This window comes from Mustelus asterias, chromosome 3 (assembly GCF_964213995.1).
Source record: "Mustelus asterias chromosome 3, sMusAst1.hap1.1, whole genome shotgun sequence".
In the NCBI taxonomy this organism is placed as follows: Eukaryota; Metazoa; Chordata; class Chondrichthyes; order Carcharhiniformes; family Triakidae; genus Mustelus; species Mustelus asterias.
This window is the reverse complement of record NC_135803.1, coordinates 77,315,754-77,387,842: the sequence shown is the minus strand read 5'-3', so window position 1 is coordinate 77,387,842 and position 72,089 is coordinate 77,315,754. Positions and strand designations below refer to the sequence as shown.

Here is a 72,089-nt window from a genome sequence, read left to right as displayed (position 1 = left end):
TAGGAAGGTAAATCTGATTTTAAAAAAAACACCAATCCAAAAGGGGAGATTTTAGGAGAGGTGTAAAAAATGCTTGGTCAAAGATGTGGGTTTTTGGAAGGGTCTCAAAAGGAGATGAGAAAGAGATAAAGATTTAGGGAGGACATTCTAGAGTTTAGACACTAAATGCAGAAGGTATGACTGTCAAATGTGAGAGTGAAAAGTGATAACTATTTAGAATAATTGGGTAGCGTCATAGGGAGAAATAGTTGAAGATGCTCAAATACTGTTGATTGTTGTGGTTGAGCAGGTAGGCGTCTGGAAGAATGAACTTTGATGCTGACTTGTTTTTTCCTCATCCTGCAGTATGATGCTTACATTGTTACAGAAAATGGCCTGTTATTAAATCAGTTATCTCTCTTTATTCCTCTTTGGTCCAAATCTGCTGCTAATACTTGTGACTGCTAATGAATCAGGATATTTGACCAGATCTGGTTGGGATGTGGCTTTAGCTGACCATGCCTTCCTTGTAACTATGATGTGGAGATGCCGGCGTTGGACTGGGGTAAGCACAGTAAGAGATAGTTCCTTGTAACTATCAGACAGTGTAGACCTTGAGTCTGCTGACAACCTGCTTCCATCTTCCACTGTTACTGCAGTGAATCGTGCTCTTGTTATCAATCCTTGTATTAAGTAAACTGTCCCGTGGGACAGACTTGATGCCTGATCAGATTTGTCCGGGTTCATAATTTGCATGCAGATTGTGGGTGGGAATCAGTTGGTGAGATGCTGTTTTTTTGCAAGGCCATTGATCATCATTTAAACAGTTTCAATCACTCTACAGATTCCAAACCATAAACTGTCAGGATTGAAGGAGGTGTGTGTTTAGAATATTTTCTTTGTTCTCCTGGAAATGTAGTTATAACTCTATAACTGTCTTGGCCCAAAGCTCTGGAACTATCTCAAAAACTCTTTGCCTCCCTCATCCTTTTAAGATGCTTCTTCAAACTTACCTTTGATTACCTATCTTCACATCTCCTTATGGCTCAGCTTCATATTTTGTTTTGATAATTTTCTTGTGAAGCTTTTTGAGATATTTTATGATGTCAAAGGCATTGTCTCAATTGTTGAATTTGCTTGTCATGTCCTTTACTGCAATGGATTCTTACTGCAATAGATTCTTTATTGAAAGTCTCATATATGGGTGGCACGGTGGCATAGTGGTTAGCACTGCTGCCTTGCAGTGCCAGGGACCTGGGTTCGACTCCTGCCTTGGATCACTGTCTGTGCAGTCTGCATGTTCTCCCTGTGTCTGCATAGGCTTCCTCCAGGTGCTTCGGTTTCCTCCCACAGTCCAAAAGACGTGCTGGTCAGGTGCATTGGCCATGCTAAATTCTCCCTCAGTGTACCTGAACAGGTGCTGGAGTGTGGCGACTAAGGGATTTTCACAGTAACTTCATTGCAGTGTTAATGTAAGCCTACTTATGACACTAGTAAACAAATTATATATATGCTTTCATTACTCTGTGGAAGTTGGTGGGGGCATGCAGTGCAATGCAATTAGATTCAGTTCCGTTATGGTATGGAATGAAAAAGCATCAGCCATGGGGGTTCCCAAATCTACATTTGCTATCCAATGTATGTGGACATTGAGTAGGAACAGTATCTGCCAGGACTATGCAGCTATCTGTCAATGTTTATTTATCTATCATGGCTTTTATAGTGTCTCTCTGGAGCTTTCTGCCCCAGTTTAGTTAGAGGACATGTGGTACGGTTCTTCCACCTTTATGTTCACACCAACATAAAATGGCTTTTCTTCCTAAAGCTTGTTTCTGGGTTTGAGGTCCCACTTGCCTTTTCAGGTGGATGTAAAAGTTCTTCACAGAAAAGCAGGAGGAAATTTTCTGGAGTCCAGGCCATCATTCCTCCCTTAAATCACAACCAAGAAAATCTTGAGTTAGCTGGTCATTTATCTCATTTTCTCTTTGTGGCACCTTGATGTGTGCAAAGTTAGTAGCGTGTTTACTCGCATAATTTCACTGATTACACTTTTAAAATTATTTTCATCATGTGTGAAGTATTTGAGACGCCCAGACAATGCACTTGTATAGAGCCATGCACAAGTTTCATTTTTTCTCTGCCAAAGTGCAGTCCTCTAAACATTGGCTGCATTATTTATTCCTGAGGTGTTTCTTTTTAAATACAAAGGTGCTTGCCAATGCCCTGTGAAACTAGATCAATTCAAAGAATGTTGTTGCCTAAGACACCATTCCTCTACTTGGACATGGTGAGTCTCTGCAGCCTTTGGTAAGATTATGTGCAAGTGACTACTCTGTATATACAACTGCAGTACACCCATTCAAATTCAGTCCCCACCTTTCTTTTATTTCTTCCCCCCTCCCCATCGTACTACCTCTTCATCCCCTGAGTAAAGTAGGTTAAAGGGTTTCCTTGTCTAGATCCGGGCTCGGATGTAGCTTCCTCTTCCAGTGGGACAGTGTTGTATCCTTCCCATTGACATGCAATGCCTGAAGATCAGTGATTGTGCCAATGAAGCCTGCATCCTGCCCCCTTTGTGATGCTGCAAAAACCTCAACTTCGTAATACACTGGTGTTCTTTGTTGCCTGGAGATGTGTGACGGTAGTTGAATGCTCATTTTGGCACTGGGTCTATGCTGCTCCATGCTTCAGAACGGAATCTACACTGGAGTTCATTTCTGTGCAAGCTCAGCAGTGTAGATGTGACGGGAGCAAATCCAATCGGCAGAGGGAAGACTGGCTGCCTCAGAATGCCATTTTAATGGCTCTTGCAGAATTAACAGAACTTGAGTCACTCGGTGTCATGGTCACTGTGAAATATTATTTTACCTTATATCCAATTCAAGACTGAACAATGCCCACCAATACAATTAGAGATTTTTGCCCTTCCAACTGTGAGCATGCTGCACTGTATTCTGTATTCTGCACTGCAGGCTGAAGTATTGGCAGTGTGTGTCATTGAACTACAATGATGTGAGGGACTGGGCCGCACTCAAAGTGATGAATTAATGTCACTTGGGAAACATGTTGGTATATGAATGCAAAACAAGCCCAGTGTTGTGGTCCTAGCCTCATTCTTGGGCAAGGTGGTCTATTTCTCATGGAATTGAAACCTAGTTTGAGGTGGAAAAGATTTGCAGAGAAGGAACAAAGCTATGCTGCCCCAAGGGTGGTTGAATTGCTATTTTTTGGGGGCGGGAGCGCTGATTTGTGATCTGTGTCCTTGTTGATGTATTTGGCTGCCTGACTCCTCTCAACCCCAGCTTCAAATTTAACATTTTCAATTGAATATGTTAATAACTTTAGGAGCCTCGGCCTCTTGATCTCCCTCTCTCACTCTAATCTTTTCCCGCCCTACAACCCCCTGAGATCTCTGCATTCCTTCGATTCTAGCCTCTTATTGATCCCTGTCCTAACACTGGCATCCGTGCCATCAACTGTTTCACCCTCAGCTTCGGAATTCCTGGCCTAAACCCCTCTCATTAAGTAGCTTAAAACCTATCACTTTAAGCTAAGTTTGTCCTGATAGCTCCTCTTTTGACTTGATGTCAAGTTTGGTTTAATTGCACTCAGGTGGAGAACCTTGGGATGTTCGACTGCATTAAAGATGCTGGAAAAATGAGGAAGTTTTTTTCAAATTCTCCTTGATGACCATTTCTGATGAAGCTTTCGGACATCTCTCCCAGTACTTCTTATCTTGTTTCTTTTTTATTCATTCGTGGGACATGGTTGTCGCCGGCTGGCCAGCATTTATTTCCTATCTCTAGTTGCCTTTTGAGGGCAGTTGAGGTGCTGTGGCTCTGGAGTCACATGTAGGCCAGACCAGCTAAAGACAGTAGATTTCCTTCCCTAAAGGACATTAGTGAACCATATGGGTTTTCTCGACAATTAACAATGGTTTCATGTTCATCAGGAGATTCTTAACTCCAGATATTTTTTATTGAATTCAAATTCCAGCATCTGCTACGGCGAGATTCGAATCCAGGTCCCTAGAACCTTAGCTGAGTTTCTGGATTAATAATCTAGCGATAATACCGCAAGGCCATCGCCTCCCCTGTTGTCTGTACTTTTCTCTGATTATGTTTGTGTAAAGCCCCTGGTGACATTTTCCGAGGCTGACGTCCCTGCATAAGCGCAAGTTGTTGATGACAGTTGTTTTCTGAGACGAGGAATCGGATTGAATAGAAATTTTGTGTAGGTGTTTTTTTTAGTCTTGGCGTGCAGACCAGGCACACTGTGGGTGGGGTGGAGGAATGAGAAGAGCTGCTCTGCCTTTAAAGAGCATTTCGGCTTCTAAAACCATTCCTGGCTTCGGAAGGGCAAAAGGCCTCATGAGTTATCCAGCAAGGTTAGATATGGTTAAATTGTCTTCATGGAGTGAAATAGGAGCAGAATGGTGAAAAAAGACAATGCAGCAGGCATCGAAAAGGGAATCAGTTAGAACACTGGTGCAAAAAACTGGATGCAACAGAGCATGTTGTGACAACTCAGAGAAAATTATGAGCAGAGAGCCAAACATTAATTGGGCAACATTAATCTTTGTGCATCTCAGGAAACCATTGGCGATATCTGCAAATTGGAAGTACCAGATCAGAGCCACACAGTACATGCACGTTGCCTGTGAATTCTGTTGGCCTGTTGGGTATAAAGTTTATTCATTAGTGTCATAAGAAGGCTTACATTAACATTGCAATGAAGTTACTGTGAAAATCCTCTAGTCGCCACACTCCAGTGCCTGTTCGGGTACACTGAGGGAGAATTTAGCGTGGCCAATGTGCCTAACCAGTGCGTCTTTTGGACTGTGGGAGGAAACAGGAGCACCCGGAGGAAACCCACGCAGACAAGGGGAAAACATGCAAACTCCACACAGGCAGTGACCCAAGCCAGGAATCGAACCCGGGTCTCCGGCACTGTGAGGCAGCAGTGCTAACTACTGTGCCACCGTGCCACCATGTATGTATTAAACACTCAAAACTTTGTGACTGTCTGTTATGCTCCTTCTACAATTGTTTTAGTTTGTCACTTCAAATGAATCTTGCTGTGTGACCAGAAAAACCTTAGGAACCGACTCAAGAACAGCTTCTTCCCTGCTGCCATCAGACTTTTGAATGGACCTATCTTGTATTAAGTTGATTTTTCTCTGCACCCTAGCTATGACTGTAACACTACATTCTGCACTCCCTCCTTTCCTTCTGTATGGCCTTTCAACCCATTGGCCCTGCCGCACATTCATATAGATTGGATGACCTGTACTATGGCACCATTTACACACTATTCTCCATGTCCCTGTGATAACCCCATAACTTAACAGGAATATACAGATCACAGTCTTTAAAGCTGCAAATATTCTGAGGAGATTCCTCAGTGTAGAAATTCTGGTGGTGATATTAGGGGTGAGAGTCATTTGCCCACTATTTTAGCCAAGGCACAAATAGTGGTTAGCATTGTTGCCTCACAGCGCTAAGGACCCAGGTTCGATTTCAGCCTCGGGCAATGTCTGTGTGGAGTTTGCATGTCCTCTGTATGTCTGCGTGGGTTTCCTCCAAGTGCTCTGGTTTGCTCCCACAATCCAAAGATGAGCTCATTAGGTGGATTTGCCATGTCCAAAGATGTATAGGTTAGGGGGATTAGTGGGGTAAATGGGGTAAAAAGGGTGGTGAGTGTGTAGAACAAGCTGCCAGAGGTAGTAGTAGAGGCGGGTACAATTTTATCTTTTAAAAAGCATTTAGATAGTTACATGGGTACGATGGGCATAGAGGGATGTGGGCCAAATGCGGACAATTGGGATTAGCTTAGGGGTTTTAAAAAAAAGGGCGGCATGGACAAGTTGGGCCGAAGGGCCTGTTTCCATGCTGTAAAACTCTATGATTCTATGACTCTGTAAATGCATGGGGCTACGGGGATAGGGTGGAAGGTGGAACTGGGCAAGACGCTCTGTCAGAGAATTGGTGCAGACTTGATGGGCTGAAAGGCCTCCTTCTGCATTGCAGGGGTTCTATGATTCCATGGTTCCTTTAAAATAAACAGGTTGGCGCCTGTGTTTAAATAGAAAGGACTTGAATACTTGCATTACTTTACAAACTGCGTACTGCATACTGCTTTACAAACAATGAAGTACTTTTGAAGTGCAATATAATTAACAGTAGCTAAGTTGCACACAGCAAGGTCTCACAAACAGCAATGTGCTAATAGCTGGAAACAGGTAATCTGTTTTTCGATGGAGATAACCACCCAGTCCATCACTCAAACCAGCCTACCATCCATTGACCCGGTCTACACTTCCCGCTGCCTCGGAAAAGCACCCATCATAATTAAGGGCCCCACGCACCCCGGACATACTCTCTTCCATTGGGAAAAAGATATAAAAGTCTGAGGTCACGTACTAGCCGACTCAAAAACAGCTTCTTCCCTGCTGCCATCAGACTTTTGAATGGACCTATCTTGTATTAAGTTGATTTTTCTCTGCACCCTAGCTATGACTGTAACACTACATTCTGCACTCTCTCCTTTCCTTCTGTATGAACGGTATGCTTTGTCTGTATAGCACGCAAGAAACAATACTTTTCACTGTATATTAATACATGACAATAATAAATCAAATTAAATATGTACCGTAGGATTTTTATTCTTGAGAGGGCAGACAAGGCCTTGGTTTTACATTTGATTCACAAGATGGCACCTCAGGGTGTAGGCTAGATTTTATGCTCAAGATTGTAGAGTCTGACTTGAACCCACAAATTTCTGGCTCGCAGGCGAGAGTGAACGACCAAGTAACCAAGTAACACAAAGGTGGCCCGTTTGAAACTGGGAGCTCGCTGTGTGGGAGATCAAGGTGCACAGAGCTCTCTATCCCATGGGGAAGACATTGAGATTGCAGTCATGACAAAAGGTTGGTGCATAACCCCCGGGTTAAAGGTTAGCCAAAGCTTAAAGATGTCCTGGGAAAGCAGCACCGAGGCTTTTTCAGTGTGATACTTTTCAATTCTTCCATTGACCTGTAATGGTTGAATTTAAAGGGGCATTGTCCTTGCACTTTGGTGAACATTTGGGGCAACATCAGTTTCCCAGAAAGCTAAGAAAATGTATTCTGCTTAAATGGCATGCTGGCCTCTGGGGTTAAGTCCAGCAGTGCAGCCTCTGCTGCAGCAGGAGCCTTGCAATCATTTATAATGGCTCGTTGTCAGGATAGTAACTAAGTGGGGGAGGGGTGGGGGGCTTAATTTCAAAACCAGCCATCACTTACCAGTTGTTTACGTAACTGTTCTGAACAAACTTAATAGAAACACCATGCAAAAGAAAAATCATCTTTTCATGTGACATTGTTCCACTTCTATTTTTTTCCCTGAGCTTTTATTGTTCAACCAGACATGGAGGCCATTTCAGAAAGCTAGTACAACCCAGTGTCAGCTTCAAATATTTCCTAGTTCAGATAAAGGTCCCTCATGCAAATTTTATGATTCCAGTTGATTTAATCAAGGATCCTTCCAGTGAGAAGAGTGGGGGAACCACCCTGCTCCTTTATGCTGGGTTTCAATCCAGAGGCTGAATGTAAAAGGACAACATGTTAGCTAACACCCTGGGTCAGCACAAATGTTGGGCAGTCTAGGGCCAGGCATTTTTAGCCATCGCAGATGTGGTTTAACAGGAAAATGGCAGCCTCATAACTCCTCAACGTGAAATACTGTGATCAGTTTTATATAATAAAGTGGATTAAACAATCACCATTGTGTTGAATGTGGGTAAGTAAAGGTTGCGTTTTGAAGATGAATGGATTTTTATTTATATATTCCATTTGAAATGTTCCTCAAAAACATTTCTCAGCATTTGGCTCAGAATTCTCCATTTGTTGCAGCTATCTAGATAAACATTTTGGGAGGAACAAGATTCCATATAGTGCAAATGAGATAAATGTCTAATGTGTTTAGAATGTTGACTCAGAGAGGTGGAGACTTCCTTGGATTTCTTGGAACAGTGTTACAGGGTCTTCAATAATACCCTGAATGGTCGATTGAAGCTTTGGTTTATGCCTTGTCCTGTCTCGCTTGGTACTGCGGCACTCCCTCGGTACTGCGGCACTCCCTCGGTACTGCGGCACTCCCTCGGTACTGCGGCACTCCCTCGGTACTGCGGCACTCCCTCGGTACTGCGGCACTCCCTCGGTACTGCAGCACACCCTCGGTACAGCAGCACTCCCTGTGACTTTGGATGAAAATGCCACTTCTTGGGGCAAACAGACAAGAGTTGAATGGGGTCCATTGTAATTAGGGAATGCTAACTAAGTTTCCATGGCTACTTCATTAAATGTAGAATAACCAAATACTGTATGGTATATTTGAAAGCATGTGTTTTGTTTTAAGTGAACTTTTCTCCAAGCCAGAGAAAGAAAGAACTAGCATTTTTATCCAGCCTCAGGATATCTAAAAGAAACCAATGAAGTGCTTTTGAAGTGCAGCCACTTTTGTGATGAGAAATGCAGCAGCCAATCAGTGCACAGCAAGCTCCCACATTCGGCAATGTGATAGTGAGCAGGTAATTTTTGTTAGCTATGTGATTGAGGGTTAAATTAGGGCAGGACACCGGGGCGAATTCCCCTGCTGCCCTACAAATCAGATTGGGGGATCTTTGACGCCCACCTGAGAGGGTTGATGTGGTCTGGGCTTTTAATGCTTCATCTGCAAGAAGTGAAAAGCTGCCGAAATGAACACTTCTTAGAAAAATATACTGGGCAGGATTTTTACTCCCCCAATCCCCCCACCCCCAAAGCTTTCCAGTGGGGAAGGTGGCTTGCTAATGGTGCCTCCGGGATCATTCACTCCCACTGATGACTGCACCATTTTCTATGACTCGCCCCTCCTGCCATCGGGGAACCCGGGCGGCACCGTGGCACAGTAGTTAGCCCGGCTGCCTCATAACACCAGGGACCCGTGTTCAATTTCGGCCTCGGTGTCTGTTTGTGTGAAGTTTGCACGTTCTCCCCCTGTCCGCATGGGTTTCCTCTGGGTGCTCTGGTTTTCTCCCACAGTCCAAACATGTTCCTCTCGGAAGAAGCAATCACAGTATGGTTGAATTTAAAATACAGATGGAGCGCGAGAAGGTAAAATCCAATACCAGTGACTTGTGCTTAAACAAAGGAGACTACAAAGGGATGAGAAAGGCGTTGGCTAAGGTAGACTGGGAGCAAAATCTTTATGGTGGGACAATTGAGGAACAGTGGAGGACTTTCAAAGCGATCTTTCACAGTGCTCAGCAAAAGTATATGCCAGTGATAAGGAAGGACTGTACAAAAAGAGATAATCAGCCATGGATATTTAAGGAAATAAAGGAGGGTATCAAATTGAAAGAAAATGCATACAAAGTGGTAAAGATTAGTGGGAACCTAGAGGATTGGGACATCTTTAAAGGTCAGCAGAAAGCCATGAAAAAAGCTATAAAGGAAAGTAAGATGGATTATGAGAGTAAACTAGCTCAGAATATAAAAACAGATAGCAAAAGTTTCTACAAATATATAAAACAAAAAAGAGTGGCAAAAGTAAACATTGGTCCTTTAGAGGATGAGAAAGGGGATGTAATAACTGGAAATGAGAAAATGGCTGAGGCATTGAACAGGTATTTTGTGTCGGTTTTCACTTTGGAAAACACAAATATCATGCCAAAAATTGATGACAGGAAGGCTATGGCAGGTGAGGACCTAGAAACTATCATTATCACGAAAGAGGTAGTGTTGGGCAAGTTAATGGGGCTAAAGGTAGACAAGTCTCTTGGTCTTGATGGAATGCATCCCAGCGTACTAAAAGAGATGGCGGGAGAAATAGCAAATGCACTAGTGGTAATTTATCAAAATTCGCTGGACTCTGGGGTGGTTCCCGCAGATTGGAAAACAGTAAATGTAACGTCACTGTTTAAAAAAGGAGATAGACAAAAGGCGGGTAACTATAGGCCGGTTAGCTTAATTTCTGTAGTAGGGAAAATGCTTGAATCTATCATCAAGGAAGAAATAGCGAGACATCTGGATATAAATAGTCCCATTGGTAAGACGCAGCATGGGTTCATGAAGAGCAGGTCATATTTGACTAATTTGGTGGAATTCTTTGAGAACATTACATGCGCAGTGGACAATTGGAAACCTGTGGATGTGGTGTATCTGGATTTCCAGAAGGCATTTGACAAGGTGCCGCACGAAAGACTGCTACATAAGATAAAGGTGCACGGTGTTACGGATAATGTATTAGCATGGATAGAGGATTGGTTAACTAACAGAAAGCAAAGAGTAGGGGTAAATGGGTGTTTTTCTGGTTGGCGATCACTGACTAGTGGTGTGCCTCAAGAATCAGTGTTGGGACCGCAATTGTTTACGATTTACTTAGATGATTTGGAGTTGGGGACTAAGTGTACTGTGTCAAAATCCGCAGATGACACTAAGATGAGTGGCAGATCAAAGTGTGCAGAGGATGCTGAAAGTCTGCAAAGGGATATAGATAGTCTAAGTGAGTGGGCGAGGGTCTGGCAGATGGAGTACAATGTTGGTAAATGTGAGGTCATCCACTTTGGTAGGACTAACAGCAAAATGGACTCTTATTTAATGCTGCTGTGCAGAGGGACCTGGGTGTCCTTGTGCAAAAATCTCAAGGAGTTGGTTTGCAGGTGCAGCAGGTAATTAAGAAGGCAAATGGAATTTTGTTCTTCATTGCCAGAGGGATGGAGTTTAAAAATAGTGAGGTTATGTTGCAGCTGTATAAGATGCTGGTGAGGCCACACCTAGAGTACTGTGTACAGTTTTGGTCTCCTTACTTGAGAAAGGATATACTGGCACTGGAGGGGGTGCAGAGACTCACTAGGTTGAGTTGAGAGGGTTGGCTTATGAGGAGAGACTGAGTAGACTGGGGCTATACTCATTGGAATTCAGAAGAATGAGGGAGATCTTATAGAAACATATATGATTATGAAGGGAATAGATAAGCTAGAAGCAGGAAAGTTGTTTCCACTGGCGGGTGAAACTAGAACTAGGGGGCATAGCCTCAAAATAAGGAGAAGCAGATTTAGGACCGAGTTGAGGAGAAACTTCTTCACACAAAGGGTTGTGAATCTGTGGAATTCCCTGCCCAGTGAAGCAGTTGAGGCTACCTCATTGAATGGTTTTAAGGCAAGGATAGATAAATTTTTGAACAGTAAAGGAATTAAGGGTTATGGTGAGCGGGTGGGTAAATGGAGCTGAGTCCATGAAAAGATCAGCCATGATCTTATTGAATGGTTGTGCAGGCTCGAGGGGCCAGATGGCCTACTCCTGCTCCTAGTTCCTAAGTTCAGGTTAGGTGGATTGGCCATGCTAAATGGCCCCTTAGTGTCAAAAGATGTATGGGTTAGGGTGATTAGTGGAGTAAATACATGGTGTCACAGGGACAGGGCCTATCGGAGAGCTGGTGCAGACTCAATGGGCCCCCATGACCTTCTTCTGCAGAGGAGAGATTCTATGATTCTATCATTCTTCTAACCCACTGCAGGGTTAGAGGATCCCACCAGCAGAAAGGGCCAGACAACTCCTGCCCACCACTAGTACCTTTATCGATCATTTCCAGTTGGCCCTCTTGCCAACATTCGAACTCTGTGAGCCACCAAAGTGGGGAGGGAACGGGGCCCACTTTGGTACTGTCAGTTTTGGATGGATTTGAGATTTGTATGTCAAAAAGCACCTATGACCTTTTTTATTGTAATGAGTATGCACGCAACATTGTAAGCCAACAGTGTACTCTAGTCCAGTTCTAGAGAAAAAACAAAGACAGATTTGGAGCATTTGCTGGTGAAATGTGCTCTTCTGTTTACATTCATTCCCACACAGAAACATTGCTTCCCTTCCTGATGCAAGTTTCATGTTTAGCCCAGAGGGTTATGGGGATTTTGCCAGTATTTTGTGGATTACACTTCATTGTGCCATCAATTGAAATTGGGCCCATAGGTTCATAGTGACAATCCACTTTTTTATCACTGACATGGGCTTCTAGGAATGTTGAATGTCTTCATAGAAATCAGTGCGGAAAGAGGCCATTCGGCCCATCGGGTCTGCACCAACCACAATCCCACCCAGGCCCTACCCCCATATCCCTACATATTTACCCACTAATCCCTCTAACCTATGCATCCCGGGACACTAAGGGGCAATTTAGAATGGCCAATCAACCTAGCCCGCACATCTTTGGACTGTGGGAGGAAACCGGAGCACCCGGAGGAAACCCACGCAGACACAGGAAGAATGTGCAAACTCCACACAGACAGTGACCCAAGGTGGGAATTGAACCCAGGTCCCTGGAGCTGTGAAGCAGCAGTGCTAACCACTGTGCTACAGTGCCGTTTGATCTTGAGGATCAAATAATGTGATTTGGTCCATATATCTGTTAAAGCTATAAGGCTTGCATACAATGCTCTACCTTGCCCATTTTTAAACCCAAGATCTCCCATATGACCTCCCAGATTCCTTTGGATATTTAATTACAGCTTGCATTTATGCAGTACTTTTAAGTATAAAAAAGTGGTGAGGGGGATTGGGTTGGCTGGCATGGGGAACTTAAATAGATATAAAAGGAGCAAGCAATATTCATTAACAAGATCAAATGCACCACCAGATTTTCAACCTGGGAGATTAAATGGCTATGTGCTTATCTGTTGTAGTTAGTGGAACACTGTGGCTGCTCGAGTCACACCTTGCTCTAAACATCTGAGTCTTTGTTTTTCAAATGAGGATTTAAGAGGCCCCTTTCTGTCCTCTCAGAGGGAAATCAAAGATGCCATGGTGTTATTTGGAATAAGAACAGAGCGGGCAGCATAGTGGCACAGTGGTTAGCACAGTTACCTCACAGCGCCAAGGACCTGGGTTCAATTCTGGCCTCGGGTGACTTTGTGGAGTTTGCACGTTCTCCCCCTGTTTGCAGGGGTTTCCTCTGGGTGCTCTGGTTTCCTTCCGCAGTCCAAAGATTAGGTTAGGTGGACTGGCCATGCTAAATTGCCTTAGTGTCAGGGGGATTAGTGGGATAAATATGTGGGGTTATGGGGATAGGGCCTGGGTGGGATTGTCGTTGGTGCAGGCTTGATGGGCCAAATGGCCTCCTGCACTGTCGGGATTCTATTCTATTTCTCCCCAGTGCACTGGCCAAACTCTCAACCAGTATCACTAAAACAACTCAGGTCTCCTTGCTGTGCACATTGTGGCTGCTGCATTTTCCTGACATCCCAAGTGACCACAATGTGAAAGGTGCTATGAAAATGCAAGTTCTTTCGTTTACGTGAATCATTGTGGAATGTGATTGAACAGTTGGAGGGAACGGAGTTGTTCAGTTGACTTGTGGAACCTTGATTTGCCCTGTGATGCGTGGAGTTGTAGGCAGCTTGAAACTGACCCCCTGACCTCTTGCAAACATGGCCAGGCTGTATTCAGCCTCGAACAAAAGCAGCAGAAGATCAATTGGACCCCAACAAAAGCACCACGCAGAAGGCCGAGTGACCCTTCAGGTTTTATCTGCAATTCTAATCAGAGTGGGGCTGCCCTTTCAGATGCCCTCAGCCATTTGTAAAAGGAAAAATAAACCTTGTTTGATTTCTTCCATTTGTGCCACTGAAGGCACGTTTATAACAGAAAAATGTTAGGTTTGTGAAACAGTTGGAGAAATGTGTTGGGCTATCCAAGCTAGGATTTACCTATTTAATTCACAAAATGCCTTCGTCAGTGGGTCTTCTGGGCAAAGACACCTGCTTGCAACAATGATTCTGTGACGCTAAGCCTTGCCTTCCAGATGAACCCAACTTTGATCCTTTCTTTTGAGCCGGCTGTTTGACCCCCGCCTGCGATCGAGGTTGAGGTATTGATACTGGGTTCAGTACAATGAGAGGCGAGGTTTTCCTGCCTCTGATCATGCCCGCCATCGATGAGGTCACTGAGCACATGCACAGGAACACATTACCATCAGGAGCAATCGCAGCTGCACTGGTCCCTGTAGTCCAACAGCCTGCGGATCGCCTGTTGTTTAGGCTTGCACATCATCCACTCGAGTGAGATGCAAAGAGCAAGCGTGGGTTTCTGGAACAGCCGTCATGACCTCAACATCCCAAAACTTACAATCGGTGGTGTTGTGAAGTCGGAAATGTGACAGGTGATTTGTGCAGAGCAGACTCCCATCAGCTGCAGTGAAATAAATGAATAGATTATCTGTTTAGTTTTGGGGTAAAGATACTAGGAGATCTGTGCCAAAGGGATTATGTTATGTCCACATGAGGGAGCAGTGAGGGCCTCAATTTAATGTCACATCTGGAAGATAGCATCTCTGACAGTGCAGCAGGCCTTCAGTACTGCAATGCAGTGTCAACCTAAATTATGTGCTGAAATCTTTGGGGCTTGAATCTGCAGCTAGAGTGCCATGCACGGTGGCACAGTGGTTAGCACTGCTGCCTCACAGCGCCAGAGATCCAGGTTAGGTTCCCAGCTTAGGTCACTGTCTGTGTGGAGTCTGCACGCTCTCCCCGTGTGTGCGTGGGTTTCCCCCTAATGCTCCAGTTTCCTCCCACAGTCTGAAAGACGTGCTGGTTAGGTGCACTGGCCATACTAAATTCTCCCTCCGTGTACCCGAACAGGCGCCGGAGTGTGGCAACTTGGGGGTTTGCACAGTAACAATGTAAGCCTACTTGTGACACTAATAAATAAATTTTAAAACTTTAAACTTTATGGATGAACTAAGGATGCTGTGGTGGGTGGTTGTCAGTCCCCCAGAAACTCTCCCAAAGAAACAGTAAAATAGGGGAAAAATTGGCAGGAGAGAAAAAAACTGCACGGAAAGACTCTTCATTTCCTGGCCGGTGAAACATCCAAGATCATGTTTACTCATGAGGCCTGCTCCCGAGAGGGTTAATATTTTCCGAGGTTTAGTTGCTTTTGAAAGTCAGAGATCTGGTTTCCTCCACATGGGGCTATGCAGATGGCATCTTCATGCTTTATCTTGCTGGTGAATCCGGGGAAAAAATGGCACAAAGGCAGTTAATGGAGAAATAATGTTGCATTTTGAAGTCTTGTTGAGATCCTCAGTGATGTGATCTCCTTTTGTCTGAGAGGTGGGACTCTGCTTTCCTGGCTGTCTCTCTGGAGACTTTTGTCCTATCGGACAAAAACCAGCAGGTACAGAAAGACAACTGAATGGCTGCCCTCCACCTCCACCAGCTCCGAATAAAAATCTCTTGAGGTTCAAAATATCTTGCGCCTTGAAATTTGCAGAAGTCATTTCTGCCTTTATCTTCGGATATAATTCAATGCCGTCCCAAGGATCTCTTCATTGTAAGTGTGTGAAATTTTCATGCAATCTCTTGCCTTGTGGAAAGTGCAGCACAGTACTAGATTGTCACCTTCCAGTTTGGGGTTGCTTACAAAGAGTATTTTGACCCTTTCCTATAAAAACAATGCCATGGCTAGCTTACATGTATTGCCCATCTCTAGTTGCCCGGCAGGGTGTTGGAGTGCCACTCTCTTCAGCCACTGCTGTCATTCTGATGGGTGCTCCCACAGTGCCTCTGGGTGGGAGAGTTCCAGGATTTTGTCCTGGTGTTGATGGAAGAGGCTGCAATATACCCCAGCCAGGACAGTGTATAACATAGAGGGGAACTTGGAGCTGACACTGTTCCCAAGACCTGGCTTCCCTTGACTGAACTTGAGGGTTAAAAGTCATGTGGGATACGCTTCAACGTAAGAATTGGAAGTAGGATGAAATTTAATGGGTTCAGGACCATCCCTAGTACTGGGAGTAATTTGAGGAGGTTAGTTAAGTGTATTCCACAAGAAACAAAATAAAGTCGCCTTTAATCCATTTGCCCTGATGTTCTGCTGTCTTGCATTATTGACACAGCCAAGTGTTCGTGGAGTATTTAATGTCTCAGTTGGCTTGGTGTCCAGTGTCTGTGTCAGGTGAGATTCCATTCTGGTCTACACGTGGACTTCGGTCTTTAAGATAGTTGAAAAAACGGTCTGGCTAAGTGACTCCAGGTTTGCCATCTGAGTGTCATTGTGCAGTCCCCAGATATTGGAGCAAATTGTGTTAATATGACAGCACAGGACCACAGGAACAGAAACACAGCTCTGCAGGGTGTCTTTGTTCTGGTTTCCCATGCCCACAATTTGGAGTTGTTTTAAATGTGTCTCCAGGTGATGACAAAGGCATAATTCACAGAGCCACTGCATTGCCTGATGGGTTATTCAGGGTTGGTGATTAGAGAGTGTTGAAGTATGGATGTCAGGGTGAGGACAGAATCTGGCCTCGCTGCAAGTGACCGTCAGGTAATCTGAGCAAGTGCTGGATAAATAGTATCGGCACCCCTGGAAGAAGAGTCTTCCGTGGTTCCTCTGAGTCATAAGGTTCAAGTTTATTTATTAGTGTCACAAATAGGCTTACATTAACACTGCAATGAAGTTACTGTAAAAATCCCTTAGTCGCTACACTCCAGCGCCTGTTCGGGTACACTGAGGGAGAATTTAGCATGGCCAATGCGCCTGACCAGCACGTCTTTTGGACTGTGGGAGGAAACCAGAGCACCCAGAGGAAACCCACGCAGACACGGGGTGAATGTGCAAACTTCACACAGACAGTGACCCAAGCCAGGAATCGAAGCCATGTCCCTGACGCTATGAGGCAGCAGTGCTAACCACTGTGCCACCATGCCACCCATTGTGGGTTAGTGCCTCACTGCAGGACTTAAGCAGCACCCTTAATTAAATGCCGCAGGGAGTGGCAGTGATGTGTTTATTTTGGATTAATTTTTTAAAAATTCATTCAGGGGATGTGGGCATCACTGGCTGGGCCAATACTTGCCCATGTCTAATTGAGGGGCTTTCTAGGTCATTTCAGAGGGCATTTATGAGTCAACCACATTGCTGTGGATCTGGAGTCACATGTAGGCCAGACCAGGTAAGGACGGCAGATTTCCTTCCCTTTGTGAACCTGATGGGTTTTTACAACAATCGACAGTGGTTCCATGGTCATCACTAGACTTTTAATCCCAGATTTTTTTGTTAAATTTATATTTCACCGTCTGCCTTGGTGGGATTTGAACCCAGAGCATTACCCTGGGTCTCTAGATTATTAGTCCAATGACAAAGCTATTGTGTCACCATCAAAATGAATTCCTATCTTCCCTTTTGGATGGATGTGAAAGATTCCATGGTAATAAAGAATGAAAGGTCTGGCCAACATTTATCTTTCAACCAACAAGATAATTCATCTCATTGTTGCCTGGGTGTGGACTCAGAAAAAAATAAACTAAATGTCGAAAGAGTTAGAAGCCAGAGCTAGAAGCATGGAGCAGACATTTTAAAGCATTGTAAATACAACCTGTTACACACATAGAAACTTGTGTCATGTCTGCATAGGTCCTAGATATACAATTATACAGCACTGCATATGGGATCTTGTTGTCGGCACAGAGATTGCCATACTTGCGACAAAGCAGCGACACTATGTCAAAAGTAATCCAGCGGCAAGATATTACTGGGGAACTGGACATGCACTGCACATTTTAAATGAGGAGAAGATGAATGATTGTTTTCACAATTACCCAAGACCAGTGAACAACATTTCAGAAAAAATATAATTTAGTCAGAAAATAAAAGGAAGGAAATTGGGAGTTGGGGGATGACTGGTGAGGAGCAGTGGAAATGTTTGAAGACTGCGATGCAAGTAGTTAGTTAGATTAATGTAAAAGGTAACACTTTTAAGCCAATTAGCCACTCTAAAATCAGTGATGTTCTGAACACATGAACATAATCTCTCCAAATCAATATATATTGATCTTTGTTCCAAAAAGAATTAATTTATTTAACCTTCCTCTCCCTCTTCATCTGGTCCACAAGACTTCTGATAGACTTTGGGCTTTTTACCAGTGACAAATATATTTGGAATATAACAGGAGTCTCCTTTTATCCTTTTCTTCCTGTTACTCCTGCTCCCCAAGTCCCACTCTATTTTGCCCACTATCGCCCCTGCCACTGCCGTTCCAGGTGGGGCACAACTTCCCCAACTCTTTTGATTCCTTACCCAAATAATCACTCGTCAAGTGTGCATTTAGACAGTGTGATCAAGGCTTTTTGTCCTGTTGTTGGCTGTAGGATCTTAGGGCCCATCATACCTGTGCTCGCTGTTCTGAGAACTGTCCAGTTTTCCCACTCTTCCCCCATAGCTCTGCAATTTTCGCGCCTTCAAGCATTCATCCAATTCCCAATTGAAAAATACAATTCAATCTGTTTCCACTCCCCTTTCACACATTATATTCTGGATGATAACACACTGAGTGAAAGAAATAAATCTCACCTCCCTATTTTTCCAATTGTGTTAAATCTATGTCCTTTGGTTGCTATTAGACCATAAGATATAGGAGCAGAAGTAGGCCATTTGGCCCATCAAGTCTGTTCCGCCATTCAATCATGGCTGATAGGTTTCTCAATCTCATTCTCCCGCCTCTTCCCTGAACCTTTAATCCCCTTACCAATCAAGACCCTATCTATCTCTGTCTTAAATATATTCAATGACCTGGCCTCCACAGCCTTCTGTGGAAATTAATTCCATAGATTCACCACCCTCTGGCTGAAGAAATTCCTCCTCATCTTGGTTCTGAAGGGTCATCCCTTTATTCTGAAGCTGTGCCCTCAGATCCTAGTCTCTCCTACTAATGGAAACATTTTTCCCACGTCCCCTCTATCCAGGCCTTTCAGTATTCTGTAAGTTTCAATGAGATCCTCCCTCATACTTCTAAACTCCATCGAGTGCAGACCCAGAGTCCTCAAACGCTCCTGTGATTAGAAACAGTTTTTCCTTATTCACTCTGGCAAAACCCTTCATGATATTGAACATGTCTATCAAATCATATTTTAACACTGCTCTAAGAACAGTTTCTTCAGCCTCAAAGTAACTGAGATTCCCCCAAACCTGGTATCATTTGACTAAATTTCTGCTGCATCTTTCAAAGGCCCTTCCTAAAATGTGATACCTGGATCTAGATTACGAGAATTAATTGGGAGTGGGGATGATATTCCTTTCACTTCCCTCCAGCTATTTAACCAACTCTAGGAACAATTACATGTGGGAGATGGACACCTAGCCAGCAGTCACCTAGGATATACACTAGGAATAACTTGGTAAATTAAATGCATTATTGAATGCGTTGTTCTCTGAGGAAATTCACAGATGCTGTTACACCAGAGGTTTTGGGCTGGATATCTCAGAATCACAGAGTTGTTATGGCGCAGAACGAGGCCATTCAGACCATCATGTCTGCACCAGTTCCAAGCAAGATTCATAACTTAGTGCCATTCCCCTGCCTTTTTCCCATACACTTGCACATTGTTTCTCTTCAAGTTATCATCTAATGCCCTCTTGAATGCTTCAATTAAACCTGCCTCCACCTTTCTTCCAGGCAATGCATTCCAGACCCAAACCACCCTTTGTGTTTTTTGCCACTACCTTATGAAAGAAGATTATATATGCTCCTTAAGACCCACATGTTTCATAAGTTCCAATGTCCCCCTCGTAGTTTTGGGATATGATTTGTGCCTGATTCTACTGGGGCCTTGTGATGTTTTCCTACATAATAGTCACTGTATAAATATGTAATGTTGCCTGTGGTATAAGGACATCTTGGATGGCCTCAAACCTTGCCTCAAATAAGGGAAGGCCAGCCAGTTAGCTGCCTGTTCTTTATCCCCTTAAAATAAATCTTCTCTATCAATGAAAAATGTATTTCATTGGCTACATCATGAGAACACTTGCACCAGCTCTTTGTGTCCAAGACCACCCCGCTAGATCTCTGGACATTGGAGGCCAAGGTCCAAGATTTGATTTGTGGATTCAGTGTTCACGGAGGGGATGGCAGAGAAACAAAGCAGGGGCTGTGTTTTCCACATTTATACATTCTAATCCAATGCCTGAACATATACTCTCGTTGGGACCGGTCTCCATGTCAACAATAATGGGGCAGCAGAGTTTTCCATCTCCACCAGCCCCAGTTCCAGAAACACACGAATGGAAAGCCCTTGGCCTCCATGTCTTGGAAACCCTGTCATCTTTCTTTCATTCAATATATACCTTGGTGTTGACTGACATCTTTTTCTCCCTTTCATCTGTTGCTAGGCTGTGATTTCATGATACTGGGCACCTTCCAATACCTAGCTCAAGTCACCATTCTTTGTGCGTTTTGTGAGTTTCACCAGGTTAGATCGCCAAAGGGCTGGGGTGGGGACCAATGATATGAAGGGGCCTGGGATCAATGATTGGGCCCCACTGAACAAGGAAGAGAGCATCCTTTATTTTTAAGAGAATGCTGAGCAGGCTTATGATGAGGAAACCGATTGAAGGTTTTGTACGCAATGGTCAGACAGATTGAGACAGCCATTTTGGATTATTCTTGTCTCCCTACAAGTGCTATGCTTGCTGATTGAAACGAACTGCAGCACCGTTTGTATTCCTATTACCTTTAACATTGTAATTTGTCCCAAGGAGAAACTTTATCATAAATAGGAAATTGAATATGGAGTCTTTCTTTTGGCTAGCCTAGCTTTGTGTTGCATTTGCCCATATTTACCCAGCAGACCAAATTGCAATATATAAATGTGCAATAGTGCCGGTGGTATATAAGTATATAAATAAATTCTTGTGGTTGTGGATTAGTCTGTGCTCAGCTGACCTCACTCGGGATCCCTTTGATTTTGAGAGGAAATCTCCCTGCATAAACGCTGTATTTGGCTGTTGAGGTGAAGGGAGCGGCCCATTCTGCACTCTACTCGCCTGGCCTTTATTGAGTTAGCTGATTTGATGTAGCGGACTTCTGATTGATTTCTGGGTTAGGGAGGAACAAGTTAACTTCTCCTGGAACTTTGACCTTTGGAAACTTTGACAATAGATGTATAAGCCATGGCTCAGTTCGCAGCGCACTTGCCCCTGAGTTACAAAAGTTCCGGGTTTAAATCCTACTTCAGGACTTCAGCACAAAAATCAATGCTGAAACTTTGGTGCAGTGCTGAAGGTGTGCTACACTGTCAGAGATGTCTTCTGCCAGGTGGGGCTACAAACCAAGCCTGCTCTGGTAGAATTAAAAGATCCTGTGGCACTATTTTGAAGGAGAGGGGAGATACTCTAGTGTTCTTGCAATATATATCCCTCAATCAGTGTCACAAAAACAGATTATCTGGTCATTTGTGAGAGATTGACATGTACAATTTTGGCTGCATGGTTCCTACATTACAACAATGACCCTTTTATAATTTCTTGGGATGTGTGCATTGCTGGCAAGTCCTGCATATGTTGCCCATCCCTGATTGCCCTTGAACTGAGTGACTTGCTATGTCAATTAAGGGTCAACCACATTGTTGTGCATCAGGAATCACGTGTAGGTCAGACCAGGTAAGGACGGCAGATTTCCTTCCCTAAAAGACATGAATGAACCACTTGGGTTTTTACAACAATAGTTTCATGGTCACCGTTACTGCATCAGCTGCCACAGTGGGATTTGAACCTGTGTTCCCAGAGCTTAGAGTTGCCAACCCTTCAGGACTGGCCTGGAATCTCCAGGAATCGAAGACCAGTCTCCAAGACACTGCTGTGTGAAATCCTGGAGATAAATCATTGAGACTCTTTGTCATTTTCTATGAATACTTTTGTTTACCAGATATAAAAACGGTGAACATAGAGGAAAAAAAACTGGCTGACAGTCGAGCATGTTTCAATTGGCTGATGAGCTTATTTGCTTTCCAATTGGCATAGAAAGATCACAATGATGGATGCGTTGGCTGACTAATGGCCGGAATGCAGGGGAAAATCGTGTGATGAAAACTCCAGAAATACATTTAATCACGATTGGCAACCCTACCAAAGTAAAAATAAAGTTTATTTATTAGTCACAAGTAAAGCTTACATTAACACTGCAATGATGTTACTGTGAAATTCCCCTAGTCGCCACAATCCGGCGCCTGTTTGGGTCAATGCACCTAACCAGCACGTCTTTCAGAATGTGGGAGGAAACCAGAGCACCCGGAGGAAACCCACACAGACACGGAGAGAATGTACAAACTCCACACAGACAGTGACCCAAGCCAGGAATCGAACCTGGGTCCCTGGTGCTGTGAAGCAGCAGTGCTAACCACTGTGCTACCGTGCCGCCTGAGTCGCACCACAGCACGATTCTGAGCCTCTGGATTACTAGTTCAATCACACTACCACTATGCCACTCTCTCCCATACTATGCTTTAAAAGTATTTCATTGGCTATAAAATGCTTTGAAACGTTTGGTAGTCATGAAAAATGCTCTATAGATGCAAGTCTTTCCCATTTTACTTTCTTTGATTTGATTGATTATTGTCACATGGATTAGAATATAGTGAAAAGTATTGTTTCTTGTGTGCTATACAGACAAAGCATACCATTCATAGAAAAGGAAAGGGTGCAGAATGTAGTGTTACAGTCATATCTAGGGTGTAGAGAAAGATCAACTTAATACGAGGTAGGTTCATTCAAAAGTATGATGGCTGCAGGGAAGAAGCTGTTCTTGAGTTGGTTGATATGTGACCTCAGACTTTTGTATCTTTCTCCCGACGGAAGAAGGTGGAAGAGAGAATGTCCGGAGTGCGTGGGTCCTTAATTATGCTGGCTGCTTTGCCGAGGCAGCGGGAAGTGTAGACAGAGTCAATGGATGAGAGGCTGATTTGCGTGATGGATTCGGCTACATTCTAGACCTTTTGTAGTTTCTTGCTTTTTGGACAGAGCAGGAGCCATACCAAGCTGTGATACAACCAGAAAGAATGCTTTCTATGGTGCATCTGTAAAAGTTGGTGAGAGACGTAGCTGACATGCCAAATTTCCTTAGCTTTCTGAGAAAGTAGAGGTGTTGGTGGGCTTTCTTAACTATAGTGTCGGCATGGGGGGGACCAGGACAGGTTGTTGGTGATCTGGATACCTAAGAACTTGAAGCTCTCGACCCTTTCTACTTCATCCCCGTTGATGTAGACAGGGGCATGTTCTCCACTGCACTTTCTGAAGTCGATGACAATCTCCTTCATTTTGTTGACATTGAGGGAGAGATTATTGTTGCTGCACCAGTTCACCAGATTCTCTATCTCATTCCTGTACTCTGTCTCCTCATTGTTTGAGATCCGACCCACTACGGTGATGTCGTCAGCAAACTTGAAAATCAAGTTGGAGGGGAATTTGGCCACACAGTCATAGGTGTATAAGGAGTATAGTAGGGGGCTGAGAATGTAGCCTTGGGGGCACCCATGTTGAGGATGATTGTGGAGGAGGTGTTATTGCCTATCCTTACTGATTGTGGTCTGTGAGTTAGGAATCTTCAGTGTTCTAGCTAGAAGATCTCCTTTGGCATTGTCCGTAGTGGATTGATGCACAATTTTATATTCATGGTGCTATTATTGGAAGTTGATACCGAACGTGAATATGATACATACAGGAAGTGCTGCTGTGTGTCAAAACATTTGAATGTATGATAGGTGCATGCATTACAGCAATGTAAAACTTCTGCTGTTTGAGTGTAGCGGTTTTGTTGATGAAAAGAAAATTAAAATTTAGAGGGGCCAGCTTCAAACGTTATTGCCAGTATTTGAAGAGGAGTGGGAGAGCTCTTGATATCCTAACCAATATGCCTCCCTAAAACAACACCACCCATAACAAATTCACTGCTCATTCCGTGTCTTCATCGTTTGAGCGATGTTTCTGCACGAGAATTGTCGGCAAGCATGGGCAGTCAGTGATTACATATCAAAACTTCTTCAATGGCATTAAATGGAATGTGCTGTAAATGGGACGCAGGGGTGATAAGGGGGCAGTCATGGGCAGGAGGTGGTGTTATGTAAACTCAAGATTGTTTGTTTTTTTATATACAAATGTCTACTGACACAGAGACTGCAGGATCATTTTATAAGTCAGTGCTCCTGGCAACAACATAAAAACAAATGGACATGTGATGGCTGCCATCTACGCCCAGAGAATTGTATGCTCATTCTTCACCATTTCTATCTACTGCTATCAATGGGCAAAGCTCCATAATCTTCAATTTGCTTTTGTTCTAAATGAGAATTAGGTTAGTATTTGAAAATAAAGGATTTGAGGGCATGGTGGGGAAATGGATTAGTGTTGTTGGAATTTAATGAGCTAGCAGCAGGTGAGTGGGCTGGATGGCCTATTTTTCATAGAATCATAGAATCTCTACAGTACAGAAGGAGACCATTCAGCCCATCAAGCCTGCACTGACAATAATCCCACCCAGGCCCTATCTCCCATGTATTTACCCTCCTAATCTCCCTAACTCTAAGGGGCAATTTTGCATGGCCAATCAACCTAACCCGCGTATCTTTGGACTATGGGAGGAAACCGGAGCGCCCGGAGAAAACCCATGCAGATATGGGGAGAACCCGCAAACTTCACACAGACAGTCTCCCAAGGCTGGAATCAAACCCAGGTCCCTGGTGCTGAGAGGCAGCGGTGCTAACCACTGTGCCACCGTACTGCCTAAATCATCCTAAATTCCATGATTGATTAATTTTAATTCCATTGGATGAATATAAAATAGGAACAACAAATGCAATTGATGGATTTTATTTTGAAGTACAATGATAATGGTTAGAAGATTTAAATGGCAAAATAGTTGACAACAAATGTTTTTGCTCGATGTAGCTGTAGGGTAGTGGGAAGAGGGTCGCTGTGCCTGAATGTTCAGAGTCCTTAAATGGCCAACTAGTTTTTTCATGGAGAGAGAACTATGCACTCTTCATGAGTATGCAAAGCTGACATTTTAAGGTGAAACTTGTCCTGGAAATACTAATTCAGGACGCAATGCTGCCAAAAGACGTGAAGTTCTCCAGCAAGAATAGAGGGTGCTGGAAAAACTCAGCAGGGCTGCCAGCATCTAGCAGGTGAGAAACAGAGTGGTTCTCCAGCATTGGGTGAGACATCTGACATTCCAGTGCTGTAGTGTTGAGATTGTACCACCAGCTAGCCACTTGAAGACAGCAGAAAATGGATTCCAATCCAATTCTCTCCCCCACCTAATGGTGCACTAAAGCAAACTTTCATCTGTTTCCATAGATACTAATTCCCGAGAGGTCGCTAGTCTATCACCGGGGGCTTATAGCTTGAGGGGCACCACTCCACGTCAAACATGCTAACCAAGAGTCTCTCCCGTTCTTACCGCCTGTCATTGGTGTGTTTGGAAGGATTTGCAGGTTGACACACTCAACCTGTTTGACCATGTTGTTAATGCACCTTCCTTGACCACTAAGTCCTGGGGTGGGACTAAAACCCAAAGCTCCTGGCTCAGAGGCACAGACACTAACCAATGTGTCACAAGACCTCCAGAAAATGGATACCTCCTTCTTTATTAGCTATAGCCTGTGATTAAGGGACCGTAGGAATCTTGAGAGAGAGAGACAAGTGGTTACAACTGGGGGAATCCATTCAGTTTCAAGAATGGCTGACTAGGAATTTCTCCCGCTCGTATCACCTGCCGTGGGTCTGTTGGAAGGATTAGCAGGTTGATTATCAAGTTGTTTGGTCATGACATGTATATACCTTCCACAGCCAACAAGTCCTGAAGTGGGACTTGAACCTGGAACTTCTGGCTGAGAAGCCTGATCCACAGGACTTCCAAAATGGATACAAGCCCATTTCACTTTCGTCCACAAATCCTAAAGAATTTTTAGTAAAATTTCCAGTTATATATTTGGAAGGTAACAGAACAGCATGAGAGTTGAACACTGGTCTTTCTCCTTCCTGGATATGGGTTCAATGCATGGTGTTCAGTATCAGGTCAAGGCTGTGACAGCACAGAGCAGCAGACAAAGTTGTTACCTAATTCAACACCATTTGGCAATCCTGCATGGATCACAGGATAGCTGGTGCTGAAAATGGGAAAATGTTTCATTGACTCAGTAAGAATTGAGTTGGGCGTAAAGTAAGGGAGCTTAGTTCTGCATCAAATCTTACCTGAAAGTTTTTAATGCTGAGACTAGATATTTGAAATGGAAATTCTGGTGCAAACATAGCAGAGGAATAAGATCCCCAGGGTAATGTATCATTTCAGATTTCAGTGAACAGAGTTTTGTAATGCTAATTTATTTCCCTGAACTCTGGTGATCATGAGCCTGATGCTGCAGTACGACCCTGTCCATGTGACCATTAGAGTGAGCATTGGCAAACTGTTTGACCATGAGGGGGTGATTCTTCAATTGTATTGCCTCCCAAATTCCACATACATGCCTTTTTCCTGCAAGTGCTGCCAATAATGCTCAGTAATAGAAACCTTGTCTTTTCATTACCATATTAACCAGTCATTACCTTTCTGCCACCCTGACTTGAGATTTACCATCTCCAGCAACACCAGGGATGGAAGCTGGGTTGACTCACCTGTGGTGGCTGCATATTGTACCAATTTACACTCTGTACATGCTGGTTATTGGGACCAGACACACAAATGTACACACAAACACGTACACACGCACACACATTGCAACTTTAAATTGTAACTTCAGGGCAGATTACTTCCCAGTTGGGGATCTAATGGGATATTTTCCCTCGCATGGCTGCAGCTTTTGGTTCTATCCAAAGCCTACTTTTGGGGAAATTGGTGTCTATCAGACAGTTAATTCGTAGAATCCGAGAAACATACAGCGCAGAAGAGGCCCTTTGCCCATCGAGTCTGCACCGACACAGTAGAAACACCTGAACTCCTATCTAACTGCTAACAAAGTGAGTAGATGACCTTTTTTGTCCCTGCAATGTTCGGATTCATTCCCATTCTGTAACTTCACGAGATGTGAAGCCCTTCCTGTTGGATGGATAACCAAGGGAGTATATCAAAGTTGGTGCAGTAGTTAATCTTTACAGTGGTTGTAAAATCACTGATAATAGATGTGATTCTATGTCAGTCGTTGTTAGCTGACTTTTAAAATGATTAAATGATTTGATATCTTATCGATTGAAAGAGCCGATTTTCACAGGTGGGAGAATCCAGAAGAAGTTGGCGGAACTTTTAAATTAAAGGTGGATCAGTCAGGGCTGATGTCAGGGTAAAGGAACTCTCTCTCTCTCATCTCTCTTTCTCTCTCTCTTCTCCACCCTCCACCCCCCCACTCCCACAGCCATCTTAAAAACAGTTGTTGAGGTGGCGGATGAGGATCAGCAGGGTAAGGCAAATTGAAAATTGGACAGATTTTGTTCAGAGAGGGCAATAATTTTCTTCATAATGAAACAAACAACAAACAAACAAAAAAACCCATTACAATGAATGTTTCTACTCAATACTTTTCTGTAATTATAAAACAAGACAAATATCATCTCTTTCGATGAATCGAAGGTCACTAACGATGTTTTTGTGTCTATCTTTGTCAGAGCTGATAAGCATGGTGGCACAGTGGTGCTGCTGCCTCACAACGCCAGGGACCCGGGATCGATTCCCAGCTTGGGTCACTGTCTGTACAGAGTCTGCACGTTCTCCCCATATCCTCGTGGGTTTCCTCCGTGTTCTCATAGAATCCCTACGGTGCAGAAGGAGGCCATTCAGCCCATCAAGCCTGTACTGCCAACAATCCCACCCAGGCCCTATCCCTGTAACCCCATGTATTTATCCTGCTAGTCCCCCTGACACTAAGGGGGCAATTTAGCATGTCCAATCAACCTAATCCGTAGATCTTTGGAGTGTAGGAGGAAACCGGAGCACCCAGAGGAAACCCACGCAGATAGTCACCTGAGACCAGAATTGAACCTGGGTCCCTGGCGCTGTGAGGCAGCAGTGCTAACCACTGTGCCATTGTGCCACCCTGGGTGTTCCGGTTTCCTCCCACAGTCTGAAAGACGTGCTGGTTAGATGCATTGGCCGTGCTAAATTCTCCCTCAGTGTGCCCGAACAGGCACCGGAGTGTGGCGACTCGGGGATTTTCACAGTAACTTCATTGGTATTAATGTGAGCCTACTTGTGACATTAATAAATAAACTTAAACTTAAGTCCAAAACCATTGTCCCATCCAACATATGAGTACATGTATAATTGGACACCCAGCTCCAGTCACTATTGTTCATTCAGATCAATTTTTAACCCTTCCTTTGATTTCCTGTACCTTTGCTCTCATGGAGATAGCGTTCTCATAGCTGGTTTGGTGGCCAAAGTTTTATTACTCGGATTGCAGTGAAGCACATTGGTAACCAGGTGGGATTTGAACTGCGATGAAACTAACAGCACCTCCTCAAGAGACCTTTGTCCTTTCCAACCTGGTTGGTATAGTTGGAGTGAGAACTTTGGATGATATAAAACTAGAGGGAAATAGGTAATGATTTTAAACTGTCCTGGAACAAATCTTTGAGTTAGTGGTGGGGCACTTCTCTCTCCCCACCTCACCGTTTGAATTGGAAGGTGCAGGGTTCAACCTTCATCTCAGAGCTACAGCTCGGAATCTGACATCAAGCAGAACATTTGTGTCAGGTGGATGTGCCTCTTCTTGTCCCATCAGGGATGCTTATTGGAATGGTAGAACAGTTCTTGTTTCCTTCCCCAAGCTAATGGAGGCAGAATTATCTGTCTTCAGCTGTTATGCATGAGATGGATGGCAAACCCATCCCTGACCAATGGGCTAAAAGTCTCCTGTGTCTGCCAGTTGTATTTTAAATAGGTTTGGACAGTGTCCATCCAATTCCTACTGGGCAGGTGTACGATAGCCGAAAAAAAGCTGCCCCTCTTTGGGAATCCCATCTCATAGGGACAATAGGCAAGGCAGTGGCGTAGTGGTATTGTCATTGGACTAGTAATCCAGAGACCCAGGATAGTGCTCTGGACACCGGGTTCAAATCCCACCAGAGTAGGTGGTAAAATTTGAATTGAATAAAAATCTGGAATTAAAAGTCTCACGATGACCATGTTGTTGTAAAAATCCATCTGGTTCACAAATGTCCTTTAGGGAAGGAAATCTGAGATTCTTACTTGGTTTGCATGCGATTCCAGATCTATGGTTGGCTCTTAAATGCCTCAAGGGAAATTAGGGATGGGCAATAAATGCTGGCCCAGCCAGCAATGCCCATATCCCATGAAAGAATATAAAAACCCGGCCTGGTTTGAGAAATGTGCTGTTTACATTGGAATGGCAGAAAATCTCACTCTGCATCATGTAGCCTGGCAGGGAGGGAAAGGTGCCCGAGTGGAGAGGTTGGGGCAAAGCAGAGAGAGTTTTTACTCCATTCTTGGCTATGTTATTATGCCAGACGTGACATGCAAATTCTCAATTTCTTAGATGCTACCATCCTTCACTCCCAGCGTGTACTGAACGTCCGCAGCAGTCGTCTGCCGGTTCAGGAGAGCTACTTTTGACTGAAATCGGAGCCGGTTACACTAGTCCTAAGTGTGCCCCTGTTGATACTGAAGGTGATAGAAGTAGCTGCCCTGCCAGCACCCGTGTTTTCAAGGATGTATTTGTGGGCCCCAGACCCATCCCTGAAGTTAAGGACTAGTTGGGGCGGTACACTCCTAGAAATGGACAGTATGAATTCAGCTGGTGCCACTTGTATGCTTCGCCTGAGTCTGGTAACACAGCAAAGGAAGTCAGCCATTCAGCCCCTTCAGTCTGTTCGATCCTTCAGTTAATACCATTGCTGATCTGTACCCGGTACTTTTTGGCCCACATCACTTTGATTCGATTTATTACTGTCACATGTATTGGTACACAGTGAAAAGTATTGTTTCTTGCACTGGACAGACAAAGCATACCAGTCCAGTGTACATAGCAGAGAAGGAGAGGGTGCAAAATAGAGTGTTACAGTCATAGCTAGGGTGTAGAGAAAGAGCAGCTTAATATAAGGTAGTTTATTTTTGAAGCTCCAATTCACCCATCTTTTTTGGAGAGTTCCAAAATTTCCACTCTACCTTTCTGTGAAAGAAGTGTTTTTTTCTCTCGTTTCACTGCTCTCATTTTAAAATTATGCTCCCCCCCCCCTTTGTTCTGGATTCCCATGCAATTGGAAATAGATTTTACTTTAGCTAACCCATTGAATTCATTTATTTTCGTTTTCATTTCGAGTCACCTTGGTTAGTTCATCGCTCATTCTTCTGAACTTGAGACAAAGCACACCAAGTTTTAACCCCGTTAGGCCTGATGTCCCTCTGAATGTGGCCTGAGAATCATTTCAACCGAGTGCTCTCCCCCCTCCACCCTGTTTCCCATCTCGCTGTAGAAAAGCCACCGACAGCAGCAGCAGGAATGCCTTTGTAGCTGTCTTTATTTCAACGCGCCAAAAACTTTTTTCAGGGGCGATGAAATGGTTCTAATTTGACCAACTCCGTTTAAAGATAAACGGTTGCAATCTATGTTCCTCTTCCAGTGACTCTCGCATTGAAAAGTGGTCCTTTGTTCTTATATTCTGTTTGCAGATAAGCTGAGATTTCAAATGATGGTGTGTGCAAATCACATTTTATCAACGAATGTTTGTTTCCCAAACGACATTTATGTAATTTCCCAGAAGTGGTTGTCCCTTTTTTGGTTTAAAAAAAATGCTGGATTTCTTGCTGGGTCGCTCCATCTTGTAAAACACATTTGTTCCAGACGGCTGTAAACATTTTATGTTCAAAGGAGTATTTTTCCCTCCTCTCTTGTTACAGTTCAATGTTGGGAGTGTGTCCCCCCCCCCCCGGTTTCAGCAAGGGCTCGAGTGGGAACAGAGTCTGTTCTCTCTGCTGGTGAGAGCAATTGGAAATGCTGCGGGCGAGCCTGAATTAAAACACACCATTTAACGAGGGCGGGGAAATGAAATGCTTTTAAGATGTCAGCGGGGCTCCTCAAGCCTCCCTGTTCAAGCGGCGCCCTGTGGAAAGGAAGCACTAGGGCGGCTGAGAGATTTCAGTTTAAATTCGGCAAATGAATGGTTAAGAAGGCTTCTCATAGTTTCCCTCCCGGGGTGGCTACAAAACGGGCTCGAGAATAAAAAAATTACCCCTGAAGGTGGGTGCAAATAACACTGGCAGTATTTTAACAACTTAAAAAACAAAACGAAGTTGTTGTCTATTCAGCCATCCATGTTCACACGAGCTGCTCCTAACGATTCTCCTACAGGCTAACTTTTTTTTGTTTTTTCTGTGGAGTACTGGGAGAGAGAGGGGGGACCGGGCTAGTCATTAACAACCCTTTTTAAAAGCTTTCGGGCTTGCAGCTTGTGGGTTTTTTAAAAAAGAGGAACATGCAGTTCACAATTCTTTCCCGAGGTCGGGAAGGCTTGCATCAAGAAACCATGAAATTAAATGGGAACCGACCGGATTTTTTTTTCCTCCTGTTTGCATACTGATTGGTAAGTCCCGTGACATCACGGCTTTTTACCCCTCCTCCCTCTCCTCCCTCTCTCTTACTATTTTGCAGCCACACAATCTGTGTCTACATTTCCATGTGGCTTGAGCAATTTTTTTTTGTTTGTGTGTGGCTACATTCTGCATGAGAAAATTTACGATGAAACGAATTAAAAAGAACTCGAAGGAAGCCTTGAGAGTCGGATGTTGAGGAACACGAGGGGGGAACGGCCGGAGTGGTTATTGGAAAAAAAGGCGGTGAGGAAAGTCTGAATACCCCCCCCCCCCTCTCCCCAGCCTGTCTGTTGGGTGTGAGTGGGGTTTATGAATGGAGGCGCCGAGCGGGGATGGAACGTTGCGGTAGCCGAGGTTCCAGCGCTCGATACATTGTTGCCGTCCCGCGTTCCATTTTGGAACGTCCGGACATTGTAACTTCCACGGCTTGTAAGTTTCGGGCTGATCGCGGCAGAGGCGCAAACACGTGGGAAGAAGGGGCACCGTCTCTCCCCGTCTAATCGATCTCTTGCGCTGTGGGTGGGTTTCAGTTTTGTTTATCTGTCGCAGAGATGAATTGAAGGGCTTTATTTTCAAAGCCCTTTTATTATTTAAAAAAAAACGATTTCCCACCCTTTCTAATCAAAACGAGATTCTGCATGTTTATGGAGCTTTGACTGAAGTGCGCCACTTTTGTTAAGTTCAGTTGCAGCAGGCCTTTCTTCCGGCTTATGGCCTTTCCATGCTTCTTTCGCCCCCCCCTCTCTCTCTCCTTTCGAAGAGTCAAACAAAGTGTAGCATCAAGAGTGGGGCAGAGGACAAATAACTGAAAAAAGAGGGGAAGGTGAAACCGAAAGGGGAAAGGAAAGCAGCCAGCATGGTGGGTGCTGAGAGTCTGGGCTTTATACTTGTAAATCCCACCCCTCCCTGTAGGACTCAGCCGTACGGTTCAAATCACAACAGACGCGCGCCTTTCTGCACAGATCCCAGCCCTTTGGATGCTTGCACTGGACGCAAACTTCATTGCTAAATCGTCCCCTGGTTTTTCTCCCATGAATTGTGTGCCCCCCCTCCCCCAACTCTCCAAATAATCGGGCATCCTCTCGCCAAATATTTTTTTTTGTTGCGACTTTAAACGAGCCGTGCGCGCGTGAGATACGGATCCGACTAATTTTGAACGTGCTTTTTTTTCCATTCGGAAACAGCGTTGCCCTTTGCCCCATGCCCGCATATTGTTTCACTTATTTAATGCTGGATGAGCGGCGATGGATTTTCGCGGGACTCTTGAGGGGACAGGGCGCTCTCGATGAATCCAGTGAGCAAACGCATTTTCTCCCTAGTTGGCTCTCTCCCTCCCCACCCCCCGTGAACCACTGGGCTTCCAGCAGGTCTTTCGACTGTTTGGAATTGACCCAGTTCTGCACATGTTGGACTCCAGCCCCATCCAGATGTGTGTACACTTTCCCAACTCGGAGCTACCCAGGCTGGTTGGTGGAGTTTTTTGTCTGCAGTACCCCTTGAGGCCCACTGTCTTTCAAGCTCAGATCCAGGGCTCAAACCTCTCTTGTGGCTCATTTTCTCACCGAGGAAGATTAAATCTTGTTTCTGCCACACCTATCCTGTGTGCCAGGTTCCCACAGCAATGATGGCACCTTCTGAACCTGCAACCACTACCCTCTAGTAGGATATGGATATCAGATGCCTGGGAACACCATCACCTGGAAGCTCCCTTCCAAGTTACTCACCATCCTGACTTGGAAATATCTCTGTTGCTGGGTCAAAAATCCTGGGACTCCCTCGCTAACAGCACTGTGTGTGCATCTACACCACATGGACTGCAGTGTTTCAGGAAGGCAACTTACTACCACCATCTTGGGCAATTGGGGATGTTGGCCAAGCCAGTGATGCCCACACTTGCATAAAAATAAAATTAACTATGCACCCTTTGATGTAGATAAATCTTAGAAATCTTACAGCACAGAGAAAGGGCATTCGGCCCATCGAGTCTGCACCGACCACAATCCCACCCAGGCCCTACCCCCATACCCCTACATATTTACCTACCAATCCCTCTAACCTACGCATCCCAGGACACTAAGGGCAATTTTAGCATAGCCAATCAACCTAACCCGCACATCTTTGGACTGTGGGAGGAAACCGGAGCACCCGGAGGAAACCCACGCAGACATGAAGAGAATGTGCAAACTCCACACAGACAGTGACCCAAGCCGAGAATCGAACCCAGGTCCCTGGAGCTGTGAAGCAGCAGTGCTAACCACTGTGCTACCGTGCCGCATGGTTAAATGTCCCATGGTTGTTAGGGGAAGAAAGTGGCTAGCCAGTGTGATTGGAGGAGTTGGATATTTTGATGGAGAGTATGGCTGACTAGGTTGGGGAGGAGTTCTGGGAAGGTGTTCCAGAGAAACGGGACTTCTGAAAGCACTGGAACAGTTTGAGTGGGGTGTGCAGGAGCCCTGAGCTGAAGGAAGATAGGACACAGGGTCGAGGAGGTTGTTGAGCTAAAATGAATTAAAAGCATTGCAGGATTTGTGGATGAGGCAGAGTGCATCTGAGTTTTGGAGTGGTGCTTCAATGGAACTTTTTGGGTGATTTTGAAGGGGAGGATGAGGAAATTTTGGATGAGCTCAAGTTTGTATTGTAGCAATTAAGTCTGGAGGTGGTAAACCATGTGGATTAGGTTTAAGCTAGTGAGGTTGGGATGTGAATGTGGGTGTAGCATTTAGAAAGATGTCAAACTCACCTGTTTAAAGGAGGTGCCCATGTTCATTTTGACGCATTCCTATACGGAGTTCAAAGTGTCCTGTTCCTTTGACAAACTAGGTTCACTTTTACTGATTTGCAGCATTGTCCCTGCCTGTCAGCACTGGAGAAGCGTCACACAATTTTATGCCTTTTAATGACTGGAGACCATTCTGTCATTAAAACAGGAGCTCACGATGGTTAGACCACTTGTGTCTTTGGTAAAGGATCTTTTGGTCAGGCTCAACAATCTGTTGTCCCAGTTCTGAAGTGGCAGTGCTTTATTTTTTTATTTAGTAGCTAGCACTAGAGTTTCAGATCCTCTGATCTCTCTGGGTTTTGCTCACCACAGAGCTGCTTTACAGGGGTCACGGAGGGTGAAATCCCCTGTATCACCCTCTGAAACATCCCAAAGCACTATAATTCATTTTGAACTGTAGACACTTGTAGATGAGATCCCAAGCAAGCCAGTGATTATCGGCTTGCATTAACTGCTTGTGATGTCAGCCTGCACCACCTTCCAGCTCTGCCAGGGCCCCACTTGCCTCTGCTCCCTGGTTTTACTGCACTTCTGACAGCTGTGGATTGGGTCGGGAAGGGGGTGGGGTGGGGGTGGAGAAGATGCAGGGAGATGCCTCCTCGAGGTGGTAGGCCCAGGCTCTGTTTTACTTTGCAGTCCTATCCACAAAGTTGTGCTGCATTGCACTGTGCAGAACCAGGTGAGTGACTGGTGCGATTCAAGGTGAATTATTCCTGGCCTGAGTAATGAATTCTTGCATTGGACGGGACTGTGTGATTTTTTTTTTTCCAGTGTGCTTCATCTTTCGTGTTACTCACTGCATTTTGCTCACAGCTTGGGGTTTAGGAAGTGTCACTCTTGAACAATTTATTTAGAAATCTTAGACAAGCTTGTGTGGACACTAGTTATAGTATAATTGTCAGAATGAGAAAAAAACTCTGATCTGTGAATGTAAGGAATGCTAAACCTGCCCAGTAGCCTTGATACTTGCAACAACCAAGTGAATTTGTGATGGAGATTAGATGAAGTTAATGAGCCATTGAAAGAGCCGTTTGCTCTGAGTGTACAGGTTTGACTGCAGTGATTTGGTATCAGTTCCTTTCTCATCCCGGTCCGAGGGCATTTAGCTCTTGTGGAAGTATAATTCCACTTGACTGCGTCACGAAAGCTGGGTACGTCTGGGCCAATTTGAAGTCTCTCCCCCTGCCCACCGCCCACTTAACTTTAGCAGAATGGCCCAGCCAGAAACGAAACCTCACCAACAGCCTTGTGGCAAGTACTGTGAGAGCCCATAATATATGTGGGAATGTGGACTGGACGTTGCCCTGACATCCCTACCTTTTCCAGCAGTAACTACCAGGGATAGTGATCAGGAATAGAATCATTGCCATTGTTTTATCCCTTCTTTCTCTTTCTCCTTCCCCCACCCCCCTGTTCAACAAGATGAGTTGAGCCTAACTCTACCAGCTGAACAGAACTTGGTGAACTGTGAGAACTGTCGCAAGTCAGGATGTCCTGAGGTGAATCCTGCATGATCCATTGTATTTATCCCTAATGAGCATCACAAAATGGATCATCTGGTCTCGACCTTGTTGTTGTTTATGAGATAGCCAAGTCGTGCACCGCACTGTCACGCTTCCTATGGCACAGCAGTAACTACACTTCAAAGGTTCCTCTGAAAGCGATGAGGTCTGGACCCAGATGCAGACCATGAGAGGGCATCTGTAAAATAAAGGGGGTGGCCCTTCTGTGACTGGATGCAGGAAATTGTCAGATCGGGCATCCAGCTAACCAGACAATAGAGAGCTGAATGCCAATCCAGAGCAGGAATGCCTCAGCATATTGTTTGATCTTTGCATTTTCTCTGCCCAGATCCTTTCTCTTCCTATCTTGAAGCTGATGAATGATTATATAAAGTACCAATAGTCCTACAACCTCTAGTTCAAACAGCTATTCTTCTTGAACTTGAGCGTAGGAGCATTATTAGATCGTGTCAGTGGTGAAGTCCATCATAAACTCCCTCCTATCAGTAGCCACCAGGAACAGGAGCTCTCACTCGATCTTCCTGTGTCCAAGGGCATCAATGCCACTTGTTCTCTGCAGCCGAGCGGTTATCAGAAAATTTCTCTTTTGATTTGCAGCAACAAAATGGCCAGGTCTATGAGTGGTCCTTGGATCTGAGAGGTTATTGAGGTATTCTTGGTTCAGTGGAGTGACCAGCAGCTTGGGTTAGTGGATCCATGAATAGTCGGCATGTTTGGTCACGTCAAAGTGAACACTGTCCCTTCCCAGATGTGGACTAATTGTCTCTTGACACCCCCTCTGAATGATTCTTTTGGTATTGAGCACTCTGTACCACCAGCGAGACATGTGGCAACCTTAAGGTTATGGCTGGGCACATTGAGTCCTTAATTTCTTCTTTGGAGACCTTGGCTAAATGTGCAGTTAACTATATCAGGTGCTATGTAAGACAATGGCTAAATGTGCTGGTTTCTGAGGTTTATCACTGCAGTACCACTGAAGGGCTGTTGAGTTGTATTTTGCCACCATCTTTTCTCAGCAAAATAAGTTTTTGTAACCTCCCAAGAAAAGGCCCTGGGGCTCATGTTTAGTGATTGGATTAGTCACTGAAATAGCAGTATTGTTGCAGTCTCTGTATAACACCTCTCCTCAATTTGGTTTAAATCCAGAATGACAGCCTGGCATTTTTCCTTTCATTGCCCCATTCAGTTCTGAGTCCAACAGCCTTCGAGTATCTCCCCAAGTGACAATCTTTCCTGTGTGGATAGTGTATATGAGTGCTATTAGGCAGTTTGCTAGGGAGGAAACCCAGGACCACTGCCTGTGTTGTGTTCGCATTGTGCTTTCTACCAGAGGTAACTGGGTAAGAATTTGGAATGGGACTGTTCAATTTTCCTTTCCCACTCCCTACACCCAATTAACTGCCCCAAATGTGTTGCATCTCTACTGCTGTTAAGCCAGCTCATTCTGTTTGAGGTTTGGCAGCCTCCTTGATTCCACCCTAGTTACCTGACTATCTGTGATGATAATTCAGTTCCTCACGCTGTCACTTAACCCCTACCAGCAAACACCTCTGAAAATGTTATCTGGACAAAAGATTTTAACTTGCAGGAGTAGATCAAGGTAAGATGTTCTGGATCGTTTAGTGTTGAATGGATTTCAACTCCACTTACCTCTGACCATCTGAGTAATGCAGCATATCTTCCACTCTTCTTGGGCCCTATGGTTGGGCAACATTATTCTGAGTAATTCTATATCTTGGTTGGCCACTGCGTTTTGACCCGATATGTAACTTCACTTTTTTCTTCTGATCATCTCTCCAGCATTGGTTTGTACACTCCTTCCTGTCTCTTGACTCTCATGACTGGAGTATGTTGCTTTAAATTTTCTCTAATATTTTGTCAGTAGATCATGGTGGCTGAAGTTCTGCCTGCAGGTTCCCATGAATTACCGAGAGTTCAGTCAGTGGTTGTCGAGAGGGCAGCATGAAAGAAATGTGTATCTAATGCCTTTCGCAATGTTGGGCCTGTCCCCTTTGCAGTTAATGAAATGTAGCCAGTTAGAGCGCAGGAAATGCAGCAATCAGTTTATGCATATCATGCTCCCGCGATGATTTGTTTTAGTGATGTTTATTAGGGGTGCATATTGGATAGGGTTATACCCAACTGAGGGGGGAAACTATGGCCTTGGTTTAACCTCTCACCTGGAACTCGGCACTCCTTCAGTACAAAAGTGCCTAAATTTTGAGCCTGCATCTTTCAGGGTGCGATTTGAACCCACAACCCTCTGCCGCTGAGGCAAACTGAGCCACTGTGCCTGGGTGCTCATTGTTCTTTGCCTCACTTGGCTATTGCTCCAACCTTGGTAACTGATTTGAAAGTCAGGACGGAATGTTGCAGAAGAATTACGATAAATTACTTTCTTATTTCAGGATACCTCCCAGAATGTGATGAGCATCATTAACCAGTTGAACGTCTCTGAGAGGGAGAGGTGGAGTGAATATAAAATGGCTGATGTTGTATAGATGAGGTGAGTGCTGTCTTTGTCGCTGCCTTGAGCAGGTGTACTCCATTGCGATGCCCCCATATTTTAGCATCAAGTGCTGTGATGGCTTGTTGATGTAACTCCCTCCTCTTGTTCCCCATTTGGTGTACTTCATTAGAATATCACCCCATTAAACCCCATTAGGGTGGTCTTTAAAGCCCAGGTAACTGGAACCTGTTTACACTCAGAAGGAATGCCTGCAAACCAGCCCTCCTGGCGAATGGCAGTGTTTGCAGGGAGCACTCTTTAAGTTGGTCAGGCAGCCTATGGTTTTCCCATCCATTCACTTCAGTAGAAAGCGGCTGACGGGCTAGAATCCCAAGGATTTCCCAACAGGCACTTGCTACAAGTGCCAATCCCTTTTGGCATCTCCAGTCGCTCCTATTTTACTTCCTTTGGGCAGTTTGCCTTCGTAAAACCCTTTGATCTTGAGATTTGGGTAAGTGCCCCTTGCACCAAAAGACCCATCCTCAGTCCGAATGCCAATAACTGGTAGTCATCATTGACTTAAAAAGGAAGCAATCTATGGAAATATGGATTTAAGCTTTCTATAGAAGTGCGCCCTGTCCCTGAGCTGCCAAAGTACACTGCAGGGTGTACAAAAAGTCAGAGCTTGGGCAATCCTGCCCTTTATGCCAGTGATTTAGCTGCACAGTTAAATGGGCAATCTCCCTCGATTGCAAGTTGTGTTGCGCTGTGGACGGTCTTCACTAGAACTGGATTGAGACTGTCCCTGTAAACCTTTTTGAGATGTTCCGCTGGGATCTGGGTGCAATTCTCACTTTGGCAGAGGGACTCTGGTCTTTTTGCTGTATTATTGAAAGTTGGTCCTCGAGTGACACGTTCACCCAAGGGGTTGCTGGGCCGTAAGACACCAGGGAAGCCCGAGCTTTGGTCGTCCATCGGTTTTGCCACAAATCCACGCTGACTCACCATCTCCTGCTTGTCCTTGTGTTCAGCCAATGGTAGATTCCAGTCGCTCCTCCATAACTGACAGATCTGTAGTTACCTCATTTTATTCCTCTTCTCCATTCATCCCCACCTCTTAAATAATGGAGTGATATTTGCAGTTTTCCAATCTGAAGGTATAATTCCTGAATCATAGAATCCCTACAGTGCAGGAAAAGGCTATTCAGCCCCTCTAATCTGCACCGACTCTTCAACAGAGCATCTTACCCAGACCCATCCCCGTAACCCCACACACTTACCCCATTATTCCCCCTAACCCACATCTTGGGACACTAAGGGACAATTTAGCATGGCCAACCCACCTAATCTGCACATATTTGGAGTTTGGGAGGAAACCGGAGCACCCGGAGGAAACCCACACAAACACTGGGAGAAAATGCAAACCGCACACAGTCACCCAAGGCTAGGATTGACCCTGGGTCCCTGGAACTCTGCCAGGCACTCTGCCATCATACCACCCTCCAGAGCTTTTGGAAATTCTGACTTAATACACCTGCAATTTCCTCAGCACTTGCCTTCCATTCTTGGGTTAGTAACCGTCAATTCTTGAAGCGTTGTCTCTCAAGTCCCATTATTTTCCCCATTCCAGATTTTAAAAAAAACTTCCATTCTACCCTTGACTTATTTTTTAGGTTTTCTTGTACTACTTGTATTTTGTCATCTTGCTCCACTTGTGAACAGAGTTTGCCGTTTACTTAGTTGTCGTCCAGCTCCCAGTTGACGGAATTAAGGAGCTGCGGCACTTGACACTTATGAGAAGTGCCAAGTACACAAGAGGCTGAACTGAATGGTGTGTGTTGTGTAAATATTTCGGTTGTAGAGCCATTCAGGGCTGCTTCCTGGCACTCTGCCAGTAGTCAGAGTTGAGCTGTTTACAGGTGTGCTTGCTGCAGCGGAGAGGGAGGAGAGGGACTCTCTCCTCACTCCTGGAGTGCAGGAAGTAAAAGGGAACTGGCTGGATAATGCCCTGCTCCGGTGACTTGACCTTGTGGGTGGGGGACAGGGTCATGGAGCTATAGTTTCAGCACAAGAGAGATCAGACCTTGATTGAACTGATGGAGCAAGAGCAGAGGGTTATGACATTGAATCTAAAACTTGAATGCTGGGCATTTTTGTGAACTGGAAAAGTACACAATTTATATATTTATTCAGTCTAAGTGAGAATTATCTCAACACACTTTTATAACCAGTGACGTTTTTATTTGAAGTAATGTTCTAATGTAGGAAATGTACACTTCTTCCAGAGCAGCAATATGACTAACTCATCGGTTTTAGAAGTGTTAGTTGTGGGATAAATATTGGCCAGGACGCTCCCCTATCCTTGTTCAAGATAGTACCATGTGTACCTGAGAGGCCAAATTGAGACTTGGTTTAATCTGAAAAGCAGCACCACTGACAGTGCAGCACAATCTCAGCACTACACTGTGGAGTGCCAGCTGAGAGATTGTTTCCCAGTCCAGAGACTTGAGCACAATGTGCTAAAGCAGAGTTGCGATTGCTTCTCACCAAACCACAGGCGGAAGAACGCGAGACTTGCCCCCAATAATGGGGGACAGCAAGTGGAGAGCGAACATTGTGGCTGGCTGGCCTGTAATCAGCTTTTGCAATCAACAGGAACAGCGCGTTCAACCTGGTGGGTGGATTGCAATCTGCAGGAGAACTAACTTGTGAAGATTTGGACACAGGGAGACGCCTTTGTCACCTTCACCCATTAACAAACCATGTTGAAATATCGCTCTGTGGAGCTAACTTGAGCATCTATGGAGAAGAAGTGACTGCTCCTATGGGAGGTGGCTGAGGAGTGGGGTGGAGAGGGGGATAAAAAGAATTGGCAAGCAGGACCATAATCAATGGTGACCCAATCTGGGGATTGATGGGTGTTTGTTGAGCATTGGCTTTTATGAATCCACACCCCATTCCTTGCAAATCTTTCTCTCTGCAGTTGTGGCGCCAGAAGTTGAGGGTCGTCCAACTGGTGTGAATTCTGGACGTCCCTGGAAATGTTGCCGTGGTAACCCAAGTGGCGCTTATTATCTGCTGCTGGAGGCTGCTTATCCCAAACTGATTATGAGCAGTCATTCCCTTCTCCGTCTGGGTGATCCAGGAATCCCCGGGTTTTAATTTATTCTGTTAGCTGCTGTTTTACTAAACTCGATTCAGAGTTAGAACATGGAGGTAAGATGCATGTGTTTTATAGAGAGAACAAATTTTGTGATATTATGTCACAAACTGGGGCCAGGTGTTGAGCGATGTCATCCCCAGGTGCTAGTGCAGCCACCCCCCCCCCCCCCCCCCATTGCTTCTAATGTGCAAGGACGACCTGAATAAGCTTGTCATATATTTTCCGATGATCCCACGACAGCAAATTGAAGGGTCAATGCCCTCCCCATTAGGAAGAGCAGGACAGAGTAAAGGAGTCGGGTTGTTGTAATTGTGGTGGCATTTTACATGGATTCGAGATGTGGGGCGTAAATCTACACTGAATCGAATTTATTTAGCATAGGCCCACTTAGGAAAGGCCAAAACAGTAATGGTTGACAGCAAGCTTGCATTTATGTAGTGCCTTTTAACTAAAATGCAATTGGACAAAAATTAACACCAAATCAAAGTTGGAGGGTGAGCCTGGTGGAAAAAAAGTAGGTTTGAAGGAGTGTCTTAAAGGAGAAGGAGGAAGAGACAGAGGGGTTTAGGAAGGAGATTTCAGAGCTTGGGCTGAGATAGCTGAAGGCTCTAAGGTTTCCGGGGTTTCATTGATCGGGTGTCACGTGTTGGGGTCAGGTCATTTGCAGCAGAGTGTATGTGAGATACCCAGGCATGTTCAAATGTAAACTGCATGTGACAAGAGAGGATCATGTTGGCTTTACAGTTGAGTGTTATTTGAGGAAATACTAGCATGGCTTGCCAGAGGTCCACAGTCACTGAAACTGCTGAGGGACAGGAGCAATAGCTTTCAGTGTATGTCATCGGACAAGAACTTCGAACAAAGAAGATTCAACAAGTTCCCCCTACATAACTCCACCCTTTCATGACCTTAGGATGTCGCCCAAATGGCAATGAGATATATGGCCAGATCCTTTGCCTTTAGTCGTTTGACTGAGGCGTAAATATTGGCCAGGGCACCTAAGGAGAACTTGCCAGCAATTTGCAATATTGTAATGGGATCCACTATATCCACCAAGAGGGCAGATGGCATTGGTTTAACATTTCATCCAAAGAAGCAACACCTCCAACCGTGCAGCACTCCCTCAGTACTGCACTGAAGTGCAACCTTGATTTAGTGCTCAGCTCCCTGGAATGAGACTTCTGACTGGATGAGGAATGTTTTAATTGTTGCAGCAGCACACTTACCTGACCCTTGTAGAAGTTAACCATGCTGTGGCCTCACCATTGATGGTTTGGTGTCCTACTTTTAGGACATATAATGGACTGCAGAGTTTAAGTAACAGCACTTTATACTGCAGTTCAGCTCGCTCTCTTGTTGCCCTTGTAAGTTATGATAGTGCCTTTCGGAGAGGAGGAGAGAAAATTGGAGTGGTGGGGTTGGAGATTGGCCTGCTCGCTGTTAACATGTCAGCTGAAGAGCAGATAGACATTTCCATTGTTGTGCATGTGATGCGAGGGAGAAGGCCGGTTCTGTAACGATGAATCACCAGAGTTTGTGTGTACTGGCACATTGGTGTTTTCCCACCCAGTCCCAACTACTTCTGGAGCTCGGGGCAAAAATCTTTTCGGGAAAGTAAGGAAGCTCCCAAGCCTAGCCGTTGAGGAAATGTGTGTGCTATCTGATACCCTATCCAGAGCAGAGACTTGGTGTGCTATCGCACACAGTGTGAGTACTATGATGAAAAGTGAAAATGGGGGAATAATTATGGGAGAAGCGTTTTAATTGTGTTTATTAAAAATGAAATATTCCCCATTGGGGATGGTGCTACCAGGAGAGGCATAAACCATCTATTTGGGGAAGTGTGAGAAAAGTATACCCGTTGTCATAAAGTGCAAGTCTATATGATCCAGTGTACTGAAGATTGCAGTGCTGCGTAATGAAATTTCCACACGGGATCCACTTGAAACAGTGAAAAACTTTCCTTTGACCATATTGTAAATTCTGCCCTCCCAAGTTGTGTGGGCATTCTAGCACAGGTTCCTGGTTCCAAGTCTGCCACAGACCAATTTGCAGTGATGAATCAAGAGAATCGTGTGAGAAACTTGGGATGCTGGACTGAAGTGAATCAGCTGGTGTGTGGAATATTGGTGCCTGTACATGGAAGAAGCCATACACAAAATATTGATACATATATCAGCAGGGTCCTGCTGGTGAATTCTCTCCATCTTGCAAATTAATGTTGGTAATTTTAGTTTTGGGTGGGAGGTGAATGTGTTTGAGATAAACGTCCGTGACAGTGTGGGAGTTGAGCCCAGGCTGTAGTGAAATGGCTGCCTAATCGGGTGAGTGTGAGCCACCATTTTGAATTTAAGGTTTTCAATAGCCTCCAGCCTCTTGCAGTTGGCAATTGCAATGTGTGGGATATATCACAAAAATGAAAAGACCATGCACATTGGCAGTTTATTTTGAATGATGCATTCTACTGTAATTAATTAAGCTGGATCCAAGTAAATTGTACATGCGAGGCAGTGTGGCTATTTTTTAAAGAAAATCCATTGATGTCATCCTCATTTTTATTTCTACCCTTCCACAGTAAGGGTCATCTTGAGGCTGTCTTATACGGCACATTGCTGGGTTTTGTGGGCCTGGCAATGGTTGGCACTAATGTTGGGTAACAAAAGTGCACCAGCATCCATAATCCATGTGGTTATAAATTAAGTTTTTAAAGTTAATTTATTAGTGTCACAAGTAGGCTTGCACTGCAATGAAGTTACTGTGAAAATCCCCATGTCGCCACACTCTGGTCCCTGTTCGGGTACACTGAGGGAGAATTTAGCATGGCCAGTGCACCTAACCCCACGTCTTTTGGACTGTGGGAGGAAACTGGAGCACCCGGAGGAAACCCACATAGGCACGGGGAGAATGTGCTGACTCCGCATAGGCAGTGACCCAAGCCAGGAATTGAACCTGGGTCCCTGGCGCTGTGAGGCAGCAGCGATAACCACTGTGCTACCCTGCTGACTTGAATGGTGGTGGTTTTGCTCTTTGACAGGATTGCAGTCAGTGTTAATGATTGTACTGTTAAGTTTTGGTGGAGGGATTTCCCAGTTACACTGAGCAGCCCAGCTTAAAGATCAGTAGAAATGCACCCAGTTTGGCAGGATGGAAATGAGCTTGTGCACTCGAGCGTGTTAACACACTAAGAAGGCAAACCATCAGCCAAGCGACTCTTCCCAGTCAGGGGTCTCCTAATGCTGCCGCCACTTGGTTTTTAAGTGGGTAAAAGTGAATGTCCTGGTCACTAAGCAGCTTGCTATGAAAGTCCATTGATAAACTGGCCCGTGCAAAGGCAGTAACAAGGGTGGAGGATGCTATGCGTTGTTGAGCTGGGTTTAATCAGAGCTAAAGCTGCGGAGAGACCTTGTGGCCTGTTTTTTTATCTCTGCTGTCTGCTATTCTAGCTCAGCACAGTTGGTTCTTTCTGTTCAGGGCCATCTTCAGGGCTGATTGGCAGATAGAGTTTTGCTCCTGCCTTACTTGCCTCAGCCTCCTCCCTGAGCGCCCAGTGTCCCAAATCCAAGGAAAGCTCCCGTGTGTGTGGTGGGTATTTTTCTCTCCCCTCCCATTCATTCATTGGACATCTATTTTTGTTTCAAACTTCCATCACATAAACTTGCTTTCACTTGCTCTTGTGTTATGTACACGTTTGTTGTGCTGAAGGTGCCTGGGAATTTCGGGGACTGCTTCCCCCTAGGTGGGGAGATCAACTTTCTCTCGTTCCTGCTTCCATGCTTGGCGTAGTGTATGGAGGAGCTGACTGTCAGTAGAGTGTATTAAAAAAAAATCTTTTTTTACTATTATTTGAGCTACATTGTCCTCCAGGCCTTTTCATGGAGGTTCACATTCATGGTTGTATTCTGTGACTCTTGGGACCAATTTTGCATCAGGGTTAACAAACCCACAGTATTTGTTGTACATCCCTAATTGCCCTGGAATTGAGTGGCTTGCTAGGCCATTGCAAAGGGCAGTTACAAGTCAGCTATGTAGACCAGACTAGGTAAGGGTGGCAGATTTCCTTTTGCTAGAGAGCATTAGTGAACCAGATGGGTTTTTATAACAATTAGTAGTTTCATGGTCAATATTACTGAGACTAGCTTTCAATTCCAAATTTTTAAAAATTAATTGGGTTTAAATTCCACAGCTTCCATGATGCAATTTGAATGTCCCCAGATCATTAACCTGGGCCTCCTGGGTTACCAATCTACAGATACTATCACTGTACACCAAGCTTCCTTCAACAACACCTTCCAAATCCACAACCTGTTACCACCTGGAAGACTGAGGGCCGCAGCTGCATCACCTACAAGTTCCGCTCCAAGTCACTCACCATCCTGATTTGGAACAATATCACCGTTCCTTTATTGTCGCTGGGTCAAAATCCTGGAACTCCCTCCCTAGCTGTGTAGATATAATTGCATGACATTTACTGCAAAGATTCATGAGAGCAATTCACACCCTGTGAACAACTTAAAAATAAATCCCCATATGTTTCTGTGTGCATGGGTATCTTTGTCTTTGTGTGTGCGGCTATTGCATCCTGTGTTGTTTGCCAGGGTGATAGCAGCGGTAACCATCAATAATGTTCATTGGGAGTTTGAGGCATGCTGAAGGTGCACTCCACCAGCCTTGGAGCCGAGTTTTCTTTTGCTCAATGGACTCTAATTCATGGTTTGCAAGTAAGGATGTTGCCACACTTGAAACTGCGAGTAAGTAATTAAAATTGAGTTTTATTTGAATTGCTTGAGCCTTATTGATCACTCGTCTGTTGCAGCAAGGTTGGTTGGCTGGTTAATATGAGAATGCCTTGAGCTCCATCCTTGTTGTTCCCATAATCCCAGTGGATCTTTTACATCCAGTCTGGCTTAACATTTTGCCTAAATCTCTTGACAGTGCAGCTCTCCCTCAGTACTGCACTGCATGCTCAGGCCTGAACCAGTCAGTTTCTCTGAGGTGAGCGCTGAGTCAAAGTGGATGGGAGCTTACTAGCCCAGCTATCTTGGTCCTCCAGGCCTTTTCATGGAGGTTCACATTCATGGTTGTATTCTGTGACTCTTGGGACCAATTTTGCATCAGGGTTTCAAAAAGACTGCAATCAGATTGAAGTTCATATCCAGAATCCCTATACTTTCTGTATATATCAGATAATACTTGCACTGTGGTACAGACTTATCCAGCAACTGGGAACTCTGCGCATCTTTTCAAATCTCCAGACCCCCACAATTTCTATAAGACGTTGGGCGGGATTTTCCGGCTGTGCTCGCCCCTAAACCCGGTAATCCCACCCAAGGCCAACAGACCTTTCCGTGGTCTGCCTCTCACCCGCCCCAATTTCTGGCAGGCAGGACAATAAAATTCACCCCATTGTGTCAGAAATTTAATGATGAAATAGGACTGGAGTATCCAGCTTTCAAGGGCTAGGATGTCAAGGCTCAGGAACTTTATAATTGTCATGCTGCAAGTTGGAGGCTTCTGGTTTTGAGATGTGTTGAAAGGATTGCAAGCACGTCCAGGGTGAACTGGCTGTTGGGCTGAATGTGCAGGTTGCTGAGACTGAAACGTGCTAAATGCCTGCGCTCGTACCAATGTCATCGTTGGGCTGTCCTGCCATTTATAATGGTGCAAGTACGTACATTTTAACACCATGGGACATATTTATTGTGCTGCTTGCTTTGTTTCATCACCGTACTAGGCCCACTGCTCATATCCCTGTGTTAACTGAAATGCAAGAGTTGAGCATTTGCACCTGCTGAAGGATTGATTCTAAACCGCTCCCCCCCCCCCCCCCCCCCCCACCCCACCCCGCCCCCAACAATGCTTCAAAGGGGTGATGTGTGGGTGTGTTGCATATCCACCATTGCACCATGTTGAAATATGAGTGGGTGATGAGGGGGGAACTGGAAGCAGTTTGGGTTTTGAGTGGCCTAATGAGGTGGCCTGGAATCTTCTCCTGTGGCTGTAATAGCTCACGCTGACTCCAGTTCTTTCCTGGAATGAATGGCCTGTCTCTGTGTGTGTGTGTGTGTGTGTGTGTACAGGCTGTCTGTTGTGTGATGTGTACAATGTATTAATGTGGAGTATGCTGCAGTTAGGAGTTGAGTGCGCTCTTTTGGAAAACAAAGCCAGAGTTCCCACTGGATTTGCAGGGACTGGCCTGGGAATTGTTTAATGGGAATTATACACTCATTTCTTGTAAGTATTTGTGCGCTCTGAGTGAATGCTCCAGTGTTTGGATATTGCAGGAGTATTAGCAGCAAAGATTGAGAAGTGACTGCAGTGTAACAATGCTGGTGGTTTATTTTAAACACCGTCTGCTTGTGTTCACAGGCTTCGGAAGCAACATTGAATAAGCACTCCAGATCACCAGCTCCCAAAATCGCCATCAATTCATAGTAAATTTTTAAAACTGAAACTGGTTGAATGGAATTCTGGATTTGAACAATGTGTGTGGCCCATTTATCCCGTTTTCAAAGGTAAGTATAGATGAGTAACTTTCCTCATTGTTCCTCCTCCACCTCTCTGACCCCCTTCCTCAATTCTGCTCCACTTACCCTGTTCTTCCTCACACATCTCCTCCTCTTCTCCTCCCCCCCCCCCCCCCCCCCATAGTGAGTGAAGGGATCATTACTGACGAAAAGGGCAAAAGTTACTGGATTGACTCTCTTTGCAGCTTGATTGCTTGAGCTAGCTGGAGTGCTCCTGGGATGGGGGGGTCCTAGGGTGGGAGCATCATGCAACCTATACAGTAACACGTGCTTGAGATGACAAAGGCATGAGAATGGGGTCCGAATGTGATGCCCTCGTATGTGCCCATGCACGGACTGGCCTTGTGTCAGGATTAACCTGCTTGTCTGGCACCTGTTTGAAGAACAACTCCCTCTATCATTCAAAGCCAAATATTGATCTGATTGTGTCCTGTCCCCTGGTTGGTAAAAGCAGCAATGTGTGACTTGAGGAAAAACAAGGTTTTTGCGCAGTGAGTGGTTAGGATCTGGAACTCACTGCCTGGTAATTTGATGACGGTAGATTTACTTGGGGCTTTCAAAAGAGAATTGGATAATTGCCTGAAGAGGAAAAAACTAATCCGTGGAACGGGGCAAAAAGCTGGGGAGTGGTGAGCTGGAGCAGAAGACAAATGGCTGCCTCCTTCCATGAGGCAGCACAGTGGTTAGCATTGCTGCCTCAAAGCATCAGGCACACAGGTTCTATTCACTGTCTGTGTGGAGTTTGCATGTTCTCCCCGTGTCTCTGTGGGTTTCGTCCAGGTGCTCCAGTTTCCTCCCATAGTCCAGAGCTGTGCTGGTTAGGTGGATTGGCCATGGTAAATTGCATCTTAGTGTCAGGGGGACGAGTAAGGTAAATACATGGGGTTACGGGGATAGGGCCTTGGTGGGATTATTGTTAGTGCAGGCTTGATGGGCCGAATGGCCTTTTGCACTGTAGGATTTCTATGATTCTCCATTCTGTGATTCAATATGAGTCAATGATTTGCTTCCAACATGTTGGTCCCTCTTGACCAGAGAATAAAAAATGGCGGCCCGCCTGTTGATGGTCTTGATCTGCAGTGTGCTCCATTTAAACCCAGCCCCTGCAGTTTACTAACAGTCACCACCCAGCCCCCATCCATCATCAAATCATAGAGACAGGTGAGGGTTCAGATCCCACTCATGAGACATGAGCAGGCAATCCGGACAGATGTACCAATGCAGGATTCTGGGAGTGCTGCACCATTGGCGGTGCCCTCTTTCAGATGAAGCTTAAACTGCATCGCCAGCTGCCCTCTTGATGGATATTAAAAAAAGTCCCAACATGCTATTCAAAGAAGAGGAGGGGCATGGTCAATGTCTAGTTCTCAACAATTATCACCAAGACAGATTATCCACACATTAGTTTTGTATGGAATTGGAGCAGGAGTAGGCCACTCAGCCTCTCGCACCTGCTTCACGTTTCAGAACACCATGGCTGATCTTCTATCTTAACTCCCCTTTCTCATCCTGTCCCCAAATCTCTTGATTGGCTTTTTTACATTAAACTTGGATTTAGAAACCCTACAGCACAGAAAGAGGCCATTCAGTCCATCGAGTCTGCACCGACCACTATCCCGCCCAGGCCCTACCCCCATATCCCTACATATTTACCCACTAATCCCTCTAACCTACGCATCCCGGGACACACAGGGGCAATTTTATCATGGCCAATCAACCTAACCCGCACATCTTTGGACTGTGGGAGGAAACCAGAGCACCCGGAGGAAACCCACGCAGACACGAGGAGAATGTGCAAACTCCAAACAGACAGGGACCCAAGCCGGGAATCGAACCCAGGTCCCTGGAGCTGTGAAGCAGCAGTGCTAACCACTGTGTTACCGTGCCGCCTTTTGTCCAAAAATATATCCGCCTTGGCCTTCAATACGCTTGTCAACTGAACTTTCACAGCTTTCTGGGGCACAGGATCTCAAGATTGACAGCCCTTCAAGTGAAGAAATTTCTCCTCATCGTAGCACTAATGTTCAGCATCTTCTCCTGTGACTATGCCCCCGTTCTAGATTACTCAGCCAGTTGAAAGGCCTCTTGGCATCTGTCCACTTCGCTCTATGTTTCAATGGGGTCCCTTCTTATTCTAAACACCACAGGGTATAGGCCCATTCTCTTGGGATGAGAAGGTTGTCCTGTCTTGTTGCCATTTTTGGGAGCTTGTTGTGTGCAAAATGACCCTTCTGCCTACATTCTAACAGTGACTACATTTCAATAAATATTTTGTTGGTTTTAAGGTGCCTTGGGGTGTCCCGAGGTCTTGGGAGACATATAGAAATTTATTTCCTTTTTCCACACATAATTTTCTGACCCAAAATTAAAGGTTAAGGACTAAAACCCTGGGATCTGAACGTTTGCATCGAAAGAACGATCGTTCATTTGAGGTATCACAGCTTGCCCTCCCTGAGATTTGGGCATTGTCTGAACTCCTTACCCTGTTTGATTTGAGAATAACCAATTGTCTTATTTTTGGGTGGAGTGGGGGTGGGATTTCTTTCTCTAGCTGAATCCTTGACGGTCTATTGTTAAATGTCTGCTTTTATTGGCCATCTGTAAGCCCCTCTATAGAGCTTAATCACTGAAGACCCCTACCTGAGGGGAGAGGGCAGTGACCCTGAAGGCTCCATTGAATTTTGACGGGCCCAAGAATGCACGCCGCATTAATCTGCATGACAACGGTGATTGATGCCGCCCGAGTAGCCTTTGTTGGGGTCAGGGTGGCGAGGTTACTGAGGGGCCGGGGGTGGGGGTGGTCAGGTACACAATGGAGAATGGGATCAGTCGAATCTGCCCCTCTCCTTCCCTTTTTCCAAGCGTGAGAACCATGGCAGAGCTCAGTGCTGCGCTGATACGAGCTGGGGGAAGAGCTCTGTCCCAATTGGCAATCTACCGATGCAGTCAATGAGGGATGGTTTCACCAGGCAGGCCTGGGATCGGCGTATCCTGAGAAGGGTCGTGACCTCTTGTGGGGGTGGGGGTGGAGGTTATCCGTACTCCCTGCAGATGTTTTATCCACAGGACAGATGGGTACTTGGACTGATTGAACAGCCAGCTGCACAGAGGCATCTTTTAACAGCTTACTGACCAAACTGAATAGTCAGTGATTTTTTTTTTCTCTCTCCCATAAATGCGTAAAGTTTGTTCTGCTTAGATTTCTCTTCTGCCCCGTTTTCCCCCCCTCCCCCGTCCCCCTCTTTTCCAATGGGTTTCAGGAGATTGTGACTGTTCAAAAAATGAACTAATGCAAAAAGATATAATCTCTTTTATGGAACTTGGAGTCTTTTGACTGTTTCAAATGAGAGAACTCCATATATCATTTTTCACAGTCTGAACCTCCAAAGCTCTTCACTTAACAGTAGAAGTACTTTTGAAATGTGGTCACTGTTGAAGCGTTGGGAAAATTGGGCAGCTAATTTGTACACCACAAGGTGCCACACGCACACAGCAGTGTCATAATGAGCAGAATCCTCCATTGTCCTGACGTTGGTTTAGGATTTCATACAACCCCTACAGTGCATAAGGAGGCCATTTGGCCCTTTTTGAGTCTGCACTGACTCTCTGAAAGAACATCGTCCCCAGGCCCGCCCACCCATCGAATCCCCATAACCCTCGCATTGACCATGGCTAATCCATCTAATCTGCACATCGTGTGGAAGGAGATCGGAGCACTCGGAGGAAACCCATGCAGACATGGAGAAAGCCGCAATTGAACCCGGGTCACTGATACTGTGAGGTAGCAGGGCTAACCACTGTGCTACTGTGTCGCCACTGGCCAGAAAGAGAGGGGGAATGGCCCTGTTCCCCTTCAGATAATACCATGGGATCTTTCACATCCATGTGACAGGGCAGATGGGACTTTAGTTTCACATCAAATCCCAAAAGGCAGTGCCTCTTGACAGTTGAACACTTACTCCGCCCCACATGAGTGTCAGCCAAGATTACACGTTCCATTTTCTGGAGTGGGTCTTGAACGTGCAACTTCTGACTCTGGAGGTGAGAGTGAAACCCACTGAGGTACTGCTATCATGACAGAAAAGCTCTCTAACATTATCTAGGCCTCAAACTTGTGAGTCAGGGGTTTATTAGTTAATTTTGGTTTTAATGGAGCAGACCTCCGATACTACCCAGCTCGTATGTATCTGCAGGTTGTTGGTGGCTGTATTAACCCATTCAGTTTCAAATTGTGGGATGAGTGCTTGTACACTTATACAGGCTAGTCCCTCGGAGCTTTATTTCTGACTTCGCACATCCTACAAAATTAATAGCTGCGGATCTGTCTCATAAATAAAGTTGGTTAACAGGTCAGTGACTTTACCAGGAGTGTATACTTTTACTTGCAAGCTTTTGATCAATTCCCGGTTTATGCTGCATTATCAATCTCCGTTAGAGTGGCACAACTGGCCACCGTGTCTCCCTGCTATTAAAAAGAATCGGTGGAGGTTTCTGCTCCTCATCCTGGTCCAGTGCCAGCTACTGATTGTGTGCAAATGGCATTTACACGAGAGTGGATCCAACTATGCCATAGTTAGAATTATGTGCCAACACTTCCTGTCTAGGTATCCAATTGGATGGAGAGGCCAGTGGGTGGATGGAAGTGGGGAAGAGGATTATATGTGGTACTGTGACATTCTTTCAGATATTTCTTTGGGAATGATTAAATTAGAAATCTGGAAGAACTGTGGCTGACCTTGCTGTACTCTGCTAATGGTTCAAGCTATGCCATTTTTGGAGTCTGCACTATGTTCTCTCCCAATATAGACATTTTTTTTGAATGGTACCTTTCATTTAATGTGTCTTGCTGACCCTTCTACCTCCTGTCCCAGTGTAGTATAGTATGGTGTTTTTTCCACAAATGTATTGAAAGGCCTGTGATTTACTGGAAGGTTCGGTGGGCCTCTGGAGGAATGCGTTGCCATGGAAACTATTGTGCGGCCATCTGTCCAAGTAGTGCCAAAGTGCTGACAGTGCAGGTAGTGATGAGGTCTTCTACTGCAGTGTAAGCACTTAACGTACTCCTTGTACACACCATCTTCCCTGAAGCTCCAGCCCCTCTCAGATTGCAAGCTCCCAATGATTGTGTGAGAGTCTGTGTATATGTATAGTGTGTTCTGTATTCCCATACTCTTTCCCCCGCCCCCTTCAATGTATAGTTTGTCTCCATCTTTTTGATCACCATCATCAAGGATGCTGATTTTTAAGCCTCGACGGAAGCTAATGAATGCTGAGATAACATAGTGACTGTGACACTGGGCTTGTAAGCCAGACATATTGGCTAATAATCCAGAGAACCTTGAAATCCTACCTTGGCGTTTTGACTTCAGTTTATAAAATATCTGAAGTAAAAAAAACCGATATCAGTAAAAGTGTCCATGAAGCACTCACTGATTGTGGTTAAAAACCCAACTGGATCTTCAGTGTCCTTGTAGGAAAGGAAACCTGCTCTCCTTACCCAGATTGACCGATTATATGACTCCAGTTCCACACCACCATGTTTGACTCTCAATTCCCCTCCTAGTGGCCAATAAAGTACCTCCAGTTAACTGATGCGGGCAATAAAGATTGGTTTAGCCAGTGATGCCCATATTATGAATGTTACTTTTTTAAATTAAAAACAAGCCATGCCATTAAAGTAAATTTATTTTCCTCGATTGCTATGTATCCCTGTCCTGGCCCCACCCACGGCCGGCTTCCTCCTACAGTTATTCTCCTAGCATCCGGGATTATTGGGCTGGCAGCAGTGCCTACGGTTGCTAAAGTGTAAACACTGAGGGAGAAGAACATGAATGATTCTCTGGGCTTGCAATGCAGTGTAGACTTGAGGTTGTCAAGCTTGGGGCAGCTTCAAGTGACCTTGTCCACTCTGACTCTGGAGCAGTGCCTTCACTTGACACTCAACGATTGAAGAAACATGGAACCTAGGAGCAGGAGGTTTGAGCCTATGCTGCCATTCAGTATGATCATGGCTGATACTCTGTCTCTTTGCCATAATCCTACTTTCTCCCCATACCCCTTGATGCCTTTTAAAATCTAAAAAACGTTATCCATCTCTTGAATGCATTCAGATTCTTGGCCTTCACACCCTTCTGTGGGAGAGAATTCCACAAGTTCAACCACTTGAATGAAGAAGTTTCTCCTCATCTCAGTCCTGAATGGTCTACCCTGAGACTGCGTCCTTGGTTCTAGATTCCCCAACCAGGGAAAAAATCCTGCATCTGGTCTGTCCATCCCTATTAGAATTTAATGTTTCAATCAGATCTCCTTTCATCATTCTAAATTCCAGTGAATCAGCCCAGTCAAACCAATGTCTCCTCATAGGACAATCCTGCCAACTCCTAGTGAACCTCCGCTGCACTCCCTCTATGGTAAATATATGCTTTCTTAGGTAGGGACACCAAAACTGCAATCAATACTCAATGTGTGGTCTCACCAAAACCCTGTATAATTGCAATAAATCATCCCTACTTCTGAACTCAAATCCATTTAGAATGAAGAGACATGGTTTGCAGGCTGGCACAGGTGTCTAGTGCCTCGGAGTCTCCAGCTGCCTTCTGAATGTCCAATCTTCGACACCTTGACTTGGTGAAAACCTGCATACAACACTGGCTATAACTTCCTGCCTCTTTCTGGATTCTCCTCCACTTCCCTGACTTGTGGCTGACCACTTGCTGGCAGCAGTTGTTTCCTGTGGGACCCAGGGGAAGGAAGAGCAATCTTGTGTGTGAGAAAATCATTTTTTTTCCCCCCACAAAGCATTGGTCTGTTTTCCTTTATCTCCTCGCGAAACTCCACAGTTTTGCTCTGGGCTTGTTTGTTTTTCTTGTGTCTCCTTCCTGTTTCATGCTCCCCCTGCTGTTCCCACCTCTTTGCTACATCGTCTCTATCGAAATGTGGTTGAATGTGAAAGCTGGTTGAATAAAGTCGGAAGCTGAAGAAGGAATTGGAAAGGGGAAATCTCGAAACAATGGCGGCAAAGCCCCTGTTCAGTCAATCACTGCTCATGGTTTAGACTGTTGAATGATTGGATTCACCAGCTCAAAGGCACTGTTTGTTTGAGGTTGACGTGCCAACTTCGCCGTTCAAAGATGTCTTGCTTCAATAAGTATTCAAAAAAATAGAACGGTGGGGTGTTGGAAGGGTACAATTTTAGAAATTAATACCACTTAAGGAATTTAGTTTTGGCTGTTTTACTAGCATTAGGAAAAATGATCAGAAATACTGAAGAAAACAGTCTCGGTGAGTATCGAAGTACAGAATGGATGGAGACGTTTGGGAGAAGCTGAGTTAAGATCATCCAAAGACAGACATGTTTGTGATCTACTGTATTGTGTTTATGTAATGTCTATTCAAATGCATGCTTTAATATTTCATGAATTCTGTAACTGTGAAGCAAACCATGAATCTATAAATAACCTCATGGAGTTGGTCACTTGCCCTTTTGTTAAGTGGTTAATCTAGTTTTTAAGCTGACTGATACAGGTGTGGACTTACTGGAATTGACATTTTCATTTTTGGGGGCTTTTTTGGATGGTGGCGGAGGAGATAAATGTTTTATTCTGGGTCTGGAGTGCCAAAGTGCAAATAGTGGTAGGTAGTGTAGAGTGAATCCTAGCTACACTATTTACACTTCAAGCACTGTTGTGCCCAATTGCTGACAGGAAATAAAGGAAAATACCCTTTGACCTAGCCTCCATTTTGAATGCAGATTCAAGCTATGAAACAGTGCTCTATTTTGTTGGAATAGATTGCATTTTTTTTAACCAGTGAAGATGTACAGCAACAGCCTCTTCTTCTTTCCCCCCCCTCCCCCAGCATAGGTGGATGAATTCATGCTAATTAGAGAAGTCCAGGTGTTTTTTCCTTCAAGGATCCCGCCCATCATTGTGTAGGTATTGTCGTGTGCTCCATTCTCTCCCCACCCACTCAAATTAGCTGTGTTTCACATGTCCGTTGGTGGATACATAAGTTGGCAATCTGACAGGGGTCATAGGGTGTGAAATGGGAAAATGTCACACTGATGCAGGAGGGGGGTGCTTTGTCCACCAGGATTGGGATGGATTTGTGATGAAGGGACAATCTATTACCTCTATAAATGACCTGCAAGTGTTGGTGACGCATGATAATTTAAATGGGGAGCATGTCATTTCACCACACTTAACAATTCTCAGTGTCAGACAGAGGTTTTAATTTGTCTTTATTTGACAGGGAGGACAAAAAGAAAATGCTGCTTGGGAATTTAAAGCAGCCTGCCAAACCTTGGACTCTGGAACCATCGGCCATGCTGTTCCCTGGCCTGCCACAGCTATTGGGTTTCTTTTGCTTTTAATGTTGTTTTATGTTCTTGCACAGAGTAGCCGTATCCCCTTAGTAAATCCTGCTTGCATGCAGATCTAAATCACATTGGTTACTAATGGAAGGAAAACAATCGTGTTTTTTTTATGTCCTGCGGAGAAGTTGCGAGGGTAGCAGCAAGTTCCACAGTTGTCGGCCTTGTCCCCCGTGGTGTTTGCTTCATCCCATTGGTAAAACTCAAAATTCGCCATCTCTTGCTGACGTGATCACATCCAGTGGGTCGTTTGAGGGAGGGAAGAGAAATTCTTTGGCATACTGCTGGGTGAAGGGGGAAGGAGGTTTGGTGCCTGATACAAGAGCTTAAAACCCCCTAATAACGCCAACAACTCCTCTTGCCATCTTGAAATGGAGGAGGGCTGTGTCCACGCAGCCCAAAAGTGCTTGTAGTGCAGGTAGTGGCATTGGTATCTACTGCAGAACAATCACTTTCAGCGCTGCTTGAATACATACGCCTGGACCACCTTGGGTTGACTGGAATCCTGATGTCTTTGTGATGGCTGAACAGCAGGCCTGGTCAGTTAGGTCTGAGATCTAACCTTGGATAAACTCATGACAGTCAGTTCCACAATCAGCTCTCGGATCTTTGGATGTTGGGACCAAGGGGTGGGGGTTGAAAGCAAGCTGAACTACTGATCCGGCTTGATCCAACTGAATTCTGGAACATGCCAAAGGGGCTGAATGGCTGAATGTTCTATGTTCCTAATTTTGTGAACCAAGAGGTTTGGGGAGGGCTGGTCTAGGCACCCTGGCAAATGTTAAATCAGAGCTTTGGAAGTCTGTTAGCAGCAGCACAGGTGAAAATCTCTCAGAATTGTTGGATTTAAATTTTATTTGTGGATCTCTGAAGGCAAAAGGTTTGGCTAACCTTGATCTTATTGTCAGTTCCCTAGTTTAGCTACTCCTTGTCTGGGCAGTAATATCTAAAAGAAAACTGTGGCCCTTGCTCCAGTGTTACTAGAGCCAGGGTTCCTACTTCATTGCTGATCTTGCCTTGGCGCTACTGCTCTATAGGAAGACATCTGAGGTGGGGCTTGCTGGAATCCATCAATTCTCATTCCCTGTTGAAATCTTGACACATGGTCATCATAGTCATTGTGGTGCAAAGATTCTGATTCCAGACTGGTCTCTGGAGCAATCCTGTCAATCCCATGCCCCACATTTATCCCTGTAGCCCAGCAAATTTATTTTACTCCAACCCCATCCAACTTCCCTTTGAAATCATTGGCTGCGCTTTCTACTGTCCTCACAGGCAGTGGGTTCCAGGCGTCTTGCTGAGCTTTAAAGAATTCCTGTCTCGTTCCCATCCCGTATCTCTTTTTCAATACCGTAAATCCATGTCAAATAGTCATTATACTGTCAGCTAATGGGAAAGCTTTTCTTTGTACCCTAGGCCCGGGTGCATGTTTGTGATTTGCTTTGGATCAATGTAGAAGGGAGAGGTGGGAGCTGTGTTTGGTCTCTTGTCTGGGCAGTCATGGCTAAAAGAAAACTGGGGCCCTTGCTCCAGTGTTATTAGACAGTAAGAGTTTTAACAACAGCAGGTTAAAGTCCAACAGGTTTATTTGGTAGTGTTATTAGAGCCAGGGTTCCTACTTGTCTTTCTCTCCTCCCCCTTCCTCCCCGCTTCTCTCCAAAATTGGACAATGAACCTTTGGTGTCAAGAACCAGTGCTTAGATGGTGCCGACTCGCAGTTAGTTTTGCTGGCTTTGCAGTCAGTTAGTGATCCGCATTGCTGTGCAAATCCACGCAAAACTGACTGCGTCAGCAATGGCGACAATCCCACATGCACCTGGCTGGGTGAGTATCAGTCCAATCTCAAGCAAAACCAGGCGTACTGTACATATTTGTGGAGTTGCAGAGGCTGAAGATTGAACCAGATGTGTCTCGAGAACAAACCAGTGATGTTTTCCATGTGACTTGTATGTTTATCAAAATTGGTCTCCTTGCTGGAAGAAACAAGTTTGTGCATTGAAACATTTGTGCGGTGATGCTAGGGAGGTTTGGAAAGGTGAAGGAGAATGTGTGAATGCTTGCCCAATGTTTCCCTACAGCAATGGGATTTTGGTCTGTCCTGGTTGTTCCACAGTGACCTTGGGAAGCACCGCAACAGAATTAGTGCTAATTTGGTCTGGAAAGTGGAACGGGCATGCTGGCAAATAGGGCCATTTTCTGGTCAACTGTATTAAAATAACTCATACATTTGCTAACAAATCCCAAGTGTGAAAACACAGGTTGTACTCCTTCCATTGTAATGAACAATTGAGTCCAAGGCTCTTGCCACCTGTTTAATTGGAGCCACTGGCCTATGTTTTCGAGCCTTGAGGCTGATCTGAGAAACCCGAGGAAGACGTGCGAGCGAGAAGCTGAGAAGACTTTGGGATGCTGATTCCCTGTTTTGTGAAGGTTGGGATGGGCAGCAGTATTTACATTTGGATTGATATTGCACTTGTCCCGGCCTACACACAAGAGGTGAGAATCTCATGTGGGCCTTGGATACCACGTAATGTAAGCACTATTTGGAGAGCTCATTGACTGTGGGTTGCTTCCGCTGATTCGAAACAACTGCGTTGTCTCTCCTTTGCTCATCTGTTACCCACTCCCACAACTTGTCCCCTATCTTTCTCCTTCCTCTACTCTTCTCTGTCTCCCTTTTCCATGTCAAAGACTAGCCAGTGTTGAGAGGCGGAGACTGGAGCAATTGCTGGGTTTCCCATTAAGCATTGCACTTGTCTCGGTCCGACAGTGCTGGTACAACACCACTGCTCAGTCGCACCTGTTTCATCACCATTGCTTAGACAGGTGTACAGCCAGACAGATCACCTGAGGTTCTGTTGCAATTCCAGGCCGTGTTGGGTACATCTCAGTCACTTGGGAGCAGAGGTGAACGGTGGGTAGGTGGTGAGCTGCTGGTGAATATTCTGTCCCCAAGAAACATTGCTCGTGTCTCCTGCTGGGCACAGTATGGTTAAATGAATAATTGGCGATGGCTGGAAACACACCCTCTTGTGGTTGCATAGTGGTCAGTTGCCTGTGCTTTTACAGGGAGTCAGCCTGCAGGAGGGTTGAAGCTGTGATAGTTGCAAGCAAACGCCACGTTGGACCAGATAATACAGAATAAAGTCTGCCATTTCTGCCACCATGTCTATCCTGCCAACCTACCACAAACCTGACTTGAGGCCAAACACTGAAGGACACTTTATTGCACCAACCGTGTGTATGAGCTGCCAGTTAGTATGAGGCATCGTCTGATGTCCTGTTGAAGAGTGAGGTGACTTGGAATCTGGACTGGTATCTGCTCGAGATCCAGAGCTGATGAGCTAGTGGCCATACCTAATTGCTGGTTTATGTTTTAATTTGATTCCTGAAAGCATGCCATGTACTTAAATCAGTGTTAATCTTTTTTAACCTCACTCATCTGTTGCTGCTTCCTTCCCTGTTATAGTCTGTATTTGAGTCTGTCCTAAGATCTGCTATTGTACTTTTTGAAGGATGATCATTAAACATTTAATGAATTGTGTGCGCTTATGCATTGAAAAACACTGAACTGGGCACATACAAATTAAGATGTATCTGCTGATTTGGCCCCTCATTTGTGTAATGAGATTCTTGAGGCGATTGGCTGAATGTGCAGGATATTAGAGCTAGGACAGCATACTAAACATAGGCTGCATGCGCACCTGGAAGGGGATATCTTGCATTCGCTTGTGATATAAGAGGAGTAGGCCATCCGGCCCCTCACGACTGTTTTGTCGGTCAGTAACTTAATGGGTGAACGTCTATTTTGTGTATTTTCTTGCTGGATCCGTTTAATGCCCAAAACTGTGTTAGTCCCTGAGTGAGCATCCCAAATGCTGCGGGTTGGATAATTGCAAAGATCCTCAATTCCCTGAAGAAAAAGTGTTCATCTCAGTCCTCAGTGGCCGATCCCTTATCCCTAGAGAATGCCCTCTGGTTCTCGACTCTCCATAGCCTCTTGTCCTATTAGTATGATAAATTCTCTCCAAGAATTTTGTGTTAAGAGTTTGCATCTCATTCCTCTTTAATTAGAAAATTATCTACTCGATCTCCTTCGTACAGTAGCCCCCTCATCCTTGGAATTAATTTAGTGAAACTGCACTTAAAAACTAGGCTTGGGTAGAGGGAACAAAACGGTATTCTGGTTTAACGAAAGCCCTAGACAATTGTAATAAGATTTCCTTATCCATGTACTCCTTTGCAATAAAAGTTTGATATACAATTTATCTTCCTAATTGCTTGCTGTACCTGCATGTAAACTTCGACACCAAACATATTGAATAGTTACAGTACAGGAGGCTATGTGGCTTCTTGTATCACGCAGGAGCAATTCAACTAGTGCCCCTGCCCGTTCTAATGTGCTCTTCCCCCAATAGATTCACATTTTCTCCTCTTCAGATAATGTTGCAAGTCTATCTTGAAAGCTAAGATTGCATCAGTTTGGGGCCTTGAACTTTTTACAATTTTTAAATAAAATGACTTGGGTAGAGGTATGGTTGCTCAATTTGTTGAGATACAAAAGATAAATAAATTATAAAGAGAATATAAGGAGGTTACAAAGGAATACAAGTTAAGTGAGTGGGCAAAGATCTGGCAAATGTGGAGTATGATGTGGGAAAATGTGAGATTGTCCATTTTTGCAGGAGTGGCCTGCTTCTAATCCATATGTTCATATACAAAATTTATTCTGTTCTGCATTTAAAGTCAATGCACAGAGTGGACAGGGCAATCCCTTAATCCTTCTCATTGCTTGCTCCAAAAACAATTCAAATTTAATCCAATGCTTCCCACAGAAGGGACAGATCAAAGCTGACAAGAATAGCCATTACAGCTGATCTCATGTTTGATCTTAGCCAAAGGGTTTCATCCCTGCCAGGTAAACATCTTAACTCCTCACACTCCGTGCATTCCAGATATATATCATTCTTCATGGCAAAGTCCCATTGCTGAGAACTCCCCGAATCCACTGGGACCAACAGTCTGTCTTCACATGAGGGACCGATAGCATCAAGACCGTGTCAATTTTATCCTTTATAACAGTTGTCGTTTCAAGCCCATCTCTGCAGAGATTTGTGCGCTGGGGAAAGTTTTTGGGATAGATAGTTATACTTCCAGATTACAATTGTGTTAACAAATATTTGCAAAGTTTTGATCTATAATAATCTAATAAATTTGTTTATTGAAAGGGGCCTGCTTAAAGTCTCATATTCTGGGTACCAGTAGTGAATGTAAGCGATTGGCCATTTTGTTGAGAAAATGGGGCTAAATGATGCACATTCTCCCCTCATTGTACCAAAGCAAAATTTGCATTTTATACAAGTTGACCATATAGCTTTCTTGCTTTTGTACTCTATGTCCTGTTTAATTACTGGAGTAATTATGGTTTTTTTCTACCTAAAGAGATCCTGTCCTTGATCCCCCTGGGACATCCTCTCCAGCACTACAGTTTGTTCAATCAATACTGTATCTTCCTTTCTTTCCTGTCTGATCCACAATGATGCAGATCTGATTGTGGCCTCTTTCACTTCCTGACTACAAGATCCCCATAGCTTCTGACTCACTTGTTGATCAAAAATCTAATGGTCTTGACTGAAGCTGCAGATTTATTCATTTACGAGTTGTGTGTTGCTGGTTAAGCCAGCATTTATTGAAAAAAAAAGCCCTGGAGGGCAACAGATATGCTTCAATGTATATTTTTGTTGTGTACTGTTTGCTGTGTTGTACTAATGCTTATAGATTTATAAATTACGATTTGTAAATTGAGGTGTATTTAGAGGGCAATGCCCTGGAAAACTATAACCGACAATGAACCCTTCCTAAATAGAAGGTAGTAATTGTAGGTTATTGATAAATGGATGGTGTTAGCCATTTGTAATGTATCTTTCATATTTGTTCTTTGAATATTTGCACTTGTTTTGTAATAACGTATTTGTAATAAAAAATCCCTAATTATCTTTGAGAAGGTGATGGTGAGATGCCACCTTGAACCAATGTAAGCCTTTGGCGTAATTACACTCACAGTGCTGTTGGGAAGGAGTTCTAGATTTTTGACCCTCTATTACCGTGCCGCCACCTTGGCAAGAGAATTCCACAGAATAATCGCTCAACAAAAAAAAAAATCTCTATTTCAGTATTAAATGGGATACCCTTTTTTAAAAACTCTTTCTGCTAGTTCTTGATTTTCCTCAAGTGAAAGCGTCCAGCATCCACCTTGGCAAGTCCCCTCAAAATCTTATTAAGTCCTCACTTTGTTCCTGACAAGGACTTAATCGTGGGAGTCCATAGCAGTCAATATTAAAGCCAGAGTTAAGTTCCTTTGGTTTCTCCAGATCTTTCCAACCTTTTATATATAGGATAAAATAATTCATTTTTCTTTAAGTTTATTTATTTGTTTAATGTCACAAGTAGGCTTACATCAATGAATTACTGTGAAAATCCCCTAGTCACTACACCAGTGCCTGTTTGGGTACACTCGGAGAATTTAGCATAGCTAATGCACCTATCTAGCACATCTTTCGGACTGAGGGGAAACTAGAGCACCCAGAAGAAATTCATACAGACATAGGGAGAATGTGTAGACTCCACAGAGACAGTGACCCAAGCCGGGAATCGAACCCGAATCCCTGATGCTGTGAGGCAGCAGTGCTTAATACAGTTTATTCTTTGTGTTAAAAGTTGATCAGACTCCTGCAAATTTGTTCAGCTCCTTTCCTCCCACTTGCTACAAGAAAGTTTGGATCTATCAAGTCAGGTTTCACTCTGGAATCTGATTTGTACAGTAGTAACATCAGCTGGGATCATAACACTTTCCTACTTTGTATTTTAAGCAAGTTTTAACTATGACACATTTGTCCCTTCAAGTCATTGATATAGATTCTAAATAGTTGAGGCCCCAGCACCGATATCTGTGACACTCCACTATTAACAGCTTTCCAACCCAAAAATGGCTAATTTATTCCTACTCTGCTTTCCGTTAGCCAACGAACCCTCTATCCATGCTCATATGTTCCCTGCTACACCACAAACGCTTATTTTGTGTAATGACAAATGATGGGATGACACCTTCCCAATGCCTTTTGGAAATCCAAATATACCATTCACAGATTCCCCTTTATCTACCTTGTCTATTAAATAGTGCTTCAAAGAACACTAAATTTATCAAACATTTCAGTTCCACAAAACCATGTTGACTGATTGTATTGTGATTTTCTAAATGTTTTGCTATGTCCTTAATTATGGATTCTAGCATTTTCCCAATGACAAACGTCAGGCTAACTGGCCTATAGTTCCCTGCTTTTTGTCTCCTTTCTTGAAACAGTGTTACATTAGCAGTTTCAAAGTTGCTTGTCCTTTCCAGAATCCAGGGAAGTTTGGAAGATCACAAATACTAATTCTCCAGCCATTTCTTATGGGACCCTAGAATGAAAGCCATCAGATCCAGGGACTTGTCAGCCTTTAGCTCGAAGTTTTCCCAGCACCTTTCCCTAGCACTTGTGATTGTGTTAAGTTCCTTCCTCCCTTTCATCTCTCAATTTTCAAGTATTCTTCAGATGTTTATTGCACCTTCTGACGGATGCAAAATATCTGTTCAACACCTCTGTCATTTCTATGTTTTCCATTATCCCCCAGACTCTCTAAGTGGCAAACACTCTCTAGTTACGTTTTTCCTTTTCTTTTAAACTTATACAAACTGTTTTTATATTTCTCGATGGCCTTTTCTCGTACACTAATTTTTCCCTCCAGTTTTTTAGCAATTTTTTGCTGATTTCTAAAATCTCTCCAATCTTTTAACCAACCACTAATTACACAATATTGTACACCTTTTTTTTTCATTTGATTCTATTGTAAACTACTTCATCAGACCATAAGACACAGAAGCAGAATCAGGCCATTCGGCCCATTGAGTCTGCTCTGCCATTCAATCATGGCTGATTTTTTTTTCTCATTCCCCATTCTCCTGCCTTCTCCCCCATAACCCCTAATCCCCTTTATCAATCAAGAACCTATCTATCTCTATCTTAATGACCTGGCCTCCACAGCCTTCTGCAGCAAAGAGTTCCACAGATTCACCACTCTCTGGCTGAAGAAATTCCTCCTCATCTCTGTTTTAAAGGATCATCCCTTTAGCCTGAGGTTGTGCCCTCTGGTTCTAGTTTTTCCTACAAGTAGAAACGTCCTCTCCACGTCCACTCTATCCAGGCCTCGAGGTATCCTGTAAGTTTCAATAAGGTTCCCCCTCATCCTTCTAAACTCCAACGAGCACAGACCCAGAGTCCTCAACTGTTCAGTTAACCAGGGAAGGTGCATCCTTTTCGTAGTCTTATATCTTTGCTGACAGTTATTAAATATCTGCCACTGTTACTCAACTGTCCTGTTAACCTATTTTACCAGTTCACTTCAGCCAAATTTGTCCTTATCCCCTTTAATTGAATTTATTTAAACTTAAGACCCACTATTTCACCCTCCAACCGAATGTGAAATTCTTTCATGTTATGATCACTGTTGCCTTCATAGAAATCATAGAAACCCTACAGTGCAGAAGGAGGCCATTCGGCCCATTGAGTCTGCATTGACCACAATCCCACCCAGGCCCTACCCCCACATATTTACCCGCTAATCCCTCTAACCTACACATCCCAGGACTCTAAGGGGCAATTTTTAACCTGGCCAATCAACCTAACCCGCACATCTTTGGACTGGGAGGAAACCAGAGCACCCGGAGGAAACCCACGCAGACACGAGGAGAATGTGCAAACTCCACACAGACAGTGACCCGAGCCGGGAATCGAACCCTGGAGCTGTGAAGCAGCAGTGCTAACCACTGTGCTACCGTGCCGCCCTACTTGATGTCATTGTTTACTATGAGGTTATTAATTAATCTTGCTTCATTCACATTCTGTGCTTATATTTTTATGATTTTAATTGAAATTATATTTACCTTGATTAAAGTTTCATAGCTTAGAAATCATAGAAACAGTACAGAAAGAGGCCATTCGGCCCATTGAGTCTGCACCGACCACAATCCCACCCAGGCCCTACCCCCATATCCCTACATATTTTACCCACTAATCCCTCTAATCTACGCATCCCAGGACACTAAGGGGCAATTTTAGCATAGCCAATCAACCTAACCCGCACATCTTTGGTCTGTGGGAGAAAACCGGAGCACCCGGAGGAAACCCACGCAGACACAAGGAGACTGTGCAAACTCCACACAGACAGTGACCCAAGCTGGGAATCGAACCCAGGTCCCTGAAGCTGTGAAGCAGCAGTGCTCACCACTGCTACCGTGCCGCCCTTAGCTTAGATAAGTGAAAAAGAGAAAATGCTCAGCAATCAATCAATCACTTACCTTTTCTGTTTGCTACACTTCATTTTTTTTCTTTGGAATCTGAATCCACAGACTAGCTCCCCACTCCCCAGCGCTCCAAACTCTCATTGCTGTCTCTAGGTTACCCTCTATTTCTGAGAAGCAACTTGCGACCTTTACAACTACTTAGAGGTTGAAAAAGACAGCACCCTCTTCCAGATTCCCAATTACACACTCAATCTACCTCGCATCCAGGTGAGGTCTCCTCTGCCCATTTACTCTGTGTGCTTTGAAGACATGTCTGCTTACGTAGAGACTTTGATGTGCCACTCCTAGCTGAGCTTGCTGATGAAGTAGTTAACACCTAAGCATTGCTGAAGAGATGCCCTGTCGTATTCGTAGAACTAATGAACTCAGCAACCCGTGCAGTTGAGCTCAATTTTAATGACACCATGTATGTCCAAATAGATAGTATTATGATGTTGCCTTGGGATCCCCTCTAGTCCTGCTCTCCTAAACATTGGTTTCTCGAGAAACATGTCTTTGATGGAATCACACACCTAACATCCTAAGCCTTGTATGTTTCCAGTACGTAAATATGTTTGCTTTATTTGAATCCACAGTTGTCTTTAAGAATTTCCGTACAAACTTCAGAGGGCTCCATCCTATGCTCAAGTTCACCATTTGAAATGGAGCAGTTCAATGAGCTGTGTTTCCTCGACACACTGTTGAGAAACCTGCCAGTGGGTTATCTGCTACTGTCCACTGCAAGTCTACCTTCACTGGTCAGTATATACACTAGGCTTCTTACATTTCTACATGCTATAATATGGGTCTTATTGGCAATCTCATCAAAAGGACCTGAGCCATTTGGTAACCATGTAAGCTTGATGCTCAAGTAGGGTGCATCAAAACTATAACTTGAAGTTTCTAAGTTCAGTGTCTTAATACAAATTTGAACTTGAGGAAAAACTTACCAGAACTTAAGATGTGAACCAAATTTACAACTGCAGCTACACATTCCAGTCTTTCCTGCCAGCGGGATCTTCTGCTCTTGCCAAAGGCAACACCCCACATTGGGCTCCCCAGTGGCAGGATGGGCAAAGCACGCAAAATGCTGTAGACCTCAGTGGGACTGGCAGATCCTCCCAGTGACCAATGGTAAGCCATCACCACTGGCAAACACGCCATGGGGAGGGGAGGAAGGGGTGGGGGAGCAGAAAATCCTGACTGTCTCCGGCAGTCTCCTCTGCATCCCCTTACTAAGATGAACCTAATTTATCACACTCCTTGTGTGCACATGTCCACAGTACTCCTAATTTAGACTTTATCACATTCCTCTTATTAGACACCACCTAATAGCTAACTATTTCCTACTCTAGTACTATCTGTTTCTCCCAACTGCCTGTGCACATTGGTATTCATCTCTGAAATTAGCTCCATAGTTTCACACCATTTACAAGCTAGTTTAAACTGTCCCAATAGCACTAGCAAATTTCCTCAAAGGGAAATACATCCCTGCTCTGCTAAGGTGCAACCCATCCAGCCTGTACAAATCCTATTCTTCCCAAAACTAATCCCAGTGCCCCAGGAATCTGAAGCCCTCCCTCCTGCAACATCTCTCCAGCCATGCATTCATCTGCTCTATCCTTCTATTTCTGCACTCGTGTTTTCAGGGAGTAATCTAGCGATTATTGCTTTTGAGGCTCTGATTGCTAGGTTCCTTCCTACCTCCCTAAACTCTGACTGCAGGACGACATCCCTCTTTCTGCCTATGCCATTGGTACCGATGTGGACCACAGGTGCACAGGAAACCAAAATGGTGGTACCCTCAGGTAAGTAAAAATAAATGGGAAATTGGTTTGCAGGGGAGCGGGGGGGGGGGGGGGGGGGGAGAGGAGGGTGGTGAGATTGTGGTTCATAGGTTCACAGAGAAAACCCTGCTGGAGATATGGTTGGGGCAATGGAGGTCTTCAGCTTCCTTTGAGCCTCCAGCTCAGAGAGCCCTTGGGCTAGCTGTACATACTGGCTGCTTCCATTAAGCCTGCAGCTTCCCCAATGGGGAAATGCCAGCAGTTCAACCCTTCTGCTGATAGGTGCCCACCTCTAGCAAAATGCCTCCCACTGCTTCACCCTCTGCTTCCCAGATTACAGTCCAGAAACTAGTAAAATTCTGCCTCTGCTTTCAGTACCAAGGAGGAGGTTAAGAGTAAAAAAAAAAGACATTTTGATGTAGCCACTGTTGGCAAGTAAAAGTAAGTAATACTGAAAAATAAGATGGGAAGCTGAGTAAAGCCTTCTGATCCAAAAGAACAGTGGAGATTACCAGAGCGACCATTGGAGCAGATAGAAAGAGGTCCCCAAACCGCCTCCTGCCCGGGGGGTGGGGGGGGGGGGGGGGATCTTCTGTTCGGCCTTCCCCTACTCTTCCATCATCTGTGAGAATCCTGAATTGCAGATTTCTGATTAAGACACTCCCTGTGGGACAGGTAAGTGCAGTACTGAGGGAGTAAAAGAAAGTAACGTTAGAACTGTTTTCCTTTGAGAAAAGGCTGAGAGGAGATTTGATACAGATATTCAAAATCATGGGGTTCTTGGCTAAATAGATGGGGAGAATTTGTTCCCACTCATGGAAGGATCAAGAATGAGGGGGCATAAATTTAAAGCAATGTAAAGTGCAGTACTGAGGGAGCACCAACATCTGGCCTGACACTCCAGTGCAGTGCTGAAGGAGCGCCGACACCAAATCCCTGTCTGTTCTCTTGGGTGGATTCACTCAAAAATGCAGTTCCTTGAATGCCAGATGTCCTTTTTCAAGAAAAGGCCCAAGGATATCCATTGCAGCCAGTAAAATATTTTTGAAGCCTATTCATTGCTATAACATAGCAACCAATTTAAAACGCACTAAAGCCTCACAAGCAACACTAAGATAAATGACCCGATGTTTTATTGATGTTGGCTGAGGTTAAATATCGAGCTGAAAGTTCTGATTAATTCACCTGTTCTTTGAAATATTGGCCATGGGATCTTTTACATCCACCTGAAAGGGCAGATAGCGGTTGGTTTAATATCAGTTGAAGGTTGGCATCTCCTACAGTTCAGTACTTGCTCAGTATTACAATAGAGTATTAATCTTGATGTTGTGCTTAAGTTTCTGGAGTGAGACTCAAATGCACAACTTTCAGATTTAGAAACAAGTGTTCTACACATGTAGCCCCAGCTGAGAGTAGAATTATAGTAGCAATCCGTCACCATGAGAGAGTCAAGTTAGCTGACTCAAAGCATTTGTGAAAAATTTCAACAGATTTCAATGAAACCCATATTTGAAGTGAGCTGCCAGCACAACAATGCTGAGATTTCTTCCAACTACTTTCAATTTGTATATTCCACCTGATTAACTTGAGTTTAACATTGTTTTGTACCTCCACACTTTTTTTCACTTTGGGGAATTGTAGGTGATTGTTTGAAAGGTTAGCAGGCTGATTATCATACTTCTTGCTTTTCCTGATATACATTAATGGTGTGCAGGGCACAACTTCAAAGTGGACGGATGATTAAAAACTTGGAAGTATTGTGAACTGTGAGGAAGACAGTGTAGAGCTTCAAAAGGACATAGACAAGTTGGTGGAATAGGCAGATAGGTGGCAGATGAAATTCAACATGGAGAAGTTTGAAGTGATTAATTTTGATAGGAAGAACATGGAGAGACAATATAAAATAAAGGGTACAATTCTAATGGGGGTGCTGGAGCAGATGGACCTCGTTGAAGGTGGCAGGACAGGTGGAGAGAGCAGTTAAAGCATACAATACCCTGAACTTTCTCAATAGGGGCATAGAGTACAAGAGCAAGGGGGTTATCTTGGATTGTATAAGTTGTTTGAACTTGTTAGACCTCAGCTCTGGGTGCTGCACTTCAGGAAGGATGTGAAGGTTTTGGAGAGAGTGCAGAAAAAATTCATGAGAACAGTTCCAGGGATGAGGAACTTCAGTCATAAAGATAGATTGGAAAAGTTAGAACTGTTTTCCTTTGAGGAAAAAAGGTTGAGAGGAGATTTGATACAGGTATTCAAAATCATGAGGGGATCTTGACTAAATAGATGGGGAGAATCTGTTTCCACTCACGGAAGGATCAAGAATAAAGGGCACAAATTTAAAGCGATTCATAAAAGAAATACAAGTAACGTAAAAAGCATCTTTCTCACGCAGCGAGTGGTTATGGTCTGGAATGCACTACCTGAAAGTGGTGGAGGCAGGTCAATGGAGACATTCAAAAAGGAATTGGATTGTTATCTGAAAAGGAAGAATGTGCACGGTTATGGGGAGAAAACGGGAGAATAGAAATAGGGCTTACGAAATCATGCCTTACGAGCCTGATTGAATTTTTTGAGGATGTGACTAAACACATTGATGAAGAAAGAGCAGTAGATGTAATGTATATGGACTTCAGCAAGGCATTTGATAAGATGCCCCATGCAAGGCTTATTAAGAAAGTGAGGGGGCATGGGATCTAAGGGGACATTGCTTTGTGGATCCAGAACTGGTTTGCCCACAGAAGGCAAAGAGTGGTTATAGATGGGTCATATTCTGCATGGAGGCCGGTCACCAGTGGAGTGCCCAGGGATCTGTTCTGGGACCCTTACTCTTTGTGATTTTTATAAATGACCTGGATGAGGAAGTGGAGGGATGGGTTGGTAAGTTTGCTGATGACACAAAGGTTGGAGGTGTTGTGGATAGTGTGGAGAGTGTCAGAAGTTGCAGCGAGACATTGATAGGATGGAAGACTGGGTGGAGAAGTGGCAGAAGGAGTTCAACCCAGATAAGTGTGAGGTGGTTCATTTTGGCAGGTCAAATAGGATGGCGGAATATAATAATGGTAGGACTCTTGGCAGAGTGGAAGATCAGAAGGATCTTGGGGTCTGAGTTCTTAGGACGCTCAAAGTGGCTGTGATTAAGAAGGCGTATGGTGTACTGGCCTTCATCAATAGAGGAATTGAGTTTAGGAGTCGTGAGATAATGTTGCAGCTATATAAGACCCTGGTCAGACCACACTTGGAGTACTGTGCTCAGTTCTGGTCGCCTCATTACAGGAAGGATGTGGAAGCCATAGAAAGGGTGCAGAGGAGATTTACAAGGATGTTGCCTGGGTTGGGGAGCATGCCTTATGAGGATAGGTTGAGGGAGCTTGACTTTTTCTCCTTGGAGAGACGAAGGATGAGGGGTGACCTGATAGAGGTGTATAAGATGTTGAGAGGTATTGATCGAGTGGATAGTCAGAGGCTTTTTCCCAGGGCTGAAAAGGTTGCCATAAGAGGACACAGGTTTAAGGTGCTGGGGAGTAGGTACAGAGGAGATGTCAGGGGTAGGTTTTTCACTCAGGGTGGTGGGTGCGTGGAATGGGCTGCCAGCAACGGTGGTGGAGGCGGATTCGATAGGGTCTTTTAAGAGACTTTTAGATAAGTACATGGAACTTAGTAAGATAGAGGGTTATAGGTAAGCCTAGTAATCGCTAAGGTAGGGACATGTTCGGCACAACTTTGTGGGCTGAAGGGCCTGTATTGTGCTGTAGTTTTTCTATGTTTCTAGGCCAGTTGCTCAGTGCAGACACAATGGGCCAAAATGCCTCCTGGGCCATATCAATTGTGTGATTCTGCGAACTTGTTTGAACCATATCATGAACATTCTGTGGGGTGGGACTTGAAGCTGAAGCTTCTGTCTCAGGAACGGGTGTATTAACTACTGAGCCACAAGATCTCCAGTTTAACATTGCTGTCACTGTGTTAAGGATGCCAACTCAGTCAGTTAATCTTTATGCAGCAAGTTGGCTTTGTGTACTGCTTGTTGTCTTGATATCAACCCATTGTTATGGTCACATGAAGAAGGGTGTCCGAGCTCCCCTCTTTTTCCACTCCTCATTTGACCACAACAGTTTTTAAAGAAAACATTCAGTGAGTGTTTAACTATTTAAGTGCTGTGACTGTAAAAGACACACACAGGCAGGTTTCGCTATAAACATTTAAAACAAAAGAGAATAGTATTTATTGTGCTGAGCGCTGGATCTAAATAAAATAAAGAAACACTTCCAACTCACACACGCATGTATTCAAGGGTTCATACACACACAAATGCTGTTGCTCAGGTTTCAGTCCAATAAATAGTCATTTTTGATGTAACGGGTGGCTTTATAATAGTGTGAAATGGGAAACAACAGTTTAAAGAGCCCATACCCTTTCACCTATTAGTCATTGAGTAGCTCTGCTGTTTTCTTGAAATGAGCTATGTTCTGTCACTCTCTCACATACCTTTCATCCAAAGTGACACATTTATTGGACTATAGGACTGTCCATCTGTTGTTCACTAAATGCATCTCAGATGTTATTACTGCAGCTTCCAAACTGGCAGATCCTTGGCTCAGCGCCAGCTTGGATTTATGTTCCGTTCTGTCGAAAGGTCATCAACATGCAATGTTAACTCTGCTTCATTCTCCGCAGAAGCTGCCAGACCTGCTGAATATTTCCGACGCGTTCTGCCTCTATCCCAAATTTCCAGCATCTGTAGCATTTTGCTTC

At 44.5% G+C, this 72,089-nt stretch overlaps 1 long non-coding RNA gene across 1 annotated transcript; it reads left to right on the top strand.

Annotated features, from left to right (window-relative positions):
* Positions 1–31,398: 31,398 nt before the first annotated feature.
* LOC144491435 (uncharacterized) lies at positions 31,399–62,367 on the top strand. Its single transcript, XR_013497444.1, has 4 exons — positions 31,399–31,605; positions 38,073–38,170; positions 47,643–47,788; positions 61,127–62,367. It is a non-coding gene; the product is annotated as an uncharacterized LOC144491435 (long non-coding RNA).
* Positions 62,368–72,089: the final 9,722 nt, after the last annotated feature.